This window comes from Polypterus senegalus, chromosome 4, assembly GCF_016835505.1.
Source record: "Polypterus senegalus isolate Bchr_013 chromosome 4, ASM1683550v1, whole genome shotgun sequence".
In the NCBI taxonomy this organism is placed as follows: domain Eukaryota; kingdom Metazoa; phylum Chordata; class Cladistia; order Polypteriformes; family Polypteridae; genus Polypterus; species Polypterus senegalus.
The window spans coordinates 245,053,279-245,113,853 of record NC_053157.1 but is presented as its reverse complement, the minus strand read 5'-3'; the positions used below and the strand labels follow the sequence as shown (position 1 = coordinate 245,113,853).

Genomic DNA, 60,575 nt, shown 5'->3' with positions numbered 1-60,575 from the left:
TCAGATCCTCAAATGAGTGTCTCCTTAGAATTCCAAGAACAAAACTTAAAAGAAGTGGTGAGGGGGCCTTCTGCTGTTATGCACCTAAAATCTGGAATAGCCTGCCAATAGGAATTCGCCAGGCTGATACAGTAGAGCACTTTAAAACACTGCTGAAAACACATTACTTTAACATGGCCTTTTTATAACTTCATTTTAATCTTAATTTAACTTAATCCTGATACTCTGTATGTTCAATTCATCATAATTACTATTCATGGTGGCTCTAAAATCGTACTGACCCCTACTCTCTTTTCTGTTTCTTTTTCCGGTTTCTTTGTGGTGGTGGCCTGCGCCACCTCCACCTACTCAAAGCTTCATGATGCTCCAACAATGATGGATGGATTAAAAGGCAGAAGTCTACGTGACCATCATCATCATCAAGCCCTTCCGTGAGAATCCTAAATCCAAAGAGGACTGTTTCATTTATGTTAGGTAGAATGCCCAGAGGGGACTGGGCGGTATCATGGTCTGGAATCCCTACAGATTTTATTTTTCTCCAGCCGCCTGGAGTTTTTTGTTTTCTGTCCCCTGGCCATTGAACCTTACTCTTATTCGATGTTAATGTTGATTTATTTTGTTTTATAATTGTGTCTTTCATTTTTCTATTCTTTAATATGTAAAGCACTTTGAGCTACTGTTTGTATGAAAATGTGCTATATAAATAAATGTTGTTGTTGTTGCTTCTTATGCTTAAGCTGAACATGCCAGAGATACATTTCCTGAGGAAGCTGTTAACACCGTACTTAATAACGTCTATGTAGATGACTGCTTAAAGTCAGTGGATACAGAAGAACAAGCAATACAGCTGGCAAAGTACCTCCAAGTGCTATGCCATAGAGTTGGATTTCATTTGACCAAGTAGATGAGTAACAACAGAGCAGTTTTATTGTCTACTAGCAAAATACCCGCGCTTCGCAGCGGAGAAGTAGTGTGTTAAAGAAGTTATGAAAAAGAAAAGGAAACATTTTGAAAATAACGTAACATGATTGTCAATGTAATTGTTTTGTCACTGTTGTGAGTGATGAGTGTTGTTGTCATATATATATATATATATATATATATATATATATATATATACATACATATATATCTACATATATACACATACATATACACACACACATAATATACATACATACATACATATATACACACAAATACATATATACATATACATACATACACACACATATATACACACACAGCTATTTCGTATCAGTGCAATACGCTGCATTTGTTAAAACGGATGACTCCGCTCTTACGTGCAAGTCTGCGTGGATATTATGAACTATCGTATTTGTTCAAGTTCTATTTAAATTTTAAATAGAAGGAATTTTTATTTAGTCGACAGAAATATCTTTGGTAGGAATGGTAAAAACAGACAGGAATATTATTCCTGAATAAATCAACTCAAACCTTAAACAACTTATAATATTTTGCTCTCCATAAAAATATATCCTGTCTAAATTATACAAGTTAGAAATAAAGTAAACGTTAAAAGAACAAACATTCAAATTTCTTTACTCTTATGTAATTTTATATAAAAATAAACTTAGATTTTAAATATCCCAAAAGATTTTGCTCTCCATAAAAATATATCCTGTCAAAATTATACAAATTCAAATATGAACATGCTGCATAACAAAACCTGGAAATATAAATAAAATGTGTTCCTTTCAGCAATAACAAATCAAATCATTCAGTTGTCTTTGCTCATATGTCATTTTAGAGCTGGACGCCTGGCATCTTTTTTTGGCCACAAGTTCGTTTCTGTTTGGTGTGAGGTTCTGTGTTGTGGAGATTCTCAGGATGGATTGCAGGTGCTCATCAGTGAGGCGACTCCTGTGTGCTGTTTTGTTAGTCTTTATCACTGAGAAGAGCTTCTCACACAGATATGTGCTACCAAACATGCACAAGGTTCGAGCCGCATGTAGACGGACTTTTTTTGTTCTTCAAAGTCACCAAAGCGCCGTGCAAACTCAGTGCGCAGTGCGCTCAGTTTATCAGCAAAGTGCGTATTTGGGAACACCGTAGTGACGACTTGGTTTAACATTACTTGGCAACAGGGAAAGTGGGGCAAGGTGCACTGGTGCATTTGTGTCTCCCATAAAAGCAGCTTCACTTGAAATCACTTTGTGATTGTGCACGGGTTAAAACGTCCGCTGAAGTGTCAGATTCTTATTTAATTATGCTGCTTTCTGTATCTTCTGCATTGCATTCAGGTTACCCTGATGTTTTGTCTCATAGTGCCGTCTTAGATTAAATTCTGTAATTACAGCCACATTAGCTCCACAAATGAGACACACGGGTTCAGTAAACATATACTCAGCCTCCCATCGGTTTTTAAAGGCTCTATTTTCAGAATCAACTTTTCTCTTCAGCATCTTGTGAGCTAGCTTCGCAATAACTTGTTCGGCAAGGCGGCTGAAGCGCTGCATTATGGGATCTGTAGTTTATTGTGTTACCAGCGCTTCATATACCCGGGCTTTAATAACAATAATACAGTATATAAAATGATCTCGGGCGGATATAATTACACGCCGGGCGGATGTGGCCCATGCCCTTGAGTTTGACACATATGGACTAAATAGAACTTGAAAAGATATATTTTTCAAATGTGATCGCAATTCAAATAGAGTTGACGCCACTACAGCCTGCATCCTCCCTCGCTGTTACTTTTTACCGTTCATCTAATGAATACACTGAGTATGGCTTTACCAAAACAATCATTGATGGTGAATAAAGTATCCATTATTCGAGTATGTAGATCGGCATATATATATATATATATATATATATATATATATATATATATATATATATATATATATATATATATATATATATATATATATATATATATATATATATATATATATATATATATATATAATATACCCGCATATCAGCGGAGAAGTAGTGTGTTAAAAAGCTAGAAAAGAAAAGGGAACATTTTAAAAATAACGTAACATGACTGTCAATATACAGTATTTGTTTTGTGAGTGTTACTGAGTGTTGCTGTCATCAAGGATTTGATTATCATTATTTCTTTCAATCAGGTTCGTATTTGTAGGATGTGTTGTGTTCAAGTTACATTCCGTGTTTGTCAATCGTTGTAAAGATGACAGGTTTCATTCATCGATTCGTTTCTTACTGCATCAATAAACAGCTCGTCTTCTTCTTTATCTGAGACCTGACACACTGCATGCACAGGTTTTTTTTTTTTTTTACACTGTCTTCCTTTAGCGGGACATTGACTTTTTCCACCGTGTGCTTTGTTTCCGCAGTAGCTGGATTTATGAATATGCTTATCAGACGCTTCATATTTTTTGCTGCCTTTTCAATTGTGTAATTCGGTTTTTGTTCAGCGCTCTTTGGAACTGTTGCTTTTTATCTGTGCACTGCGTCAGTTCACGTGAGCCACTCGGTGTACATGCATCGAAGGTTCCCAGCTGTGCTGGTGCCATCTCGTGCTATGTCCATGGCTGTATTTAATGTTACCTTAGTCCTGGCACTTAAAACTTTCTCTCGCAGTTTCGCTGAGTTTGTGTCAAACACCACCCTGACCATCTCATCTTCCTCTCCATAAACACAGTCCTTCACCCGTGAATATTTAGTGGGAGTTTGCTATTGGATTGCCGCTGACGGACGGCCTTATATGGGCAGGCACTAAATTACAAACGCCAGCGGCAGCCTGTCTATGAACTTAATTTAAAGTGTAGGTTTACATCGTGCTTTGTTTCCGAAGTAGCAGAACTCATGAATATGGTAGTATATGTCACTCGCTCGCTTCTTATTGTTTCGCTGCCTTCTCAATTATATAATGCATGTTTTCTTCAGCGCTTTTTCGAGGTCTTCCTGGTTTTCTATGTACTGCGTGATTACGTGGGATGCGTGATGATGTCACACGAAACTCCGCCCCCACGGCGTTCAAGCTCATCTCCATTACAGTAAATGGAGAAAAACAGCTTCCAGTTATGACCATTACGCGTAGAATTTCGATATAAAACCTGCCCAACTTTTGTAAGGAAGCTGTAAGGAATGAACCTGCCAAATTTCAGCCTTCCACCCACACTGGAAGTTGGAGAATTAGTGATGAGTCAGTGAGTGAGTGAGTGAGTGAGGGCTTTGCCTTTTATTAGTATAGATTCCTGAAGAAGACAGAGCTCTTGAACAAAAGGACTTAGACTTGAGCCACAGTCTGCTTCTCTGGGCGTCCAGAAATGGACAGTTTCAAATTTGAGATTAAGTTACAAAACGAGCCCTCTACAAGGTGTGGTATTCTGTCTGTTGTTAGCTCAGTTTATGAGCCCCTTGGCTTTCTAGCACCCACCATACTGCTAGCAAAGCTTATTCTAAGACACTTGAGCAAAGACAAATTTGAGTGAGATGAAGAAGTAGAATTCAAACATTCAGAAATGAAAAAAATGGATGGATGACTTACAGTTACTAGCTGACTACAATGTGAACGGATGTGTCAAACCTGCACGGTTTGGAACCATAAAGTCAGCACAAATACACCATTTTGCAGATGCCAGTGAAGATAGATATGGCACTGTCACTTACCTTGTCTTAACCAACAAAGAAGGCAAAAAGCATTGTTCATTCCTGATGGGCAAGTCAAGAGTTGCACCATTGAAACAAGTCAAGATTCCAAGGTTGGAGTTGACAGCAGCCATTGTGATCGTCAAAATGGACAAAATGCTAAAAGGTGAGCTTCAAACGCCCTTACAAGAATCTACATTTTGGACTGACAGCAGTACAGTGCTAAAATACATTTGACATGAAAGTACTCGATTCAAGACCTTTGTTGCCAACAGAATCTCTGTGATTAGAGATCATTCACATCCTCCACAGTGGAGGTACGTCACATCTGCCCTTAATCCAGATGATCAAGAATCGAGAGGGCTAAGCATAGAAAGCTTTCTCAAAAGCACCACATGGTCACATGGTCCATGTTTTTTAATGACACTCGAACGTGAGTGGCCAAACAGACCAGATCAACTAAACAATTCACTCTTTGAAGATGATCGAGAAGTTAAAACTTATGCAGTCAACATGTCAAGAGTAGAGGACGCGACCGAGCCCATCAACAAACTAATCATCTATTTTTCAGACTGGCTACGCTTGAAGAAAGCAGTGGCTTGGCTCCTCAAGTTTAAAGACACACTGCTGCACTTAAAAAATGAAAAAAATATTTCAAATATAAGTCAGTCAATCTAAAAATAATAATCCAGAAGAACAACAAACACTCATCATGGAGGACATGAAAAGGAATAAATGGACTTTAAAACCAAGCCTGATTTCTACAGAAGACTTGTCTAAAGCTGAAACAGAACTTATTCACCTCAGTCAAATGCAAGAATTTCCAGAAGAATTAAAGGCTTTAAAGAAAAAGGTTTGTGTAAAAACGAACAGTCAGATCTTCAAACCTGACCCGATCATACAATATGGAGTACTGAGAGTTGGAGGAAGACTAAACAAAGCTGCAGTGCCCAAAGAAGCTGAACATCCTGCAATTCTTCACTATCATTCACATATCACTTCTCTCATATCGCAGCACATACACAAAGAAATCAGACATTGTGGGCACAACTATACACTCTCACAGTTACGCCAGAAATACTGGATACCTCAAGCAAACTCAGCTATCAGAAAAATCATTTCAAAATGCAAAACATGCAGAAGATATAATGAGAAAGTAGGTGAGCAAAAAATTGCAGATTTGCCAGAAGACCGTCCAGTACCCGACGAACCACCATTCACCAATGTCGGAGTTGATTATTTTGGTCCTTTTCATGTCAACAGAGGATGAAGTCTGGCCAAGAGGTTCGGAATAATCTTCACTTGTCTAACAGTGCCCCTGAGCCCTTAAGCTCAGTGTTCTGTGAAAAGAAAATGGCAAAACCACAAGGAAAAATAGAACAATTTCAGCGAATACCAAGTGGAGGCAAGGAAAAATGTACTATTTGTTGATTTAAACAGTGATATAAACAACAAAAGTAAGTTGATCGACTGGCATACTGTGTCGGAATTACTCGAAAGCTCAAGTTCACAAAGTCGCATAGTGCCCAAAATGAAATAATATATTGCAGCAGTATTGTCTTTTTCAAACGTACTAACTCCCAATTCCTGTCCTTCCTTTTCTTTCTCCAAGTAAACGATCACCACACAATCACCTCTGTAATGGGCGTTAAGCCACCTGTAAGCTTATAACACCGTTTCCTCAAAACTTTTAAGGAACACTGAAATAACTTTGTAGTACATGTCTAATTATTCTATCCTTCATGCCAGTCCCAGTAAAGGATATAATGCGAGGCAGGAACAATCTGTGAATGGAGCACCAGATCCTTGTTAGCGTAGCGACACAATGTCCTTTAATTATTAACAATATAGATTATTTATATGAAGTTAAAGTTTTATCTGTATAATATAATAAACATAGTTTGCTGCATTTCGTCTTAAAAATGATATTGTCATCATGTGTAAATACACGCTTTATGAGGTGGCCCAGATTGTGCAATATTATAACTATACTGCAAGTTTACAGTGAGGTGATTGTACTTACAAGTACAAACAGTTCTACAGGAGCAGTTGATGGACTGATTGAGTGTGTTTAGAGTTCTTGTGATGAAACTCTTTCTGAATCGCGAGGTCCATACATGAAAGATTTTGAAGCATTTGCCATGTGAGAAGCAGTTGAAATAGGAAGCATGGCTGAGGCAGCATGTGCTTGATGCTGTATACCGATAATTCTCTTTCCGATCAGCTGCTCCGAGTGGTGCAGTGAGAGTAATATGGAAAAAGATGACCTGCTGTGGCAACTCCTAACGGGAGCAGCCAGAGGAAGAAGAAGAAGGTACAGTGAGAGTAACAACACTAAAGTAGCTATGGTATTTAGAATAGTTTGACCATTCTGTGGACCGTTATATTGTTACAGGTTAATTACAATCAGATGCATTAAACTAATAAACAATATGCGGTTAATTTCAGTGTATTTATAAAGCCACATCAGGGAAAAAGAAAGGATAACCACACAGGAGCAGTAGCACTGCTTTGATGCTGGGTGCCGCCAGTCTGCAAAACCAAGTGGAGAACTTGTGTACGACAGGGCATGAGGTACAGTGGAAATGTGCGTGGCTTGTCACCAAGTGTAGGTTTTATACATCACGATTTGAACATGGAAACATTTGTACGCAACATTTCTGTGCGTACGCACCGTTTATACATGAGGCCCCAGGACTTTCTGGCAGATGATATCTTTATGGAGAGCTGTAACTTTTCCACCTTTTCTCAGACAGCAGCACTTCAGTTCATTAACACCAACCAGCTGAATCTTCCTGACATTTGAGCAGAGCTGACAGACAATGCACCATATTGTCTGACAGCAGACCAGGACGTTTTCAAAGGGGATATGTCTAACAGTGCGTCATGGCATCAGTTTGGTGAGAGAGACTTGGCAGCACTAGAAATACTGTAGTGAGGGTGCATCGCTAGTGATGTGGTAAAGTCTACCTTCTTCTAGAAGCCTGCCAGGGACCCCCGAGGCAGAAAACACCAGGAGGAATAGCTGCTTTGAATCAGTAGGGTACCTTGCTGAACATATTCACCTCTACAAAGAGTTCTTTCTGGTTGAGAACACATCAGCTCAGGCTGTAAGAAACATCTCAGACTGTAAAAGTGAAGTGAGCCTTCATCTCAGAAGGATGTGTCACACTAAACAGCTCTTACAGTTCTGGAGGGCACTCGCTGTCCTACTGCAGTCTCAGCACACATCATCATGGAGGCTCTGGGCTCCTACCTGATGAATGGAACTGCAAAATAAGGTTCAGCTGTGCTAGTGTGCGGTGTCATTAAATGGAATTCAAAGTGCCATCTCATTATTATTTATTTTGTTGTAGCTGTTGCTGCTTACTGTATTTAAAAAAAACACAAAAACCTAAAAATCCAAATCAAGGAAAAATAAAACAGCAAAAAACAAAAATCAAAAAAGATAATACAGAATTTGTGAAAAAATAAATCTGACTCCATAGGGCCCTAAGTTTGTGTGCACACCAAAACCAGCACACTGAAGCGACCTGTGAATAAACTGAGCCTGCTTCAAGAAACAGTCAAGGTTTGAAATGAGAAATGTTTAAATGTTTGTTTGCAGTGTTACTGCTAGTGATTGAAAATCATAGTTAATGTAAAAGTAAAATTAGACGTCTCATATTGAGGTATAGTACAGTAATAGTCTGTGCTCCTGCATAGCCAACGAGGGGCTGGAAATGTAAGAGCCAATCTTAGAAAGTAATGCTTTAAGTTAAATTCATATCAGTGTCTCCTTAGCCATAGCCATAGACAATGCGATTGTCTTTACTGCCTGTAAGTTAATAACAGATTGAACTTTCTTGCTATAACTGAGATTCAGTGTGATAATTGAGTCAGTTGATGTTTAAACAGCCCCAAGTGCACAGGGACTTAAAAGACAACATAGAAAAGGGACACGCAGGCAGTTTTCTGACCGTTTTTAAATGGTTCAGCAATGTTTAGAAAAGATTTTGTAAAGATTAGAAATGAAACAAGATTTATGAGCTTTGAAAACAACTTTTCTTAATATGAACTTTTCTTTTTGTTTTGCTATATCAATTTTCACTTTTATGTGTCAACTGTTTTACTTAGAAGTTTTACTGAAGCTTTATTAATGAAGATATTTTGTCAGTGGAATCATTTAGACAAGTCAGGCTTTTGCAGAATCCCATTTTGTATGTTAGAGCTGCTGGACTTTGGTAATTTTAGGAAAAACACAGCTACAGGTTACATTTCTCTTGTTCTTCCAACTGAAGCACAGGCAGGTCAATTAACTTGCTCGTGGTCACATTGTGTCAATAGCTGAATTTGAACCTGCAACTTCAGGGTTTGATGTCCAAATTCTTAAGCACTACCCCCTTTTAAACAAATGAAACAGTACAAGTAAAGTGGTGGCACACTGGCTGGAGTTTCTTCCACACACTGAGGTGCCATTTATGGTCTGGCCACTCCATGTTGGTCTTTACATGTTCTGCTGCTGTCTGTTCAATTTCTCCACCATAATCTCATATGTGAAAGACAGGCCTGATCTGATCAATCGATCACAAATCAAAATCAGCCAATTTTCATTCCAAATGAATTGACTAATGATCAGCAAGTTAGCTGATCTTAACATCTGATCTTGAATGATAAAAAGCATAAAAGACAAAAGTTCCAACATTACCAAAATACAGAAACACATCCTTGCCAGTCTAACAGTTTTATTGCCTTCCAACAAAAGATAAATTTGCGGTTTGTAATATTTGTGTAAAAAGAAGTCAGTCATGGAGGATTCTCGGCTAACACTTTCAACAATACAAACCTTATTCAGCATTTGAGAAGTCAACACAAAGGGATTGGTGTGAAGAACGAGCTGTTCAAAGGCTGAGGAGACCAGCAAGCTTAGTCAAGCTCCGTCGCCTACTTTCACTCGGTCTCCAATGATGGCAGCACTTAGAAAACTCAGCCTTATAATACTGACAGCAAGAACACCAAAGACTTACTGTGACAGCGAAAACAGTGAGATTCGTAAGGCTGGACAACCAGTCACTTTCAGTTCTGGAAGATGTCACCTTCTAGATCATCTAGATCCACGATTCCATCTGCCAGTGAGTGTTTGATGACTGATTTATTTGTTATTTATTTCATTTACCAGGCATTAGATGTTTTGAAAAAAAATCCCTATTATTAGCCTTTCAGTGAATGTGTAGGTAGATGGGAGGAAAGGGATACAGAGTTTTACTGAGCTGGTACATAAATATAAATCATTATCAAGTGAACGTTGATAGTTATAAATTACAATCAGCTCTCTGATTGGCTTGTTGTGTTGAATGGTACGAGCCTAGTTTTTAGACATAAACAAAATAATACTAATTACTTTTCTAGTTATTCTGGTTCTTCCCCTCATCCCCAAAAACATGCAGGTGAAGTGGAGTGGAGACTCCAAATTAACCCGATGTGACTGTGGGAGAGAGAAGGGCCCAAGACCATCTCCAAGTGAAGACTTCACACCACTGCCAACTTGTCCAGGCCATGCTGACCCAGCAAGTTCAGGCTGAGAGCAGAACACAAGATGCTGAAAGAAAACCCTCAGACCCCCTGAATATGTCAAAGTGCATGAGATTACCATTAGAAAGATAAAGCACATATTAGGTGTGCACTGGCTTGAGCAAATTCACTCTTAATTAGTGCACAGGGGTGAGGATTTGATTCTTACTTATTTATTTCTTTTTATGGACATTTTTCTGCCTTAACTGCCATACAATTTAAGAAATATACATGTCTTTAACAAAATATGACTTTTGATATTTTCATTGTACGTAATGTGCTGTTGGCCCAACATACGTCACATCTTCAGTCAAACCTTCATGATGTTCAAGTAATGCAATCAAAACTTTAGATTTTTCCTTATTCACCCAAATTTTCTAATTTATCATTTATTAGGTAACCTATTGTTTGTTATCATGGGCCTGAGCAGGTGGTTTTTATCCAAGTACAATTAGCCTTGGTCTCATCAACAACAACAACATTTATTTAACATATATCAACATTAATTAACATAGAATAAGAGTAAGGTCCGATGGCCAGGCTGGACAGAAAAAAACTCCAGACGGCTGGAGAAAAAAGTAAAATCTGTCGACCATTAGACTGCCCAGTCCCCTCTAGGCTCTCCACTCTCATTTCAATCTTTTAAAAGCATCAAAGCACCCACCATTAGAATCTATAAACACTCTCTGTCTTTTATATTTAATCACATTACTCACTTATTCCAACACTCCCAGGTGACTCTTCTCCTTCTCTCCTATTTCCTTCATTGATTTTCTCTTCAGACTCTGATAACTCTGATTTCACCTCTACAGAATTCTCCTGCGTAGCCAGTCGTCCTGTATTAGTGGACCAGGGCTGTACACTGGAAGGAGATTCTTCACAGGCCTCTTGCTTGAAAATATCCTCAGTTTCATGCTTTTGAACTTCAAGACCAATGGAGAAATCATTCAGATCCTCAACTTTAATGGCAGCAGTCACCCCCTTGCACTCGTCCTCCTCTTTAAAAACTGAAATTCTTTCTTCGTGATCCTCCAGCTTCACACGCACATCCTCTGGTGTGAGCCACTCACAGTCCTCTTCTTTAATGTCCACCGTTCTTTCATCCACACCATCTTCTTTGGCAAAGGCCATGCTCTGTGGGAAACTCTTCTCTCTCTTTAAGTGTCTGCCCATCTCTTCTCAGATTCTCTTCTCACATGGACAGCCCTAAACTGGAGGCCATTAGACACCTCAGTGTATGGTCAAGTGAAATAGGAAAGCCCTGTGAAAATAAAAGTGATAGAATTAACTTCATAAAGTCAGTAACAATAATGAGCACACTTCAGGGTCACAGTGCCCTTCATGAGGTTTGGTTCAAAGACACATATTTCTTGATTTCTTCCTCTGCCTCACAGTTTAAAATTACAGATTAAACAATTCAGATCTGATCAAAGTGCACTGCAGACCTTCATTAAAGGGGATTTGCATACATTTCAGTGCCACCATGTAGATATGACAACACTTTATCTACACGGCACCATCATGTGTGGACACAGCAATGGCAGGTCTATTAAAGCCGTCATATTTAGGGCTTTGTTGGATATCCTCACTGGACTTGAACTGCGCACCGGGAGCTTCATTCTGTTAAGTTGTTATATTCTATATCTTATATATGTGCTGCTATTTGTGAGATTTCGGGACTGCATCCTGACTGGGAGTAGGACATTTGGGGTTTGAGGAGAGTGGGTTTGTAGGAGGTTACTCATGACTGTGTGTTTTATGAGAGAAGAATTTAAATATTATAATCACTTTCATTTTGGGGATAGCATAGTATTTTCACAAACTACAGAGCTGGAAAAGAGCTTTAAAATGACATGAGAACAATTTCTGTTCACTTACTGTATATTTAGACAGAAATAGCCAGTCAAAGTCCTAATCCAGCACAATGTTCAAACTTTGTGATTTTAAATCTCCTTATTATTGTTCATCCAAGACATGTGCAATTTCAGTTTCATGGGTCACTCAGATGACCAGATCAGCAGGCCAAGTCTCGTTAAAATCTGTGACGATGAGGTCCCTAAGTATGATGATGAGACATGGAGTGACCTGCATGTGCAGATATAACTTGGCTGTCCCTGATGCTGTGTAAGCTTTTAAGCTGCTGGACAGTATGTGTTTAGATACAAACCAAAGGCAGCTGGCATTAACAGCAAGGATGGCACTTACTTTTACTTCAATGGAATTGGCACAATGAGAAATTTAGTAGTAAAGTCAAGTCTGGTAACAATGGGGATTACTGTCATTCATGAAACTGCGTATTTCACCAGTCAGAAACAACACAACAGGTGAGATTCACAATGCAGCCAGAAGAAGTCACCTTTGACAGGCAATAATTTGTTAGACAAATATGGTAGGAGATCAAAGTGCATTATCGTCAGAGCACTGGGCTAAAGACTGAAACAAAAATAAATGAACAGGTGATAATAACAGAGGAGACTGGAAAATAGAGAAGACTGTGAAGAATGAAACATGATGTCATTTACAAAGGAGTTAAACTCAGACACATTTAGTGTTTTGGTTGAATCTTCAGGATTAGTGGTAATTGATTCTACTTGCACACTCACAGTCTATGGAGAGAAACGTTAAGACAACGACATCAGTCAGCCTGACCAGAATGAAGTCAAAAAGCTGAGGAACTCAAACGTTTCAAGCAGCAGAGCTTTCATATTTGGAGGTGGCAAAGTTGTGCATTCCACCAAACGAGTGAAAATTCCTGTAAAGATTGGAGAGACACGACGTGGAACTGAAATAAAAGTTGTGCCAGCTGAAATGCCAATGTTATTAAGTAAAGAGAGCAGATGTTGGGAGCAGGTGCTGATTACAGTGAGCTGTCACACCCAACACACAGCGAGCCCCCCAGATTGAGACCCGAGTGCAGCCGTACAGCAGGTGACACCTCAGCAGCACACTGAACAATCAGATTTTTTTTTCAGTGGCTGGAGTGCCAGTCCTGCCACCAGAGTTGGGTAGTAACGAGTTACATTTACTTGAGTCACTTTTTAAAAAAATTGTACTTCTAAGACAGCACTTCCCGATTGGGGAAGAGGTGCGAGCAACTGTTGCTAGGGGTGCCAGAATCCATCGAGGAAGAAAAATGAAAAACATTATTTGTACAAAATTTTAATTCCTAAATAATTAAATGGGTAGGCTATTTCGTATCAGTGCAATACGCTGCTTGTTAAAACAGATGACTTCAGCTCTTACGTGCACGTAGTGCTACGTGGGTATTATGAACTATCGTATCTCTTCAAGTTCTATTTAAATTTTAAATATAAGTAATTTTTATTTAGTCGACAGAAATATGTTTGGTAGGAATGTAAGTTAAATTTAGTCATCATTGCATACATTTTTCTTCCCCATAGAAATTGCATACATTTTTCTTCCCCATAGAAATGTAAAGACTAAATTCAACTTACATTCCTACCAAAGATATTTCTGTCGACAAAATAGAACCTACTTATATCCAAATTGAACTTGAAAAGATATATTTTTTCGCGCATTTTAGATCGACTTGACAGCGCACTACATGCTATTATTCCTTAATAAATCACCGTCGCTTCGGTCTCACTTTTTTACTGTTCATTTAATCATAGATAGTAGCAAAAAAATTAGAAAATGGAAGGAGGATTACACTGAGTATGGCTTTACCAAAACAATTATTGATGGAGAATCAAGTATCCATTATTCATAAAGCTTTAATTGGTGGTCTGTTTCTCTGTGTTGACCTCATATTTTTTCATACTTCTCAAACCAAGTGGGTGCGAAATCGGCCTCGTCCGTCACAGGGGGTGTGAGGGTAAAATGAATCGGGAAGCGCTGTTCTAAGAGTAGCTTTTATTGTACCATACTTTTTACTTTTACTGGGCAACACTCGAATCGTTACTTTTTTCCATTATACAGTATAGGCTATATTTCAAACATGCAAGGCGGCCGCCACATATTCTTTAGCTAAAACTCCTTAAACTACAGTGACCAGACGTCCCGGTTTACCCGGGACAGTCCCTATTTTTGGATCACCCATCCCGGCGTCCCCGAAAGACCAGGAAAAGTTCCCGGCCTGTGGCGTTTTCCGACAAAATGCGTACTTTTCCCTAGAGGCCTAGACCCCATTCAGTCTTTCTGATTCCAAATCATACTTTCTACCCATCATGACATCAGACGGTTAGTCGACCTTCTTCTGAGTCTGATGCCTGCTGGTGGCCATTGTTTGCAGTATGGAAACGCACGGAAGGCGAGAAGGCGGAAGCGGACGCATCGTTGGATGGTATCGGCCATGCCTTGTGATACGACACGTTTTGGCTCTGCTACGCTCTGAGCCAGGAATTATCTTTTTATTCCTGCTCTGAGCCTGATATAAGAGCTGATGCCTGATTCAGCCATTAACTCGTCAATACGGCGTTCGAGGTGAGCCGTTTTCACTGAAGTTAAAGCTTAAACTTAAAAGAGTTAAACTTGCCAATTTATTTTGTTGGACAAAATTGAAAGTGCTGACAAAGTTTATTTTTTTAAACTTTAATTTTAGCTCTTTATTCTTTAAGTAAGTACTGCTGGGCACACTTTACTGTATAGTCTCAAGTCTGCAGACTGTACTCTCTGTAAATTTCGTCTTAGTTGTGAATCTGATCATATTAATTTATATATTGATAGTAAATGAATATTTGACACAAGTCACAACAACATTTGCGGAATCTTGCCTGTCTTTACACTTACAGCTGTATCTTACTTTATTTCCCTTTAGTTTAGAGTGCAGAGTGACATTGCTTCTTCCATTGCCTCTTTGGAATTTGGTTTGCTGTTTCTTCTTTTGAAGTCAGGACATGCACTAGCAGTAGCACATGTACGTGGGATGCAATATTGTGAATGAAGCACGTTTATCCTGCAAGTGTAACTGACCTAATAATGTACACTAATCAGTTTATTTGCTCTTCAGGAAAGCGTGTCTTTCAGTCAATTTTCACGAACTGTTTTTGGCAAGATCTAGCCTGTAATTTCACGAAAAATAGCATACAATGGTATAGAACCCGACTTTGAAAATGGGTATATGTTTGTGGTTTAATAATATGATTGTTTCAAATGGAAGAAACTTGTACAGAATAAGATGCAGGAAATACGAAAATAGGCATTTCCATTATTAAAGTCTATCTGGCTTCTGGGGGGCTCCGCAGTTAAAACTGTCGATCGCACGGTTATTTCTGTTGATTAATTCATGCTTTCATTGATTATAGCTAATACTGTTAACAAGTGGTCAATATTTTTGCCTGTTGTATACAATCAATCTAGCGTCTTTCATATCTATCTCCACTCTCACTGCCCGCTTTCCTGCGTGCAGCGTGTGTGGATTGATATATGATTTAATGTATTTCTTTTTGACATATTTATCCGTGTTGCAATATATATATATATATATATATATATATATATATATATATATATATACACATTATATATAAAACTAAACTACTATATAGCTAATACTATTATGTATCTGTCTAGTGCCTTCTCTGTCTGCCTATTATATAAGTGCCTTCCCTATGTGTCCATTTATCTAGCGCCTTTCACATGTGATTGTACTCTCACTGCCTGCTTGCCTTTCTGCAGCACCTGTCATATAGTGCCTTTCACATCAATCTATAGGAAAGTCACTGTATAATAGATGTGGGGTGCTCTTTTTAAAAAAAAATTAAAAATTGAGACTAATATTAACATGAACAAGTGTCCTTATAACTGTTCTTATGTTTAAGTTTTGTAAGACATACACTGTCAAGACAGATCACTGAATAATGTACAGACAGAGAAGTTACTAGATAGATAAATATCTATCTATTACACATTGCCTTCCCAGTTTATCTGTCTGTCTAGTGCCTTTCATATCTATTTGTACTCTAACGGCCTTCTTGTTTTCCTGCAGCGTATGTTGAATAATAAACAGACTGAATCATTTTTCATTTATTTTATTGACATAAATCTCAGACATATATTTATATATAAATATATGTATAATAAAACTAATATATTGCTAATGCTGAGACCTATCTGTTTAGTGTGTTCTCTGTCTGTTTTCTTATATAGTGCCTTCAGTGTCTGCCTATTATGCAGTGAATTCCCTGTCTATGTAGTAATAATAGCATTATTACTTTTTGGTTTCCCTTTCTGCCTAGTATATAGTGCCTTTCCTATCTATCTGTTTTATGTAATGCCTTTCATGTGTGTCTATCTATCTGCCTATCTATGACAGTTTTGTATCTGTTATATGGTGCCTTCCATATCTGTCTGTCTGTCTAGTGCTTTTCACATCTACTTGTACTCTCACAATCTGCTTGCCTTCCTAAAGTATCCCTGTCTATCTATATAGTAATAACAGTAATTTTATTATTATATATACGCTTCCCTGTCTGCCTATCATATAGTGCCTTCCCTTCCTATCTATCTATATATCTATCCCCTTAGCTGTTTTTATTTATCTATTATACAGTGCCTTCCCCGATTATTTATATATATAGTGACTTCTCTATCTTTCTGTCTATTATGCAGTGCTCTGTCTGCCTGTGTCATATGAATCTTAAAAATAACAGTTATAAGGACAATTGTTCATGTTAATTGCAGTCTGAATTGTTAAAAAATATTTGAAAAGGAGCATCCCACATGAAAATATAACGATCTCATTAACTAACAGTGCATACCAATTAATACATTTTATGCCTGTTTGAGGTTATAAAGATGTTATTTATTTTTACTTATTTTTTATTTTATTATTTGGAAATAGAAGAATTTGCACATTATTTTATATTTTTGCCTGTCTTATTACAACATAGATAGATAGATAGATAGATAGATACTTTATTAATCCCAAGGGGAAATTCACATAATCTAGCAGCAGTATACTGATACAAAAAAACAATATTAAATTAAATAGTAATAAAAATGAAACATTTCTTATAAAAAATCATTTATTATGATCAAACAGTTACTCAGTGCTTGAGTAGTCTTTTCACCAAATACTTTTTTACTCTTACTTGAGTAATTTTTTGGATGGCTACTTTTTACTTCTACTTGAGTAACATTATTTTGATGTAATGCTACTCTTACTTGAGTAAATTTTTCAGCTACTCTATCCACCTCTGCCTGCCACCAACACCCAAGTTTTCACTGCAAGTTGGAGACCCCTGCTTGCTGTTTAACATCATACCCATGATGGATGTTCAGTAAAACATCCCTAAAAAGAGCAGGAACACTTTTAGGTTTGTCATGAAGGTCGTGATCACCTCAACTGTGTGACTGGAGTTTGGAAGTCTCAATGGAGCAATGTGTACACAGCAAGAAATCTTCAGACCACTGCCAGAGAACCTTCTAGAGTCACGAAAAGAGAAGATCCCCTCAGTGCACCTGAACTGGGACAACTCAAGTCAAAAACAAGGCTGACTCTCTGGGTGGGCAGCCAAAGCAGACCTGATGTAACGTTTGATGTTTTCATCTCAGCATCCAGCACAAAACCTGCTGAGGTGACAAAAACCCATGAAGCCAAGCAGGTCCCTCACAAAATGAATTCTGGGAAAGTGGCCTTGAAGTTTCAACATCTAGGAAGAGAGTAGTCATTGAGAGTCATAGTTTAAGCTGGTAGTTTGTCTTTCCTGTGGGGCTGCCAGTTTTTTTCTTTGTGTTTTTCAGCTCTCAGTCCAAACTCAGTCACTCCTGCCAAAGCTGCTCTGATGCTCCATCACACACACTGCCCTTCACACCCCCAACCCAAGGCCATCTGATAAGCTGCAGCTCTCCCACTGGGTGATCTTCCTGTCCCGCCGAGAGTCACTTGCCAAACCGGTTTGAAGAGCTTCCACCAACTCGGCCATCAAATTCCTCAGTCAGTCCTAAAGACTGTTGGGGGGTGAGGGGGTCTTTAAACATGAAAGCTTCTCACCAGTGAAACACTAATATCACATTGCTGTGTCTAACTTACAAATAAAGACATACAAAATATTTATCAACTTACATATAAAAGTTCACAGCACAACAACATTCAAGTCGAGTCGAGAAGACGAGAATAAAAAATAAATAAAGTAAAAAGGAGCTTCCACAGTCAGCGTATTCTGTAATTAACCTAATTATGATAATGTCTGGTGTATTTTAACACACATTTGTATAAAACAGACTTTCTCCGAGAACACAGTTCTTAATAGGAAGTGACGTCATTGGGATGTAAAGAATTGGTTGACTTTAAAGTACCTGCCATTTGGATTAACGCTTCTTCACATATTCCTCATAACTGCGTTGCTTCTCAAACACGCTCTACTTAAATGAAATAAATTTCAAAAGGCTCTTCTACTTCAAAGTCACGTGGCTACGTAATCTGCTCTCATTTTAAAATAACTTCTTCAGGTAAATTTTCGTATTTTAAACTAACACAATATTTTCCCAATCGCCCCTAATTTCCTAAGCCGTCTGTCGGTTTGCCCCCCGTATTTGTGAACATTGTGGCCCATTCTCGGCCCCCCATGACTGACCCCCTGCTCACCACTTTAAACAATGAGGACAGACAGTTGAGCTCCAGCCCATAATAGTCGAGTCGCGGCTCTGCAGCTTTCACATTTTGTATTTTGATGGCTTCATATGGTGCGACTCCTAATGCCATGCCAGCTGTAGATTTTACTGTATCCCTCCAACAGCACTATGTGATGTTTGCAGTTTTTATTTCCCATTAAACAAATCAAAGTCTCCCTTGTTACAGTGAAACCGCACGAACATCTTTCCTGATAAGAAAATACAAAAAAATGAATATTTAAATTATTTCTAATAGGTCTCAGTATGAGAAAAACTGCTGGAAATTAAACCTGAACGTGCTCTGTAAAGTTACATCTTTCGACGCCACATTAACAAATTTTCTCGATAACGGCTTTAGAGGAAAAAGGAAAAAATGTAAAAAAAAAAAACACGCAGAGCTCGAAAAAAATCAGAAATGAACGACGGGGCAGTGCGGGAACGAGCGGCTGAAGAAGCGCGTGCCCGACGGACAGCACATTTCAGAGCATGCGCGAAATCAAAAGGAGAAACGGCGCGGAAAAGTGCACGAGCGTGAAGAGAGCAGAAGCAATCCCGAGTTAACTCGCCTCCGCCAAGTCAGATGTAGCATTAGATTTCACGGGACACCGACCGGAAAATAAATTAACGGAGCACCAGCTAAAATTGAGCGACCCGCGCCATCCAGAATAACCTCGTGAAGGTGCGATTTGTTGTTCCGCCTCCTCCACGTAGCGCTCAATCCCCAACACAATCAATCCCCAAGCGAACCACGCGGCGCCAGGCACCTCCTCAAATGTAAAGTCGTTCAGCATGTTACGATCTTCTTCACTGCTGGCATTCCCACCGGTACGCGATCCCCACGTTCGACTTTGTCTCACCTTTGGCACCTTTGCTTGATCTTGTGGTCGCGAAGAAGTCTGAGCATGAGGGTCTCATAAGAGCAAACAGAGAGTAACTGCAGCACGCGATAGATACAGTAGCTACTACGTCATTCACGAAACGCCCACAACGTCTTTCACTGGACGCCCAATGCAAGGATGAACTGCCCGTTTACTGTAAGGCAGCATCACTGAAGCGACGGCCGCTATAAGAATGACAGAAATTGATGGTACTTGGGACAAACAGAAATGTCTTTTAGTCTCAGACTTATGATATCTAAGCATTTTAAATTAACGCAACTAATTGCTAAGCATTTGGCCGAAAAACGTTACTGTTTCTATGGGAAGCAATAACATTTAGAGATATCTTAAAATATATTTTATAAAATTATAGTAATCTAAAAATACATCTATTTTAAGATATCTGAAAATAATTGTATGCTATCTCAAACAATCCAGCGTCTCTTACCGACGTTGTCTTTACGACAGCATATGCGCACGACACTCCTCATTAAACGTTTTTACTATTCAGTGATTCCCAGATCTGTAGCTGATTTGTATTATTGATTTCCAAAAAGCAATGTGAGTAAAAGTGTGTTCTGCATAACTAATCACAACTGTCTTTAAAACAGAATCAGTGCAATAGACAGCGTCTTCTGTAATTTCGGGAAAGTCTCGGGATTAATGTGTTAATGAGACACAAATGTTGAAAAGAAACTTTGCAAATTCATCCAGAGGTGGACATAAAGATCACTGAAGTACTGGCAAGAAGGAGCAGCTGGATAAGCACATCTGGAACCAAACTTTCAAAAAACATCCGTTGTCAGCAACATCCTTTCCTTGTGAATTCATCTTATCAAAGGGGGGTAAATAAGTACTGTCGTCTTTTGAAGTGCAAATCATTGATGGAAATAGAATTATTGAAAGACTAAGCTTTTGTCGTTTCTGTATTCTAAAACAACACTGAAAAAGTATAACATTGACGTTGTTCATTCAACGTAAATTTTCTCATTCAAGGCTTTACCGTCCGTCCTGTCATACACATAAAATAAGACACGCATTTCCTCTACATATGTGTTCAATAATAATAATAGTAATATGGCAATAATGAGATAAAGCTCAAGATGGTAATATTTACGAGAAGAGCCCTCATGGCATCAGGGTGAGGAGGTGCCTTGTCTCCTGTTACGTGAGCTCGTCTGCCGCCCTTCACTTACACTGGCACGCGTTACACTGGGGGGCAAATACAATGGAGAATACCGGCAATGTACACCTTCAGAAGTGGAATAAATCGACTGTACGCTGAAGCATTCCATGGCTAAAAGAAAAATACAAAGGAGAACATTTCAGATAAACGATGAGTTTGGTTAATTATAAACAATGCAACATAACTATTATATGTGAGTAGTTATAGGCATGGACATTGTGTCAAAATGATTAATGACCTTTAAGCCCCGCCCCTATGACGTCATATCGGAAGCCCCGCCACGATGACGCAAGACCGGAAGTCCCGCCCCGTCGCCTCATGATGCCGTCATGCCGTAATTCCCCGACCTGGCCCCACCCTCTCGCGGCGGATTGGTCAAGGGCTCCCTGTCCCCGCCCAGACTCCTCCTTGAACCTGCCCCTTGCATCTGATTGGTTCTCCTTTCTGTCAAGGGCCGTTTGATGGATGTCTGCCCTCTGATTGAACTCACCACCGTCCCCCTTCTCCCCAGGACAAGTCCGGGCATATTACAGCCTTTACCTCAACAAGCCCAGACATGCCCGGGGTCTGCCTCGGCCCCCCTCTCCCTAGCACAAGCCCAGTCATGCCCGGGGCGTGTCCTGACAAGATCAGACATGCCCAAAGTCATCCTGCACCAGTCCGAGTACGTTCCTATCCGTATCCTGTCGACCTGAAGAGCCGGCCTCTGCCCCGGGGAGGCAGCACCTGACGGTCGGCCTCCCCACACTTCCCAGTCCCCCACACTTCCCAGACCTCTCTCCGGAGGACGTATGCTCCCTGCCAAAAACCTAAAAAGCGAAGCATTTTGTTCTATCTATGATTTTAATATGAACACAAACTTAAAATATCTCGTCTTTGCTTTATGACTTGCAGCCGGATGACAAACTGTTAGAGCTCAGACACGGTCTGAGTCAGTCGGTGCGATAGCACCCTGTTTCGGCCCCCCGAGGTGAGGCCGCACTTAAAGGCTTCCCCACACTTCCCAGCCACTTCTGAAAAGGTGGTATAAAACAGCAAAACATTTTGTAAAGACTCTGACCGGGAAAAAGGAATCTAGGACCGAGGTCCCAACGTTCCAGCCTGGGCGAGTTACTTTATAGCCTCTCCTGCTTTGGGTAAGAACCCCTGTATCTATTATTTAAAATATCTATCTGAACTTTACATCATCTAAAACCAAGCTGCCTGTCCCATACCCCTGAAAATCCTAGAGAGAAAGAGCAAATGGCATGGAGTTGAGACATGCTCTGAGCCCCCTGACAGGCCATGAGAGCATTACTCAGTCAGCTTTTAACAGACCCCATGCTCTCTACACACAGAAAAGGTCAAATCATCTTTTGCCTTCACAGCGCTGATACGTTTGGGTGGCCTCCCCTCCCCTTCCCGATAACCAGATACAGAGAGCTCCAATGCCTGTTTAATCTATCACCTCGGCAGACCGCCTGCAGCAGTGTATGTTCTCACTTAAGTTGTGCAACGGCCCAGGCAACTGAGGAATTCTTCTGAGGCCCTTTCCAAGCTGTCGGTGTCATTTTTCATGTCTTTTGATGTTCGTTCCTCCGGTCCTCACAAGTGGCGGTATGTTTGGGTGGCCTCCTGATAACCCAGGTAGAGAGCGCTCCAAATGCCTGTATAATCTTTCAACTCTGCTGACCGGGTGGAACTGTGTGTTGTAATCTCATACACAAAACGCACCCAGGCCACTCAGGAAATTGTTTCAGGCACTTTTGAAAAATGTGCTCATCCAACAAAAATTTAAGGAATTTAATCAACCGGTCATTCATGAAATGGCACGAGCCGATGCTCAGATCTAAACAGACCCCTAAGATCTGACACGAAATCTGAAATTTCTGTCTAAACAGAGAAAAGACAGCTGTTTTAAAATTACTGGAAATGCACAGAATACCTTTTGAGACCCCCTGTTGCATAAACTGCCCGCGTAAATGGACTGGCAGATGGGACAAATCTGTGATTATAAATGAACGTTCAAACTTGAAAAAATTCCTGTGCTGCCCTATATATAATAACAACGGACTAGATCACATTATCACACTTTTGGAAACTGCTAAGAAAAGACAAGATGGATATCTCTGACAACGGTTTGTCTGCATTTTAACGTTACTGTGTAATTTGTAATGGATAAAATCCAATATTAGCATTCTTCATACTGACTATCTTTGCAGAAGCTATCGTCCTGCAATATCACGGTAAACCTTATTTTTGATTATTATTAATCCCTATTCATAACTATTATACGCGCTAAATCAGCGTGTATTAAAAATTTTAGGTCTGATTCCTTATGTTTCTTCTTTTTAGATGTCTATAAAGAAACTGATTCAGGAAATAGTAAATAATTTTTACAAATATTTTGTTTAAAATGTGCATGGGTTGATTATCTGAGCATGCTTACGGGAGTATCATGGTTTGATTATTTGAGCTTGCGCGAATTTGACTGGGGTCGGACACGCCGAGTAAAATGTATTTATTTTAATACAAACTATTTGTTCAATCCATTATTTATCAGGCTTTAAATGTATAGGTCTTAATTAACCGTATAAGGTGTATGTGTCAGTGCATTTTCAGTATACTGTATGCCGGGTGTATATCAGCATATGTGCCAGTCTACATGAATCAAGTTTTATTTAAAAAAATAACTTACGGCTGAATCCTTTATTTATTTTTTCTAGAAATTTATATTCAAATAGATTCTTCGAGCCATTATGATGAAACAGGTAAGAATATTATTTAAATTGCTAAAGTGTTTACAAAGTTCCTACCGGTGGTTGTGTAAGCACTCGTGCGTGGTGTTTACAAAGTTCCTACGTGTGCGCGCTTGTTCACACGAGCGCACTTGCCTGTGATTACACACAATCTTGTAATATAGGCACTTTCATTGTAAATTAAAATGTAAAATGTAATTACACTGCTCACAAAAATTAAAGGAACACTTTAAAGAAACACATTAGATACATCAGATCTCAATATGAAGTTGGATATCTATACAAATAACGACAGGGCAATGTCTTAGGAACAAAAGGATGCCAAGTCTTTTAATGGAAATAAAACGTTTTCTGCCTACAGAGGGCTCAATTGTGTAGACACCCTAAAATCAGAGTGAAATGAAGATGTGGCAGGCTAGTCCATTTTTTCAAAAACTTAATTTCTGCTACTCAAAATGCTTTTCAGTATCTTGTGTGGCCCCCACAAGCTTGTATGCATGCTTGACAACGTCGGGCATGCTCCTAATGAGACGACGGATGGTGTCTTGTGGCATTTCCTCCCAGATCTGTATGAGGGCATCCCTGAGCTGTTGTGCAGTCTGAGGAGCAACCTGGCGGCGCCTAATGGACCGAAACATAATGTCTCACAGATGTTCTATTGGGTTTAAGTCAGGGGATCGTGAAGGCCATTCAATTGTTTCAATTCCTTCATCCTCCAGGTACTGCCTGCATACTCTTGCCACATGAGGCCGGGCATTGTCGTGCATTAGGAGGAAACCAGGACCTACTGCACAAGCGTAGGGTCTGACAATGGGTTCAAGGATTTCATCTCGATACCTTATGGCAGTCAGAGCACCATTTCCTATGCAGTAGATGTCTGTGCGTCCCTCCATGGATATGCCTCCCCAGACCATCACTGACCCACCACCAAACTGCTCATGCTGAATGATGTTACAGGCAGCATAATGTTCTCCATGGCTTCTCCAGACCCTTCCACTTCTGTCACATGCTCAGGGTGAACCTGCTCTCATCTGTAAAACCACAGGGCACCAGTGGTGAATCTGCCAATTCTGGTATTCTATGGTGAATGCCAATCTAGCTGCATGCTGCTGGGCAGTGAGCTCAGGGCCCATTAGAGGACATGGGGCCCTTGGGTCACCCTCATGAAGTCTTTCTGGTTGTTTGGTCAGAGACATTCACACCAGTGGCCTGCTGGAGGTCATTTTGTAGGGCTCTGGCAGTGCTCATCCTGTTCCTCCTTGCCCAAAGGAGCAGATACTGGTCCTGCTGATGGGTTATGGACCTTCTATGTCCCTCTCCAGCTCTCCTAGAGTAACTGCTTGTCTCCTAGAATCTCCTCCATGCCCTTGAGACTGTGCAGGAGACACAGCAAACCTTCTGGCAATGACACGTATTGATGTGCCATCCTGGAGAAGTTGGACTACCTGTGCAACCTCTGTAGGGTCCAGGTATCACCTCATGCTACCAGTAGTGACACTGACTGTAGCCAAATGCAAAACTAGTGAAGAAACAGTCAGAAAAGATGAGGAGGGAAAAATGTCAGTGGCCTCCACCTGTTAAACCATTCCTGTTTTGGGGTCATCTCATTGTTGCCCCTCTAGTGCATCTGTTGTTAATTTCATTAACACCACAGCAGCTGAAACTGATTAACACCCCCTCTGCTACTTAACTGACCAGATTAATATCCCATAAGTTTCATTGACTTTATGCTATACTCTGATTAAAAAGTGTTCCTTTAATTCTTTTGAGCAGTATATATATATATATATATATATATATATATATATATTTATATTCCCTGACCCCGAAGTGTTCCGATTCCTGGGTCAGCTAAAAAGTCCTTTTCTTCACTCCGACAGATAGGGATGCTATCACTGGTATCCCTTGAACCCCTGTCCAAGACTCCAGACACCAGATAAGAGTCCAAATAATTGACTTTTCCATTATTACACAGTGCATAAAGCACCTGTCTCCTCCACAATACTCATTAAACAAATCACAATACTCTACAATTACAATCCTCCACTCCCAGACATGTTGCAGTGCTTAACACCTCCTACCACCCAGATCAGCTTGCCGTCTAGAAATTTCCACAATCCTTTTATATTCCCTGACCCCGAAGTGTTCCAATTCCTGGGTCAGCTAAATGGATCCTTTCAGACACATATCTTCACTGTCGTCTGAAGCACATCATTCCTCACTTGGACAAAGCCAGCACCACAATCACGATCATGTTCTTGGGTATCTCCATGGCCTTTATCATCATTGAGCCTCATCAACTATTGAAAAGGCTCAAGGCTATGCATCATGATGCCCCCCTCAGTCTCCTGGACTACATGAACAACAGACAAGAGTTTGTGAGGTTCAAGGGCTGTGTATCAGAACTGGTGGTTGTGAAGATGCAAGTTCTACACCATGCTCCCACCTAGGCTTCTGGGGAGCTCTCGAACCCGACACCGTCGGTAATGTCACCAATGAGCTAGACAGTAAAGACATCAACAACAATGCAAGGGGATGGTGCAAAAAGTGCTTTTATTAAAAACAAAACCCCAAACAGTGTCCAAATAAAAAAGAGCAGTGTCTCAAATAGTTCTTAAATAAATAATCTGTTAAAACAGGCGAACTGTGGAGGTTAAAATCCAATAAAAACATCCTTTTAAAATGAGGTTAAAATGATAATTGCTGGAAGCAGTCTTGTCTTAAAACTCTGTTGCTTTCTTCTTTCTACTGGCGGCTTCTTCTCCCTTAACCTTTGTTCCTGTTCTTTCCTTTTTTCTGACCCCCCGATCCGCCTCGCGCTTTACTATATATTACAAGGACGTGGATCAGGTGTGGCGATTAGCAACTCCCGGTAACAATTACAGGTGTGCCCGGGAACCACTCCAGCCACACTACTACATCCCCTCTAAGCCACGAGTGCTGCGATTATCTATTTAGAAAACTGGCCTTTTTGATTTGAGCTGTGGACCCTCTAAACCACAGTGGTGTGTAATACTGGAGCACCTTTGGGAAATGTTCTTCCTCCTTCTTGTTCACCATCTACACAACAGACTTCCAGTAAAATCCCAGCACTTGCCACCTGCACAAATTCTCAAAAGACTCCTCCATCATTGGCTGCATTAATAATGGAGACGAGTCAAAGCACAGGAGGCACGTGAAGAACTTTGGCTTGTGGTGCTGGGAGAACCACCTGCTGATCGAATATCAGCAGGACAAAAGAGTTGGTGGTGGACTTCTGGAAGGCCAAAGAGCACTCGCTGTTCAGAGGGAGGACGTGCACGTGGTGCAGAGCACAAGTACCTAGAGGTCCATATGAGCAGCAAACTGGACTGGTCTGACCACACAGTGGTGCTTCACAAGAAGGGCCGGAGCAGACTGGACTTCCTGAGAGGACTCAGGTATTCTGATGTGTGCAGCAAGCTGCTGGAAATCTACTAAAAGTCTAAAAGTCAGGAGTAGCCAGTGTGTTGTTCTACGGTGTGGTCTCCTGGGGCATTTAAATGAAGCACAAGGCCTTAAGAAACCAATCAGAAAAGCTGCTCCATCACAGGGCAAACCCTGGGCACTGTTGTGGAAAGAGGATGGGGGCAAAACTGGAGGACATCAGGAAAAAGCCCTCCAGATTGAGCTCTCTGGGGGGCACTTTAACCCACAGGTTTGTTCCACCAGTGTGCCAAGAAGTGCCTTGGGGGTCTTTGCTGCCCTCTCCAAAGCTTCATCCTGACATCCTCAACTAAATTCTGATATTCTAAATTCATTTTGCATTTTCTGCACAATTTACATTGATTGATTGATTGATTGTGTCATTTGTCTTGTGAGTCCACATCCTTAATTTTTATATTTCTGCTGCTAAATGTGTCCAAAGTTCCCCTTGGAACTTGTGGAATTCGTAAGCCTGGACAACCAGCCACTTTCAGTTCTGGAAGATGTCACCTTCTAGATAATTTAGATCCTCAATTCCATCTGCCAGTGAGTGTTTGTTGACTGATTTATATGTATAATTAATTTACCAGGCATTAGCTATTTTGACGAAAATCCCTTTTTTTTTTAGCTGTAAGAGCTATTTTCCTAGTTATACAAGATTCCTAAATATTTTACTAGATGACAATGAATAATCCATGGAAAGTTCCTATAACCTCCATAAGTAGTATTGTATTGGTATATTCTTGCCAATTCTAACATCTTTGAATAAACATTATTCTTCAGTTAGTGACAGCCTTGCCATGTGTAAAGCATAGAGGGCATAGAGAGACAGGTTAATTCTGAAAATGATAAATCTGAGACAAAGTGGACGACAAGAGTGGACTGTGCAGAATGGAAGGGACCTGCAGATGTCACTGGACAGGATGGAGTTGTGAAATGTGTCAGACTTGGAGGTGCTCTTGGAAGGGCCCACCATTCTAGACTACGTAAAGTCAACGGTAAAGGTGACAATCGACATACCACCAGCAGTGAGAGAGATGAAGAGAGAGATTTATCTAACACTACATCAGATAATGAAGACACTGGAGATGAGAAGGAGACTCTAAACTCTTCAGTCCCAGTAGAAGATGTTGAAGTTGAGCAAACTCATCAATCAATCAATCAATCAACATTTATTTATATAGCACATATTCATACAAAAAAAATGTAGCTCAAAGTGCTTTACAAAATGAATAGAGAAATAGAAGACACAATAAAAGATAAACATAAGTCAACATTAATTAACATAGAATAAGAATAAGGTCCGATGGCCAGCGTGGACAGAAAAAACAAAAAAAAAAAAAACTCCAAAGGCTGGAGAAAAAATTAAAATCTGTAGGGGTTCCAGGCCAAGAGACCGCCCAGTCCCCCCTGGGCAATCTATACCTAACATAAGTCAAACAGTCCTCTTTGTATTTAGGGTTTTCATGGAAGGACCTGATGATGATGGTCACGTAGACTTCTGGCTTTCAGTCCATCAATGTTGGTGCATCATGATGCTTTGAGTAGGTGGAGGTGGCACAGGCCGCCACCACAAAGAAACCGGAAAAAGAAACAGAAGAGAGAGTTGGGGTCAGTACGGATTATAGAGTCACTATGAATAGTTATTATGAAGAATTGAACATACAGAGTATCAGGATTAAGTTAAAGTGAAGTTATGAGAAGGCCATGTTAAAGTAATGTGTTTTCAGCAGTGTTTTAAACTGCTCTACTGTATCAGCCTGGTGAATTCCTATTGGCAGGCTATTCCAGATTTTGGGTGCATAACAGCAGAAGGCCGCCTCACCACTTCTTTTAAGTTTAGCTTTTGGAATTCTAAGGAGACACTCATTTGAAGATCTAAGGTTACGATTTGGAATATAAGGTGTCAGACATTCTGATATATAAGATGAAGCAGATTATTTAAGGCTTTATAAACCATAAGCAGTATTTTAAAGTCAATCCTGAAAGACACAGGCAACCAGTGTAGTGACATCAAAACTGGAGAAATGTGTTCGGATTTTCTTTTCCCAGTTAGGATTCTAGCAGCTACATTCTGCACTCGTTGCAAATGATTTATGTCTTTTTTGGGTAGTCCTGAGAGGAGTGCGTTACAGTAATCTAGTCTACATGGGTAACTCATGGGTTAAGACGGAATAATTGTGTTTGTCTAAAAAATGGGGCAAACTGTGAGATATGTAGACAGAGATGGTGGCATACAGATAAAGTATTAGATTGGGCTGGCAAAGCAGAAATTGGTATAATTTAGAGTTTACTGATCCTGACAGCACAGATGACACAGAAGGGTCTGTTGACACATCAAGTGTGGATAATCTGCAAGATGAACCAGAAACTAATGAACTACAACTTTGGAACTTGTGTGTGAAAATCACGGAGATATCAGCTGAGTCAGCAAAGCAGGAAGAGATAAGCAGGTGGGAAAGAAAGGAGGTGGAAAACCACAAGATGGATATGCCCTTTAAAAAGAGACTTCAGCAGGAATCGTACCTAAAGACCACCTAGTGGCATGAGGGTCTGAAGGGCAAGATAGGAGTGGGCTCAACAGGGATTCACCAACATGGGCATCAGAATCTGCTCACCAAGGTCTCTGAGGCGGCACTGCCACTTTAAACAATGAGGACAGACAGTTGAGCTCCAGCCCATAATAGTCGAGTCGCGGCTCTGCTGAGCTCTGCAGCTTTCACATTTTGTATTTTGATGGCTTCAAGTGGGTCCGACACAAACAGCCCGAGTGGCTCGAGTCCTGTTCTTCATTTAACACGGCCATCTCTAGTAAGCTAAAGTATCAAAGTGTACAGAAATACTAAAAGTAGCTGTAAAGGATAAAAGACATTAAACAATACCGTTTCAAATATCACAAAAAATGTACTCGTAATGCCAGGCCAGCTGTAGATTTTACTGTATCCCTCCAGCAGCACTAGCTTGTTTAATGTTTGTATTTTTTAATTCCCATTAAACAAATCAAAGTCTCCCTGTTACAGTGAAACCGCACGAGCATCTTTCCTGATAAGAAAATAACAAAAAAATATAATTTAAATTATTTCTAACATGTCTCAGTATGAGGCACACAGTTGGAAATGAAACCTGAACGCGCCCTGTAAAGTTACATCGTGCGACGCTACTTTAATAAAATTTGACAATGACAGCTTTAGAGGAAAAAACACAAAGAACACGCAGAGCTCGAGAAAAATCAGGAATAAACGACGGGGCCGTGCGGGAGCGAGCGGCTGAACAAGCGCGTGCCCGATGGACTGCACAGTTCGGAGCATGCGCGAAATCAAAAGGAGAAGCGGCGCGGAAAAGTGCACGAGAGCGAAGAGAGCAGAAGCAATCCCGATTTAACGAGCCTCCGACAAGTCGGATGTAGCATTACATTTCACGGGACACCGACCGGAAAATAAATTAACGAAGCACTAGCAAAAAAGTGCGCGACCCCCGCCATCCACAATAACCTCGTGAAGGTGCGATTTGCTGTGCCGCCGCCGCCGCCGCCCCCTCCTCCTCCTCCTCCTCCGCCTCCGCCTCCTCCACTGAGCGCTCAATCCCCAACACTTAAAAGGAACCACTCATCATGTCGCGGTCTTCCTTACTGCTGGCATTCCCACCCGTACGCGATCGCCGCGTTCGACTTTGTCTCACCTTCCGCACCTTTGCTTGATCTTATAGTCGTGAAGAAGTCTGAGCACGAGGGTCTTATAAGAGAAAACTAGCGATGTGCTGCTGGATACTAACGTATCGAGCTTTCGAAGCGCCGCTGTTGTTTCAAATGCGCCCGACACGTGATTTTGAAGCACGCAAGCGTCATGACTTCATTGATATCTGCGCAGTCAGCTGCCGATTTGCTCAGCCCCATCATCTGCTGAACTGCTCCAAGTAGATATTGCTGCACGCCGGAGTAAGATGGGCGTGACAAATCATGTAGACTTCAGCCAATCATATATTAAATTTATGTACGTCAAACCGTAAAAGCAGTTGGCCCTGCTGCATCTGCAAGGTTAGCTGACGTATTCATATGCTGGATAAAATCAAATGAGCCCAATAGTGGAGCTCGCGTAAGGTCCCTGCCCAAAGTAAGGTCCCTGCCCAAAGTTTTTAAAAACAGTTATGTAGTATTTGTTTGCAAGTTAACAGATACGTTTAGCAGACAATATGAATGATTCACATGGGACACTTCATTCCTTGATGTGCAATCGTGTCCACCTAGAATCTGTAACAAATTAATATGAATTTATTTGGGTAAGGCAGCACGTTTTATAACAATCCAGCGTCTATTCTACCTCCATGTCGATCATATCAGAGGGGCTAAGAAACGCTTCATCAAGCCGACTTGTATATTCGCACGACACTCCTCATTAAACGATTTTACTGCTCAGTGATTCCCAGATCTGTAGCTGATTTGTGTTATTGATTTCCAAAAAGAAATGTGAGTGAAAGCGAGATCTGCATAACTAATCACAACTGTCTTTAAAACAGAATCAGCGCCATCAACAGTGTCTTCTGCAGTTTAGGGAAAGCCTCGGGATTTCTGTGTTAATGAGACAAAAATGTTGTAAAGAAACTTTGCGAATTCATCCAGAGGAGAACATAAAGATCACTCAAGTACTGAGAAGAAGGAGCAGCTGGATAAGCACATCTGGAGCCAAACTTTCAAAAAAATCTGACTTTGTCAGCAACATCCTTTCCTTGTGAATTCATCTTATCAAAGGGGGGTAAATAAGTGATCTTCTGAAGTGCAGCACAACAGAGTAAATCATTGATGGAAATAGAATTCTTGAAAGACTAAGCTTTTGTCGTTTCTGTTTTCTTAAACCATCTTCAGTCCCACAATCCCCCGCAGACACTGACACATTCAATGTTCTCTGCTCCTTAACCTGTCTTGTTACCCAAAGCATCAGCACTCAGTTTCATTCAAGGCTTTACCGTCCGTCCTGTCACACACATAAAATAAGACACATATTTCCTCTACATATGTGTTCAATAATAATAATAATAATAATAATAATAATAATAATAATAATATTAAACTAGCAGGAAGGAGAAAAAAAGCTCAAGATGGTAATATTTATGAGAAGAGCCTTCATGGCATCAGGGTGAGGAGGTGCCTTGTCTCCCGTTACGTGACCTCGTCTGCCGCCCCTCACTTACACTGTTACACGTTACACTGGGGGGCAAATAAAATGGAGAATACCGACAATGTACACCTTCAGAAGTGGAATAAATCGACTGTACACTAAAGTATTGCATTGTCAAACGTCAAAATTCAAAGGTGAACATTTCAGATAAACGATGAGTTTTCTTATTTATAAACAACGCAACATAACTATTATTTGTGCTGTTACTCTTTTATTTATTCTCACCAAGCGTTACATACCTACGTGGGAAATGAAAATGGTTAATTTGTTTATAATAATTCTAATTAAAATAAACTTTCAAAATATATTAATGAACAAACTGAGACACATTGGCCTTTTATCACAAAGCGTGTGCTGTCATTTAGGACACAATGCATTGTTAACGTCACGCACTCTCTACTGACGCGATGTCACGAAGACAAAGAAATAGCGCAGTCCATGAAACTCACAGCCTCCTTGATTTCCGACCTTATGATTAGTTGTCATATCATATAAATAAAGTCATTTTAAGAAGATGACAAGTCTGCTATAGTGAGTTCAATAAACGCTCCGTTTAAAATGTTTGCGTATACAGAATATAAAACAGAATCTCAATGAAGCGGGACTCGTTAGTAGTAACGAATAATATGTGACACTGAGAAATTATAATTTATAATAACGGGAACAAGAAAAAACTACGATTTCCTAAAACGGACACTGTAAACGTAGCCATTTCAATAACTCATTTAGGAGGCTTGTGTGTTCATTTCAATATCGATTTAAGAGCTCAGTAAGCCACCTGTTGTACTAAACGGCAGCTCAAACAGCACTCAACAGTAAATAGTCTGACAACTCAATTTAAGACAATGAAACGAAGAGGCCGCGCCGCCGACAATGAAGGCTCACGCTGTCCGCTGTGTGTTTGGAAGGCGCTGATTGGCTGTAAAAAATAAATCTTGCATGTGTGAAAAATAATAACAAAAAATAGCTAACTATACGCAAAATAATCATTACTTTAATAAATATGGTTTTACTCTTTTTTTATTATTTAATTCTAATTCAATAAAAAAATAAGAATAATGTTAACTTATTATTTTTCTTAAAATGTAAACTTTTTTTATAACTTATCCTAAGTAAAAAAAAAACTATACTGTGAAGTGAACACATTTAAGTTAAGTTAAATTTAATGACACTGCACTTGGTCTCACATCGATTTCTTGGTCTTTACAACAACGCATTCAGCTGTAACTTTTATCCATAATAGGAGTTATTTTACTACGAATGTGTAAGTATTAAGCACATTAATTCCGTAATGAATAACTAATATTTAATTTCGTTAGTTACAGACGTAAGCCGTTTTTGTGTTCATGATACCTTCCCCTTCATGTGGGTAGTTAGGAATGTTCATATATATTTTTTTATCTTTTAAAACTACTATTTTACACAGAAAAAGAAAATGACACTTTGAGATAAGTTTGAGGACGATATGGCGTTTGTCCTAAACTACGACCTGTAAACAACATAAAAGACGTTTGCCTAACCGTCACGGTATTATTTGATGATCTCTTATTTAATTCATGTTCTGCACACGTCATGTATTTTCTGGTTAATTTTTAACACTGAGATTTGTTTAGCGATGAAAAAAAAAAAAAAACAGCTGTGATTTCCTACGTCCTATTTTATTTCAGGATTATCGCTATTACATACCGAAAAGTAGTGGAAAAGGCGGCCAGTCATTTAATGGGATATGCTGGCGTAAATGCAGGACGTGTTTACCTCTCATTCCTGGGACATTATTTGATTGAGAGAGTGTGAGTTTAAAAAAGAAAGAAAATTTGCATTGACATTTGAATGTCAGTTATTCAGTAAAAATTATCCTCAGACATTTGATTTAATTTTGAAATGTTTACTTTTGAAAATATAACTCAGTTGTTGTGACTATCTGGGTATGTTCAAATAATATGGAATTTTAGCCTTTATTTGTTATACAGTCATTATTGTCCAGCGTTGCATTATCACTCTTTTTTTTTGAGTATTTCAAATGAAAATCGGATTAAAATAAATATATTTTTGACACTATTTATATTTAATCAAACTCATTTATTTTAGGTAAATCTGAGTAATTTAATAAATTAAGTTTATTCATTAGTGCGGTATATTAAATCTACACAAAAATATTGGCTGAAACTGTTTATAGCGAATTGTCCCAAGATGGAAGTGCCGTATAGCGATCAGAAACGAAAAGACACATTTAACATTCAACCTACCGACAGATTTTACATACAAGAACAGCCGACTGCATGGGGTCCCTGGGGAATCCAAGGATAATTTGATATAGCAAAATAATAATAAGAGCAAAACCTATTTCTTATCGGAGCATTATTAGTTATGTAAATAATTTCATCTAAAGAAAAAATTTGATTATTATTATTATTATTATTATTATTATTATTATTATTATTATTATTATTGTTGTTATTGTTATTATTATTAAACATTTAGTGTGCAGCTCCCCTTCTTTGTTGTTTGCTGTCGTTTATAGACCTCCTGTATTTAATGATATCTTCATTTCTGAATTCTCTGATCTCCTGGATGATATCACCCTCTCCCATGACAAAGAATTTATTGTTGGTGATTTTAACATTCACGTTTGTTGTCAATCGAAACCTTTGGTTATTGTCTTTTATCACCACGAATGGTCTAATTTATTTTACTCATATAAATGTGTCTATTTTACATAGAAATTGTAAAATTTTGAATGTACTTATATTTAATAGTTTACCCAACACAACACACGGACTTTCATCTTTACATTAATTATTACATTTCCTTTACTAAGATTTTTGTTTAAATCCAATTATACATGGTTGGGCGGGATTTTACTTTTGCGCATGCACACTGAGCAGTTTCTCATTCGTTCACAGTGACCGTCATACGTGTACGCTCACTGAAGAGCTTCTGATTTGTGCACATTAATCACCTGATTAATATTCATAGAATTGGCGGGTCTTTAGTAACAGAAAGCATTTTTCATTGCAAGCATTCCTTGAAATTGGTAAGATATTAATTATTGATATTTCATATCATTTTTTTTTTTTTTTAATGTGCGCAGTTTGGTTAAGATGTTAATAACTTACTTTCCATATAAGCTACGATAATGTGAACAGCTTATTAAGATGTTTGTGTACTGCAGCTTAAATCGCAGGCATTTAGTAGGTAAGTACAGTATTTTTGTCATTAATGTGTCCACAAAACGCCATTTTTCGAGCACTTGTTTTGCGGTAATCAAAGTTTGCAAAATTTGCAACTGAATTTATAAATTACATAGAGTGATTAATTATCTGAAGACACGGAGACGTGCAGTTGCTCATATAAGTTTAAAAAATCTTTAACGAAGGTCTTACATTCGGCGTACTTTTTAAAATACCGGAGTGTGTGTAGAGTATCATCAGTTTCAATATAAAGGTACTTCCTGGGTAAAAAAAAAAAAGTTTCAGAATAAGTAACTTATGATGCTACAAAAATGTAATTGCAAGGTAGAAGACGGGGAAACTTAAAGAAGACTACAAGCCATATCGTTTCTGCGTGAAGTTGTTGAACTGATATTTTATGTAATATATTTTTCCGATCCATGGCACATATAAATATGGTTATTTCTAAGAGGTATACATTATTTTCTATCAGAATTTTTAATATATTCTCTTAGTATACTATTTTGTATGGATTGCAGGTGGCAGTCTGTATTAACAGATAATTGGTATACTAGCTTATAAAGCAGATATATCTCTGAATTATGTAATTATGTCATTATGGTAAAGAAATTACATTGCATAATACAGTAAAAATGGTGTGTGTGTGTTTAAATTTATGACAGGTAATCACCAGTAAATATATATATATATATATATATATATATATATATATATATATATATATATATATATATATATATATATATATATATATATATATATATATTTAGCTGCACTTGATACTACTCCATGTCTAAAATTACGTATTTACTTTTAATCATTAATGCTGCTCTATTTGCAATTCTTGTAGGTGTGAAATGAGGTGGTATTGTAAATGCTCCAGTTACTCAAAGGCAGATCTGCTTAAGCACTGCTGACTTCTTCATAGTAATGTTGTACATGGTCAGATAAGCACCCATGTTTAAAGGAGCCAGGCTCTTAGTCTGGTTATTATGGTTGGCAGACCAGCTTAAAATATAAAATGGCCAATTACAGGACAACATGAAGGTCCCTTGGATGCCCTGAGCTGAATTCATTAAAGAAGAAGCAGTTGCAGGAATGAAATATTAAAAAACCCAAGAAGGCTGAAGTGAATTGTCTTCCATCTTATCCAGCTGGGGAAACAAAACAAAGTCTTGAAAAAGAAAAAGAGGGGCTTTTACATGAGGTGAGGAAGAAAGAGCATCGCAGTGTTAACAGCCAAAAAATGGCCAAAACATTTTCTCTCCAAAGGACTGAAGATTTCAAAGCAAGATGGCCAGCACTCTTCAATGAATCTAAGGTACCCTAAAGAGCTCAGATATTTGGTACTTTTGAAGTATTCCTAAAATTGTTTTTGGAATTGGATGGTCTGAAACATAACTCAAAGGTTCTTTCTTTAAAATAAATAAATAAATAAAAGTTTAATGTGCTAATATTAATGATTTATTTTTGCACCCACTTTAATTTCCTGTAATATTAGAAGATCATATTGTTTTATATGTATGTATATATGACCATATATCAGACAAAAAAGTATTGTTTGCTGGAGTTTTTTCCATTTAGCTATCAATATGGAGGTTTTGTTAAGGTTATTAAGTTTACAGATTCACAGTTAAGCTTCCTTTGTAAAAGTTACATACTGTGACCAGCAAACATTTAGAAGAAAATGAACAATTTGGATTGTAAAGTAAATGTCAGTGTTAATGAGCCCAAGATGGCTGTAGGCTTTTGTGAAGAGAAAATAAAGGTAAAATAAAATCTACATTGTAATTACTGTTGTTTGTAAAGAAAAATATTGTAATAATGTTTTATACATTAAAATACAAAAAACATACTCTTGTGCTTTTTGTGCTTTTTTCCATTTTTATGACTTCTGTTTGAAAAGGTAAGGATATTGAGTTATGCTTACTAAAATAAATTATGGCAATCGATTGCATAAACCTTTTTAAGTTTATTCCAATTAAAATCTTGAGTTATTACTACATAAACCATTTGAGTAGGGTTAAATTATGAACATTAGTTGCTTCAACTTAAAAGAGTAAATATTTTGAGAAGCATCCACTTGCAGAGCCACAGCACCATACGTCACCGCAGTTTCAGACCCGCAGTTGTAGACCCGCAGTTTTAGACCCGGAAGTGACGTTACCATTTCTAGGCAAGGCGAAAACAACGCCTCCATTTATCGAACACAAGTCTTAGTTTTTAGCACGAGCGCAGCATTTTTGAGCACGAACAAAATATGACAGAAAACAGCACGGTATTATTGTTGTTGTTGTTATTATTTTTATTATTATTACTACTGTTATTCTTAATATAATTATAAACCTGTACATTTTGCAAAACGTTTTTCAGAACAGTTTGAAAAGTTAACTTTACGTTTACATGTATGTAATCTTTGGCTGGCGAGCTAATTGTTCATAACTGCAACACTGGTTACGGTGGTTTGCCTCGTAAAAACTGGAGAAATCGACACTTAATGTTGCATTGTCAGCAAAATACGATAAAAATGCATTTTGCTCAAAGTTCAGTCTATGTTCTTGATGAACGGAAAATTCCCAATACTTTAAGACGATATTTAACCTAAATTAAGATCTTTTAAGTTTCGTTTTGTTGTTTGTAATATATTTTATAAATTGTATTCATCCATCCATTCATTTCCTAACGAATGTTAACGTAGTGTTTATTTAACTTTTAATTATTTTCTTTTTTGGGGGGTGGGCGCGACTTTTTAATGAAAATGAAACAAACATATTCCTATTCGGTTAAGAAGTGAACATTAAGTCTTCAAATGAGAAAGTAATCTAGGTATAAGCTTCAAAATTCTACACCACTTTATAATAAATTATGTTTTCTTATTTAGCCAGTGAAGTAGTGTCAAATGATGTTGCTTTTAAGAAAGCTGAGAAATTAAAATCCTTTGCCCAAATTGAATGTTCAGAATTTGGTGCATTAGTTAACAAGTCTAAATCTTCCTTCATTTTCTTACTACATTTGTGAAAGATCTTTTCTTTCTCTTTGGTAAGCCACATTTAAGTATTATAAATTAGTTTTTAAATCTTGGATGTGTACCTACATTATTTATATTGGCTAATAACCTCTTCTTAATGTAAAAAAAGAAATCTTTTTAACTGTGATCTATCAAATTATAGACCAATTTTCTAATCTTTCTTGTATTTCTGAAATTTAGAGAAAGGTGTAGGTAAGTGGTTCTCTATATTTTTGCAAATAAAAGTAATCTCTTGTAACATTTTCACCCAGGTACTGCTTTAGTCAAAGTATTCAATGATTTGCACTCCACTGACGAAGGTTGCATTTTAGGCCCATAGTATTACATCTACAGTAAGTGCCACATTTGATACTATAGACCATGATATTCATCTGATCAACTACATGAACCATCTCAGTGTTCTAAAATAGAGGTTTACCTGTTAGAAAGTAGATTCCTTGAAATTTTCATTTGTTGAATTCTAAAAAAACAGAAGTGCTAGTCATTGGTTCAAAGCTGCTAAAATGTCAGTCTGAATGTAACATGTCTGTTGATGGCACCCCTATCACTCACAATGCACTAATTCTAAACTTGGATATATCTACAATGAAAATGATGATCTTTCATTTGATACACATACTAAACATGTATCTAGAGTAGTCTTCATTTTACTTAAGAAATATTGCAAAACTTAGATTATGTTAGCATTCCATGATGCTGAATAACTTATCCATGCTTTTATTACTTCTACATGGATCACTATAAGGCTTTGTGGCTGATAACAGACTTAATTTAGTTCAAAATACAGCGGCTGAAGAGCTTACAAGAGCCAGGAAATATGAACAGTATATATCACCCTGTTTTGCTTTCTTTACATTTTCTTTCTGCAAATTTTGTATTTTGTATTGAATTATTAGGTACTGGTGATCACATGTATCACTTTGCATAGTTAAGGATCTCAATATTTGAGTTACCTTTTAATTCCTTACAATCACTCTTACAGGAAGTGGAATATCTTGTTGTCTCTAGAATAAAAAAAAAAGCTGTAGCTGGAAATAAAACAGTAGTTTGTAAAGCACACTGTTTTAGGAACAACCCTGCCAAAGTGGTTTGAGATTCTGACAGTCTGTCAGCCTTCAAATCTAGGATAAAAATATATTTGCTTAGTCAGTCCAATAAGTAAAATTTACAATGAATCTGCATTCCTATTTGTCCTTTGTCTTTTCTTTTTAAACTTGCTATGTTATTTTTAATTTGTGTAAAACAAAACAGACCATTTTTTATTTTGTTCAATTATAATCTGGTACTGACACCAAGATTTTTGTCTCCAGGTTTATGGCCTGGAAATAGTTAAAGCTGCTTTGTGACAATACTAATTGTAAAATGCACAAAATAATTCAAATTTGATTGCTTGATTAAAACAGTTATTTAGTATTGTGAGTGATTACTGTAGATACAGAATTTAAACTTGCTAAAGCTATCCTGCTTTTTTGTCATTTTTATAGAAACACATAACTATTCAATTGGGAGAGTCAGTACCACTGCTGACTCAATGCAACAGATGTTGCACCTTGTTCCATTGTCCTTTTGTAGTGGTAATGTTTTTAAGCCCTCCAAACTGGAAAAATTAAAAAAGCATTTGAAGAGTCATTTCAAGAAGGCAGTTCTCCATGAAGGTAAATTCATTTGAGAGTTTATTTTTAATGTATGTCCAGTACTGGTACATACTGTATACTTTTAACTCGGTATTCTACATTATAACAATTTATACTGTTACACATTTTAGGTTTTGCCATCCACAGATGTGGTTTAGACTGCAGACCATCACAGCATTATCACTGCCCCTACTGCCAGACTACAATATTTTATTTAATTCAAGTGTATATTATAAATATTTAAGTTATCCATCCATCCATCCATTTTCCAACCCGTATATGCAAAATGCCGTCACACTAATATTGATAACACATGCCTACTTTAAGAAGTTGTGCTTATATTCTGCTTACATCAAGATTTTCTTACTCTACCTAAATATCAGCACATATTGGATATTTACATTTGTATGTGTAAGACTTGTTTGTTTGTTTTTGTTACAGTAACATGACAAAACGAATATCTTCAGGCACATGGATACTAATTAAAAACAAGGTTAGTTTATAGGAATGTCATTGAGAGGACTACAAGTAATGGACATTCTTTTGTAACTTGCAGTAGGTGATATGAATCCATTTCAATTTCAGAATCTTCCACAGCAGTTGGTTGGGTCAGTGGATTGTGGAGTATTCATGTTGATGGTGAGAAAATCAAAGAAACTTATTTTTTAGGTTGGGAATTCTTTAGAATCACTATAAATAAATTGCAATAAGTAGAGTGTGCACTGTACTGTATGCAAATAGATTAAATATTAATTTAAGATAATTCTTTTGTGTGCTCCACAGTATGCTCTGCACCTTGTCTTGGATGCGCCATTTGACTTCACAGCTGTAAGCTTTCACTTATGTCTCTGATTATTTGTTAATATCTGTTACTGGTTTTAATGTACTTTGTTTTTTCCATCTGCATGGCAGTGTGATTTACCCTTGATCAGGAGGTGGTGGTGCTTCATTCTGTTGGAGAATTTTGCTGTTGAAAGGTATCTCCTCTCTCTCTCTCTCTCTCTCTCTCTGGCTAACGTGTGAATATTTCTTACAGGACAAAGGCGTTCACTAAAGGGGCACTGGAGAGTGTGAATGAGACCCAGAGCAGTGAGGAGGTATATACTGTATGTAATATCTAATATTATTTAAATAGGCATGTAGAAATACATGTTTTGTTTAATTCTCTTTGTGGTCTTTATCTAAAGGAACCACTAATAAAAAGGGACCTCCACACTGCAGTAAAATGGTTGCACCAACATAGACAGTTGTTCAGAGGTGCCGTGTCTGAGCCCCATTTTCTGGAGATGGAGGAGGAGGACCAAAGCCGAGCTCTCCAGGACATCATCGATGCAGTTGAAACTGAAGATTTAATTTTGGCAAAAGAACCCTTTATATTTATTTTTCAGTTTAGGGATGATATGGAACTTTTCACTCAAAAATGTCGGGATAAAATGAAACTTAAAGTAAACTGCATATTTAATGAATCAGTATAATTATTGTCTGTTGCTACATTGATTGTTACTTGTATTTTATTGTGCATTAATACTCTGTTGATTTCAGTTTATAATACTTTGATTTTTCTGTTTTCCTTTGAGGTGGGTAGTTTTTGAAAATAAACAATTTAACTGCAAGTCTTTTTTTGGGTCTATTGCTCATTTAAAGCCCACTTAGTGCTATCTAAAGGCTCCTTTAAAATATTTTTAAAAATAGTTCATCACAGAACAAACACGAAAATTAGTAAAAATGTCTCCTTTGGAGATAATGTAGTGTTTTTGAGGGTTTCCTTGGAGGACAGAACATTATTTTGGTACAGCAGTGAAAGATTTGAGGTCTTGGACATTATGAAGATGCTGATGTGCAATAATGTAATATTGTGGTTTTCTAAGTCACTAACACATTACTGAAGTACACTCAATGGTAGTTTTAGATAGCCTCACACTTCAGTCCTTCACAAATACAGTAGTTTACAAACCTCATATTTTAATTTCTCTTTGAGAAGCATGAAAGAATTGTGTTGAATCTCAATTTATGATTACATTTTTTCTACGTATGTACTATTGGGACTTTTTTTTTTTTTAAATCAGAAGGTCACTTTAGTTTAACAAGCAATGTAAATAACCTGTTTACTCTCAGATCACATTCTATGTGTTTATCAAGCAGAATTTAATATTTTCATTTTCTACACAATACTGTAATAACTGTACAGTTCACACAGTGAGAAACACAAACACACTCACTATGCATACACACTACAGGTACCATCATTGGTTCCTCTGTGGATTGGACTGTTGAATCGACACAATGGCTGTACATGCTGGGGTCTTTGGCACATGTCATCCCAGTAGCATGTGAGGTGTCACCAATGGTTTACTCTGCTCCTCAAGATGGCTCTGTCTTCTCCCTGTTCCAGCCTCGGTTCAAGGTTGCCCAGATGACAAAAGTATTTTTATGAGATGTTCAATACGTTGAAAAATTGTCTGTGGCCAGCATCCAGCGTAATGTTTTGTCTAAATTCTCCACTCCTCTTTTGTAGAATTAGCGTCCATTATCATTTCTGGCCATGGAATCTCCTCTCTCTGTGCAGGTCACATTGTGCACCAAGGATGTGTCATTTGTTTATACAAACGTGAAGGTCTTCACTGGCCTATTCTGTGTGGCCAGCAGTTGAGATGGGAGCTCTGGCTTATTTTTCCTTATTGAGCTAAGCATTGTTACCTTCATCTTGAGGAGCTCCTGTCCCAGTTTGTGTAAAAGTAAAAGTTATTGCATATGGCGTTGTGGCCATGCAGCTTATGTCATGTCCAGGGTAAGCCTCATGCCTTAATTTCTCACAGGAGTTCCTCCATCTGACTTCCCTTGTTAATGAAATGACATCCTCTGTGCTTCCCTTGAGCAAGTTATTTGTAGCTTTGGACTGGCTTATCATTTTATGCAGATGATGTTTAGATCTGTTTCAATGTTAAAAGTGACACTTCATCACAGCCTTCTCAGCTCACAATTTGCTTCAGTGAAATTAAATTAAAATTAAAACCTGAACAGAGCAAAACTCTTTAAAATTAAATTGCAACATAACTTATCTCCTGCAAAGCGGCCTAAAGTGCAACTTAAGAAAACAAGCTCCTCTTCAGCCATTCTGGGTGATGGTCTCATCAGACCTTCTTTTACTGCAAAGAATCTCGGTGTCACTTTGATTCCTCCTTTTCTTATTTCAGCCATGTAAGCCACATTAAGAAACTACCACCTGTGTCACATTTCTTATGTTTGCTCATTCCCGTCCTTTTCTAATGGTGAAAATCTTGTCCCTGCTGTTATCACATCCAGCATTGATTATTGTAAGTCACTACTGGCAGGTGCCACTTCTAATCTTACTGTATATCACAGCTCCAGCTGATTCAAAACTCAACTGCAAGAGTCCTGACAGGGACTGGCAACGGCGAGCACATCACAGCCATCCTGCAGCTTCACTGCTCCCTGTGTCTTACAGGATTGAATATCAAATTCTGTTCTTGACCTGCCCACTGAGGTCCTCTCATTCTGTGCCCCCACTAACCTGCACTCTGTGGTGACAGCAGGGCCTTCAGCTGTATATAGCGCCCTGACTGTAGAATGACCTCCCAAAATTAATGACATCAGCTGACTCCATTCATTTGTTTTTAACTCATTCGTTTAGGAAGACATTAAACAGACCTGACATTCTGCCCTTTCAGTTTACCCCCTCTATCTGTCCAAGTACTGGGGTTGCCTTATCACAAATTATGTTATTTGTTCAAAAATTTGTTGTAGTATTATATGTTGTATATTAGTCTGGATTATTGTTTTTTATTCTATTTGAATGTTTTGTATATCCTGTATTTATCTTTATTTAGTGGAGATATTTGTAGCCAATGTTATATAGGTCTTGTTGTTCTTTCTGAATTTTGGGCATAGGAAGGGTGCTATATAAATACATTAGGGTTATTAATAATATTTTTTTGGTGGCTTATAATAATAAGTGATAAAAACTAGAGAAGTTCAATGTAAGGCAATTAATATATAGCATAATTCAGTGTATAACGTATTGCCGTTTTTCTTCACATACATGTTTAAAAATATTAGATTGGCTAAAATGTTTATTCTTTAAAAAATGTAATCACTTTTATTATTAACGTTTTACTAAAATCTAACGTGGTGCAAACATTGTAATTATACTGTATATTTCGTTTCATGAATGTAAACGAAAACTATTTTCAAATAACACAGATCTTAACGATTTTAATTTTGTCGACATGTTAAAGAGACCTGCCGAAACCTTCCAAAAGTTATCTTCCGATTCTCCGTTCTCAAACTGCGGTGACGTCAGTTCTGACTTGGAGAAGACTTACTTGCCGAGACCTGCCGAAACCTTCCGAAAGTAATGTTACGAAGTCAGTCCTGAAACGTCACTTCCGGGTCTACAACTGCGGGTCTACAACTGCGGGTCTGAAACTGCGGTGACGTATGGTGCTGTGGCTCTGCAAGTGGATGATATTGAATATTTTGTAAAAGAAAATGTTAGTTAATCCAATAAGTTCGTATCACATTTTTATTTTCACTCAACTCAAAAAGCAATGCTAAGTTTACATTAAATACCATTGTAGGATTTACTGAAAAGTTGTGTTAATTGAAAGAACTTTAAAAGGTGAATGTAATTGATTGCCATATTTTTTTTATGTTTATCCAACATGTTATTTTTTTCAATACTATTATTCATTATGGACTTAATATGCTTTATACTTACACATTCGTAGTAAAACAGCTCTTATTATGGATAAGCGTTACAGCTGAATGCGTTGTTGTAAAGACCAAGACGTCGGTGTGAGAGGAAGTGCCGTGTCATTAAATTTAACTTAACTTAAATGTGTTCACATCACAGTGTAGTTTTTTTACTTAAAATCAGATATAAAAAATGTTAACATTTTAAGAAAAATAATAAATTAACATCATTCTTAATTTTTTTGAATTAGAATTAAATAATCAATAAAAAGGGTAAAACCCATTTTTATTAATAAAAGTCATGATTATATTGCGTAAAGTTAGCTATTTTGTATTTTTCACACATGCAATATATATATATATATATATATATATATATATATATATATATATATATATATATATATATATATATATATATATACAGTGTATTGATCATCCACAAACATTCATTTCTCTGTCAATTCCGTTAAGTTCTTAAACTCTGCTAATGTCTTATGTACTTCAAACGGAGCTCAATGAATAAAGAGTCGAAACACCGAGCAGACATGCGCACTGGGATTGTATCATGACACGTGGTTCTAGCTAATGAACCGTCAAGGCGGTCGAAGTGCTGAGCAGACCTGAGCAGGTAAAGGAGGATTTGTGAAGCCTCAACACACTAGAAGGCATTGACCTCGATATTTGTGAGGGTCTCTCTGAAACTTAACTCTCTAGTTATATTTTGTCATTTGTATTGACATTACACACTTCAGTTGATATAGTTAAGTGACGGCCAGAAACGACAATTCAGATAGTTGCTGACAATTCATTATTTTTATTGTGCACTGCCTTTCTCTGATACATTGTGTCAAAGATATATTGTCAAATATCAACTTTATAGAAAAAAATTAGGTAAAACGCGCAACATTTTTATGCAACGCTTAATTTTCTTCAAAACGTACGTCATACGGTATCCATCCATTATCCAACCCGCTTTATCCTAATTACAGAGTCACCGGGGATCTGCTGGAGCCAATCCCAGTCAACACAGGGCGCAAGGCAAGAAACAAACCCTGGGCACCAAGAACTGGGACAGGGACTAGGGACAATTTAGGATCGCCAATGCACCTAACCTGCATGTCGTTGGACTGTGGGAGGAAACCCACGCAGACACGCGGAGAACATGCAAACTCCACGGGGAGGACCCGGAAAGCAAACCCTGGTGTCCAAACTGCGAGGCAGCAGCGCTACACACTGCGCCGCCGTAATTTCTCATTGTCAATATTATTCGTTACTACTCGCGAGTCCCACTTCATTGAGATTCTGTTTTATATTCTGTATATGCAAACATTTTAAACGGAGCGTTTATTGAACTGACTATAGCAGTCTTGTCATCTTCTTAAAATTACTTTTTTTATATGATATTGACAACTAATCATAAGGTCAGAAATCAAGGAGGCTGTGAGTTTGCATGGACTGCGCTGTTTCTTTGTTTTCGTGACATCACGTCAGTAGAGAGTGCGTGACGTTAACAATGCATTGTGTCCTAAATGACAGCGCACACGCTTTTTGATTAAAGGCCAATGTGTCTCAGTTTTCTCATTAATATATTTTGACAGTGTATTTTAATAAGAATTATTATAAACATATTCATTTCCCGTTTAGATATTTAACGCTTGGTGAGAATAAATAAAAGTAACAGCACATATAACAGTTTTGTTGCAGTGTTTATAATTAACAAAACTCATCGTTTATCTGAAATGTTCTAATTTGTATTTTTGCATTTGACAGTGCAATGCTTCAGTGTACAGTCGGTTTATTCCACTTCTGAAGGTCTACATTGTCGGTATTCTCCATTGCATTTGCCCCCCGCAGTGTAACGCGTTCCAGTGTAAGTGAGGGGCGGCAGACAAGCTCACGTAACAGGAGACAAGGCACCTCCTCACCCTGATGTCAGGGCTCATCGAATAAATATTACCATCTTGAGCTTTTTCTCATTCCTGCAATATTATTATTATTATTATTATTATTATTATTATTATTATTATTATTATTATTATTATTATTATAATTGGACGACACGTATGTAGAAGAAATGTGTGTCTTATTTTATGTGTGTGACAGGACGGACGGTAAAGCCTTGAATGAAACTCCGTGCTGATTCTTTGGGTAACACGACAGGTGAGGAGCAGGGAACGCTAAACGTGTCAGTGACTGCGGGGGATTGTGGGACTGAAGATGGTTTAAGAAAACAGAAACGACTAAAGCTTAGTCTTTCAAGAATTCTATTTACGTCAATGATTTACTCTGTTGTGCTGCACTTCGGAAGACTACTTATTTACCCCCATTTGATAAGATGAATTCATAAGGGTCGGGTGTTGCTGAGAAAGTCAGATGTTTTTTGAAAGTTTAGCTCCAGATGTGCTTATCCAGCAGCTCCTTCTTGTCAGTACTTGAGTGATCTTTATGTCCACTTCTGGATGAATTCGCAAAGTTTCCTTTCAACATTTTTGTCTCGCAGAAATCCCGAGGCTTTCCCTGAATCGCAGAAGACACTGTTGATGGCGCTGATTCTGTTTTAAAGACAGTTATGATTAGTTATGCAGAGCTCGCTTTTACTCACATTGCTTTTTGGAAATCAATAATACAAATCAGCTACAGATCTGGGAATCACTGAGTAGTAAAACGTTTAATGTGGAGTGTCGTGCGCAGAAGCAAATCGGCTTTGGTGAAGCGTTTCTTAGCCTCTCTGATATGATCGACATGGAGGTAGAAGAGACGCTGGATTGTTATAATACGTGCTGCCTTACGCAAAATATGCTCATCAATTTGTTACAGATTCTAGGTGGACACGATTCCACACAAAGGAAAGAGGTTCCCCATGTAAATCATTCATAAAGTCTCCAAAATAAATTTGCTAGCTTACAAACAAGTAGTACACAAGTGCTTTTATTTATTTATTGTTTTTTTGCAAAATCCTTATTTTAACTTTGGACAATGACCATACGCGAACCCCAATTACGATTTGAACTCGCGTCAGCGCACATTAACGCTGCAGCAGGAACAACTGCTGTTACACTTTAAGCCAAAGAAGCTCAGCAGACGAGCGAGGGACCAAATCGGCTGCTGACTGTGCAGAAAAAAATGACGTCATCGCGCTAGCGTACCTCAAAATCACGTGACGGGCGCATTTGGCGCATGCTTCGAAAGCTCGACGGAGTGTGGAAACCTCAGTATCGAGCAGCCCATCACTATTTGAAACAAGCCTCGAAGTGACCAGCAACGGTGTCGACAGCCCATCACTAATCCCCATGTAACGCGACTCCGCCAAGTCAGATGTAGCATTACATTTCACGGGACACAGAACGAAAAATAAAGTAACGTAGCACCAGCTTAAAAGTGCGCGACCCCCGTCATTCACAATAAACTCGCGAAGGTGCGATTTGCTGAAAGGCAAACCAACCGGCCTCAGGCACATCCTCAAATTTAAAAGCGCTCAGCATCTCGCGGTCTTCCTTACTGCTGGCATTCCCACCCGTGCGCGATCCCCACGATCGACTTTGTCTCAACTTCCGCACCTTTGCTTGATCTTATGGCCGTTAAAAAGTCTGAGCACGAGGGTCTTATGCGAACAAATTGAGAGCAACAGCAGCACGCGGTGGATACAGTAGCTACCACGTCAGTGACGGAATGCCCTCAACACCATGCCCACGGTGTCTTTCACGACACGCCCACTGCAAGGATGAACTGCCCCGCTTATTGTAAGGCTGCAACGATGAAGCGACGGCCGCTGTAAGCAGAAATATATTTTAGTCTCAGACTTATGCTATCTAAGCAATTTAAATTAACGTAAATCATTTCTAAGCATCTTGTCAAAAACGCTAATGTTTCAAAAGGCTTAAATGTTTTGTTTTCCTTAAGTGTCACATTTTACTGAAAGTGAAAAAGCATATTAGCATCGTTCTGCTTTAGACATACATCATGAGAACAGTAATGTTAAGAGACACCGTTACCTTCATACTATACACTCAAATACGTGGACGTTATAGCTGGAAATTTCCAGTTATTAAACTAATCATGTGTGGCTTATTATTAATACAGAATTAACAGGCGTCATGGTAGAGCACAATCCTAACAAGAGTCAGGAGCGAGGCAGGATCAATCCCTGGATAGGACGCCAGCCCATCGCAGGGTGAGCCCACTCACAACAGCCAATGGAGTGTGACAGGAAGACGGAGCACCGGGAGGAAACCCACATGGACATGGAGGGAACATGCAGGCTCTGGGCAGGGAGGACTTGAGATCTGAACTCTGGTCACCTTGGTGAGACCACCGCCATTATTGGTCCTTTCTTTGAAACTTTTTTTTTTTTTTTAGTCATGTTTTAATCAATCAAACTTTAATCGTTAACTTTTATTGTTTATCACTCACATTGCTTTGTGTTCTTTTTCTAGTTTTTATTACAAAAAGAGGCAAATATTTATCCATTACATGAATGGAAGAATACGTGCTCAATTTGTGTTGTATTTATGTGGCTATACAGCAGGTCTCCATTTCAATTGTGTATTCTGCTCTGTTAACATTTAGTTCTGTCACTTGCAAAATATACTTTGTTCTTTAATAATAAGTAAAAAACTGCTTTCAATATACGTTAAACAGTTTCAAACTAGTGCAGTTTATTTAATTTTTAACCAAATCTATCTATCTATCTATCTATCTATCTATCTATCTATCTATCTATCTATCTATCTATCTATCTATCTATCTATCTATCTATCAAGTAGTATTAAACAGCTTCAATAATGATCAGTAATTTGACCGGTGTAAGTCCCGCTCCACCATAAATTTCCTGTAACCCGTCATGATGTCACCTATTTAGCTGAAGTCCAACTCTCTAGTCTGTACCTGCTGTGTGTGGTTTGATACGCAGAGGGCACTTTGGCTGTCATCTGAATGGAAGTGGGCAGACATCTTGGCTGTAGTCTGAGGGAAGCGGCCATCTTAGTCGTAGTCTCAAAAGGGCCGTGCAGCTTTGGAAGCCAAGCACAACTTTGAGCCTGTGAGGATAAAAGGTAAGCCATCTATGGAGCAGAGCAGGCATAGTTCACAGTATGGAGGTTGTGTAGAAAATGTCAAGTGAAAAGATGTGTGGGAATGGATGAGTGGACGACACACCTGTACAGTGGGCACAAACCAGCAGGGTGGAGGTTCAAGAGAAACAGAACAATTTTTTCAACGGTTGTTGAACAGTGGCCAGCAGATTTGGTAGAGATGTCTTATTACTCAAAATTCAATGCTGGATATCAATTTATCCTCATGTGTATCGATGTGCTCTCAAAATATGCTTGGGCTGTGTAAGTAAAAGGCCAAGACAGGGAAAGAAGTTTCTTGGGGTGTTAGTTTGATTTTTAGACAGGGTGGAGTTCCTAAGAAACTAAAGACAGACCAAGGCAGAGAATTTCATAACACATTGGTACAAAAACTACTAAAACAGAACAATATTTAACTTTTTGCCCGAATGGTGATGTAAGAGTATGTATAATAGAATGATTCAATAGGACCTTAAAGTCCAAAAAGTGGAAATATTTTACATATGCAAATCCTTTTAGGTATATAGACGCCCTGTCAGACTTTCTGCAGAGTTACACTCACAGTTTTTATAGCACACTTAAAACAAAATCTGCAGATGTTACTCCAGAAAATGCTCTGAGCGTCTATGGTGCGTCTGACCAAAGAAAACCCACTCTGTGCACTTTGAAAGTCGGTGATCATGTCAGAGTATCAAAATTAAAAGGTGTATTCGAAAAAGGCTATGAGCAGACATTAACAGAGTAAATATTTATGATTGTGGGCTCCTTAAAATGACCACAGCCTGTATATAAACTAAAAGATTATACAGGTGATGAAATCCATGGGACATTTTATTAGGAAGAGTTGCAATAAATAAACCCCGATGCTAAGAAAGTGTAGTGCAGTAAGTATAAGTGTACTCTGTCACAAATCTGTCTTATAAATCTGCTTCTTTCTGTTCACATGCACAGCTGACACAGAGCCAGATTAAGCACAGGGGTTCAGCACATAGAACTGCTAGACAAGCCGAGTGACATAAGACAGACTGGCACAACTAGACAGCGTGCAGATGCTGTGTACAATTTCTATCTGTTTAAGCCAGCATGGAACCGTATCCCTGTGTGAGCTCCATTGACGTGTTTGGAAGTACATGTTCACCTAAGGGAGGCCCTGCATGTGAAGAAAGAGTATAAAGCCTTGGAACATTGCCTGGCACACCTGTGGAGCCGACGGACAGATAGGAGATATCGCCATCTGATCCTGAAAATGCTTCAACTGCACCAACAATGTTGACGGACTCTACATCTCAGGCCCCCACTCCTGGACTGGGTTCTGTCATTTGATTCCCTCGTCTGTTATGCAGCGTAAGCCGACATTAAACAAAGGGAAGTTATTTCTCCTATGTGATTTCTTACCGCCGTATCACTAAGGGAGGTGTAACACCTTTTTATATTATATCTACATATACTGCTCAAAAAATTAAAGGAACACTTTGAAAACACATCAGATCCCAATGGGAAAAAGATCCTACTGGCTATCTGTACTGCTATGGACTGACATGGTGATGAGTGAGGAATGAAAGGAAAAAATGATACGGTGGCAGGCAGGTGAGTCCTTTTGGCCGAAATTTCATTGCAGCAACTCCAAATCATACTTAGTAGTTTGTATGGCCCCCATGTGCTTGTATGCATGCCTGACAATGTCGTGTGTGTGTGTGGATGCATACTCCTAATGAGACGATAGATGGTGTCCTGGGGGATCTCCTCCCAGATTTGGACCAGGGCATCACTGAGCTTCTGGACAGGCTGAGGCTTCGGACGGACCCAAACAAAGTGTCCCACCTGGAGGTGCTCTATTGGATTGAGGTCAGGTAAGTGAGCAGGGGTGGGGGGCCAGTCAATGGGATCAATTCCTTCATCATCTCGCCACATGAGGCCAGGCATTTCGTGCACCAGGAGGAACCCAGGAGCCACTGCACCAGCATAGGGTCTGACAATGGGTCCAAGGATTATATCCCGATACCTAATGCTGTTGTCTAGCCTGTAGAGGTCTGTGCGTCCCTCCATGGATATGCTTCTTTAGACCATCACTGACCCCCGACCAAACCGGTCATGCTGAACCATGTCACAGGAAGCATAATATTCTCCATGGCTTCACCAGACCCTTTCACGTCTGTCACATGTGCTCAGGGTGAACCTGCTCTCATCTGTGAAAAGCACAGGGTGCCTGCCAGTGGTGCACCTGTCAGTTCTGGTATTCTATGGCAAATGCCAATCGAGCTCCACGGTGCCCACTAGAGGATGTCGTGCCTTCAGGCCACCCTCATGAAGTCTGTTTCTGATTGTTGGCTTAGAGATATTCACACCACACCACAGTGGCCTGCCTGTTGGAGGTCATTTTGTAGGATCTGGAAGTGCCCATTCTGTTCCTACTTACCCAAAGGAGCAGATACCGGTGGGTCCTGTTGATGGGTTAAGGACCTTCTATGAGGGGTCCTGTCCAGCTCTCCTAGAGGAACTGCCTGTCTGTCTCCTGGAATCTCCTCCATGCCCTTGAGACTGTGCTGAGGAGACACAGCAAACCTTCTGGCAATGCCACGTATTGATGTGCCTGCCATCCTGGAGAAGCTTTACTACCTGTGCCAGCTCTGTATGGTCCAGGTATCGCCTCATGCTACCAGTAGTGACACTGACTGTAGACAAATGTAAAATGAGTGACAAAACAGATGAAGATTGAAAAATGTCAGTGGCCTCCATCTATTAAACCATTCATTCCTATTTTGGGGATTGTCTCATTGTTGCCCCTCTAGTGCACCAAAGTAGCTGAAACTGATGAACAAGCTCCTCTGCTACTTAACTGAGCAGATCAATAGCCCAGATGTTTCATTCACTTGATGCAATACTCGGATTATAAAGTGTAACTCATTTTTTTGAGCAGTATAGTTTCAGTTTAAGTACCATTATGAAAGAACTCATTGCCAGGGAGCTAGCGCCCAATGCTACACACAACTGGCATACTTGGCAGGATTGGGGCTAAATTACTGACTTACTAACCACATAATATTTATAATGTATTGCATATTTAAAAAATGCACTTCTGATATTGTCAGCACGGAGGGTCTCGTCAGGTACTGAGGATACCATGATGGTCACGTGCACACTCATGGACTTCTATGGCCGAGTTATTTAATACATATACTGCTCTGATAGCTAGGCCCGAACTGGAAAGGGACATTAATCCCGTGAAAGTGTAATAGGCGGTCTTGAAATTTGGGTTAGAGCGCAAGGACAAGAAGGAACAGATACCTGCCGGTGAATTGGGGTGGCTTCTGTTAACTGCATTACGCGAGCTGGACTTAAAAGTCCAAAGTATGGTTACAGAATGTGGGGAACTTAAACAGGAAATAGAAAACTTACAAGTTAAACAAATTATCGCTCGAGAGTGCATGGAAAATGTCACGTTCTGTGTGGACGAGTGGGAGAATAAATGCATTGCTTTAGCGGTACGCTTAGTGCAGGCTAAAAGATGAAGACAAGAGTTGAAACACTTTTCTTCATCTATAAAAGTATGAGCCATAATGCAAGATGATTGGAATCCAGAAACATGGGATGGAGCTGTATATACTGTAACTGTGATAGTGAAGATGATGTCTGAAAGAAAAAGATGAAACTGAGCCAGACACGATAAATTGTATGCAGAGGATGGGCTGTAAATAAGGACAAAGACCAAGGACCTGCATGAGAAGTCCATTTTTTGGACATGATGTGGACTGGACCAGAGTAACGAGTGCCCCAAAAAGTCATTGACTATTTGTATAAGTTGCGGGCATCAACTAATAAAAATGAAACTCAATCGTTTGTGGGACTAATGGGTTTCTGGAGAGTTTTTGTGCTACATTTGAGGACTGATTTTAAGACCAATGCATGATGTTGTAATGAAAATGGCACCGTTTGAATGGACAGAAACACAACAAGCTGCTGTTAAGGCAGCTAAAGAAGCCTCAGTCCAACACCAAGGGCTGGGACCTTTAAAACTTAATTTGCCTTTTAAACTTGAGGCCACAGAGCAGAACAATATTGCTATGTGGAGTTTGTGGCAAAAGCCTGGCAGTAAAAGAGGTCCCATAGGCCTTTGGAGCCGACAGTCCCCTTGAAAAGCAGCTCCTTACCGCACACTGGGCCCTTTTGACACACAGAGAGACAGACAGGTCCTGCTCCGCTAAAGTTACACACTAACTTGTCTATTACTGGGTGGGTTAGAGACAATGGCCTGGGAGCAAGAGCAGACGTTGCCTAAAATCAGTCTCTAGTCAGAGGGCACTTTGAAGAGAAAGACAGAAGTGACTTACAAGGGGCCATGGTGGGAGCTCTGATATTTGAGGGTCCAGATGACACACCACTGGTTCTGCCTATGGAGGTGTCGCTATTTAAAGAAGCACCAGCATGTGATCAATTGACACAGGGCAGCAGGAGAACAGCTGGTTTACAGATGGGCCAGTGACTGTGGAAGGGGGACAAAGACTTTGGAGAGCAGTAGCTAATCAGCCCCACGCTGAGACCTTCCTTCAGGGAAATCAAGCCAATGGGCTGAACGTATTGCTGTAGCAATGGCCTTGACAGAACATCAACGCTTCCCCATTGTTGGCAGTTTTTCAAGGACTAACATTTTGGATAACAATGTGCAGGAGGGCTGCTTGGACTATTCATGGGAGAGAATTATGGGGTGGCAAAGAACAGTTGGAGCAGCTTCGGACGGTGTGCACATGAGGGGAGACCCTTATTGGACATGTAGATGTGCATGCCCCAGTAGTATCCATCTAGAGGATTTATAACCAACAAGCTGATATAATAGCTGCTGTTCTCAAAATCAAACTGGAAGAGACCTATGCAGAGGATGATGAACTGTGCCACCATGCTGAGGTAAATGTAATCAAACTTTAAATAATATCACTAGCAAGGTGGGCTCATGAATCATCAGGACATGTGGGAGCAGAAAAGACATATCAATGGTGTCTTCAGTGATGTACACCAGTCACTAAAGACATTGTCACGCAAATAGTGACCAATTGTACCACATGTACAGATGTGAAACAATGGCACCTGCAGAAGAAGGCAACTGGCACACTTAGGAGAGGAAGTGGACCAGGGCAGATCTGGCAGGTGGATTACATTGGGCCACCACCATGAGGAAACAAACAACAGTGTGCCTTACTGCAGTGGATACTTACTCTGGACTCTTACAAGTTTATCCATCAATGAAAGCTGACCAAAGAGTCACATTGAATGGACTAAGTCATTTGATCCAAGCATATGGAGTGCCAGAAGAAATTCAAAACGATCAAGGAAGCCACTTTGCTGGGAGAGACGTACAAGAGTGGGCTCAAGGAGCTGGAATTTAGTGTTTTTTGCATATTCTTTATCGCCCACAAGCAGCAGGACTTATTGAGAGAATGAATGGCCATTTCAAAGAATAAATTAAAACACTAACTGGGCACAATCATCTTAAAGGCTGGACTAAAGTGTTTAAACAAGCCTTATTTAACCTCGATAATCGTCCATCGACTGGGTCCACACCATTTTTAAGACATCAAACAGGAGGAGAGTCACCTGTGTGTGCCCCCCAGCATGGCAAACAATGAGTTTAATGGTTAGGGCACCTAATTCACTTTAGATTAAGGCAAACTCATTGGAAAAGCTAAGCATGGGGATGACAGGTCAGAGGCCCAAGGAATGGGAGGTCAGAATAAATACTGAAATGCTTGTCACAGATGTGTGTCCAACAGGGACTTTAGATATCAACTTAAATGAATGGCATTTACCAAAGCAGTCAAGACATACACATAGCTGAAGGACAGGCCATATGTGAATTCCTCACAGTAAAAGTCACAGCTCTTCTAGTCAGTTTGAAGGAGAAGTAGGAGGGAAGGTATGGGTGTTAACTCCAGTGTAAAAGCCCAGGGCAGCGACAGGAGATGCTAGAATGGTCTTTTAAAGGGCTCTCAGCTGCCCCTCTGCTTTACAGATTATACTCCTATGTGGAGCGACCAGGATAGACGGTTTATGGACTGGATGGAGCTGACGCACCCCCTACACTAAAGTCTTTTGGGCTGCTGATTAGCCAGGAGCAGAACAATATGTGACACTGAACTTCACCCTTACCAAGAACTGTACCTGGTAACTACAAGACAAGACCCCTACGGCTCTGCTTTCCATGAAATTGGAATATCCTGAACTGTTACCTTCGCCTGTTATGAGGACACTGAAATGACTGTGACTGTACATAATAATGTATCTGTCTGGCTGGCTATGATGAATTGTACACCTGATGATAATGGAATATTGAGGGGGGACAATAGCTGACTGCAGTATCGACACCTGAAAATGATTTGATACAAGATCAACCAATTGGACAAGAACAGAGAAGCAATGTTGGTGAAAATTAATTGTGTCAATAATACCAACACAACATCGCCTAAGTCAACACTTAGATACAATCCTATCAGTCCAACTGTTCACCTCCTTAGTGATCGGCCAGTAAGCTTAACAGGCATGACAGGAAAATTAATAGAAGGAACTATTAAAGATAAGATTGAGCAACACATGGCAAGGACAGGAGTTATTAGAAACAGTCAGCATGGGGTCAGAAGAGGAGGTCGTGTTTGACTAACAGGCTGGAATTCTATGAGGAGGCAACAAAAGGATACAATCAGAATGGAGCAGATGATATTATTTATCTGAACTTTCAGAAAGCATTTGATGTCACATGAGAAGGTGAGCATCAAACTAAAAGAAGTGGCAGTTCAGGGTGATGTTTTTGGGTGGGTGGAGAATTGGCACAGACAGAGGAAGCAGAGGGTGATGGTGCAAGGAACCTCATCAGAATTGGCCGATGTTAAGAGTAGTGACCAGCAGGGGGCAGTGCTGGGGCTGTGGCTATTTTTAATATATACAGTATTTGGGCTCATCATCATCATCATCATCACTACAGGGAGCCAACAGTGCCAAAGGAAAAGACAAACTCACCTGACAGCCATCGTGGCCTACTGCTTCATGTCCAGTGCAGAATTGCGTCTTCTCATCAAGCTTTCCAGGCAGCCAGCCTCTTGCATTGCATTGCTTTAATGGGAATACTGGTGCTTACAGCTGCTTCATATATTTATGAACCTCTTTTCCTTCAAATGAAAATTAGCAAGTATGTCAGCCAACACTCATCAATTCACCAGTGCGTCTTGTTGCAAAGCACTTTTCAGAGAAAGAAACACACACAAGAAAACATTACTGGGGGTAAATATATATATATATATATTTTATTATGCGCACCAGTCCTGCTCACCAAAGATTCACCCAAATAGCTCTGAAGACCCCACTGTCCTGCACCACAATACTTGGGTCATTTATTCCATGTGTTTGGCATTCACATTCTGAAGAACAAATTTTAAACATTTGTGTGATTTTTACTCTACACAAGTTTCCAACGGTGCCCCCGTGTTCTTGAAGAATTCATGTTAAAGTCAGATTCTCGATCCACTGGACTAATTCCCTTCATGACTGTAAACACTTCCATTGTGTCCCTTCTTAATTCCCATTGGCTTAAACTGTGAAGGTTGAAGTCCCTCAGTCTCTCCTCCTCAGTTTCTCTCCTTTGTGATGAATTAACCTACTTGCTCTTCCCTGGACTCTCTCTAGTGCTGCTGTGCCTTTTTTGTAATATGGAGACCAACACAGAACTCCAGTGCTTTTTAAAACCTCAGCATTGACTCCTTTGACTCCATGCATCAAGGCGACATTCTGTTTGCCTTTTTAATGGCCTCTGAACCCTGACTAGTGGTTGATATTGTCAAGTCCACTACAACTCCTTAATCCTTCTCATAAGGCGTACTTTCAATTTTCAGACCTCCATTTGTCTCTTCAAACCTCACATTTTTACTTTGTACGTGTTATACTTTACATTTACTGACATTAACTATCACTGTCCACAAATCTGCCTAAGTCGGTCTGCTGCCCAAGGCTAAGTTTGGCTGATTCTCCATTATCTGCCCTTCCATCTAATTTGGTATCATCATCAAACTTAACCAGCTTGATCTTTACATTTGTTTCAGATTACAAATGTATTAACCCAAAATGCAATGCGCAACATGCCTTGTCATAACTTCACATGGACAGTTGCTCAGGTATGCTCGTGTTAGAACATCAGAACACTCTAGACGAGAACAGGCCATTCAACCCAACAAAGCTCGCCAGTCCTGTCCACTGTTTTCTTCCAAAATAACATCAAGTTGAGTTTTGAAAGTCCCTAAAGTCTTACTGTCTACCACTCTACTTGGTCTCTTATTCCATGTGTCTGTGGTTCTTTGTGTAAAGAAAAACTTCCTAATGTTTGTGCGAAATTTACTCTTAATACATTTCCAGCCGTGTCCCCGTGTTCTTGATGAACTCATTTTAAAATAACAGTCTCGATCCACCGGACTAAATAATTTTAAACATTTCAATCACGTCACCTCTTAATCTTTTCCTTAAACTGTAAAGGCTCAGCTCTTTTAATCTTTCCTCATAACTCATCCCCTGTAGCCCTGAATCAGCCTTGTCGCTCTTCTCTGGACCTTTTCTTGTGCTGCTATGTCCTTTTTGTAGGCTGGAGACCAAAACTGCAGCTAGGACTCCAGATGAGGCCTCATCAGTGTGTTATAAAGCTTGAGCAGAACCTCCTGTGACTTGTAGTCCACACATCAAGGCGCTATATAACCTGACATTCTGTTAGCCTTCCTAATGGCTTCTGAAGACTGTCAGGAAGTCTCCTAAATCCTTCTCTTAAGGTGTACTCTTGATCATCAGACCTCCCTTTGTGTAATTCTTTACATTTACTGTCATTAACTATCACTGTCCACAGATCTACCCAAGCCTGTCTGCTGTCCAAGTCCTTCTTTGATGGATTCCAAATTATCTGCTAATTCACCTCTCTTGATATCATCTGCAAACTTAACCAGCTTGTTCCTTATATTCTTATCTAAATCATTTATTATATATTAAAAATAGCAGTGGCCCTAGCACTGACTCCTGCTGGTCACCACTCTTAACATCGGCCAACTCTGATGAGGTTTTTTGCACCATCACCCTCTGCTTCCTGTGTCTGAGCCAATTCTTCACCCACCTACAAACATCAGCCTGAACTCCCACTTCTTTTAATGTGATTCCCAACCTCTCATGTGGCTCCTTTGTTGCTTTCTGAAAGTCAAGATAAATAACATCATGAGCTCCACTTTGATCGTAGCCTTTTGTTGCTTCCTTATTGAATTCCAGCATGTTAATAAAACACGACCTCCCTCTTCTGACCCCATGCTGACTGTTCAGTAAAACTCCTGTCCTTGCCAGGTGTTGCTCAATCCTGTTCTTAATAAATCCTTCCATTAATTTTCCTATGATGCACATTAGCTTACTGGCCTATAGTTGCTCTGATCTGCAAATGTCATCATTTTTATATAATGGGATGATATATAATCGATGGAGTCACCCGACCATGGGGTACACATGACTGAGCCCCGCCCGCCAACTCTAACCCTCCTCCCGCGCCCACCCTCGCTCTCGAGGCATGCACACTGCCTGCTCATGTGCCCGCCCACTACACCTCACCAAACACATCCTCAGTTGCTTTGGTCTCTGCTACAGTCCACATGCACCTCTGAGCCACGTTGACTTTTCAGTGTTCTTTTCTGTTCCGGCTGCTTTGCTTTGCTAACAGGTCTCTCTCATTGCTGCCATCTTTGTTTGTCCCTGCAAGATTCTGTTCTCCCTGTTGTTTCTGTGCCCCTTCTTTTTTGTTAGACCGCCACCGAACCCGGAGTGATGGCCGCCACCCTATCGCGATGCTGAAGATGAGATTGCTGAACTGTGTCTTTCAGGAAGTGTTCACCCATCAATGAATATTTATGTGGTGTATGCTACACCAAGGGTTGGCTAGTGGGATGATATTTGCCATTTTCCAGTCCTTCGGAATCTCTCCAGTGCACAGTGACTTCCTAAAATTATTTTGATTTAAGGGAATGTTTTATTATTCTACTGTGCTGTGACTAAGCCAGCTTTGTGCTGATCGCCTCTCTGAACTATTAAGATATGTTCACGAGGAGGGATGTTGCTCAGAAAGTCCGAGGCTTTTTGTGACAGCAGGTCCACATGTGTTTATCCCACTGCTCTTTGCTGATTTGACTCGATTTCTGACACAGCTCCTTCAAATGTTTCAATGCTTCGTGAGGCTTCACTCTGTTCATCACTAACTTCCTGGACCTGCGCAGATCCCGACAGAAGCCCCTCTGGGTCAGATGGAAGTCTCCTGAAACAGCAAGTCCCTCATCCTGCAGCAACCTTAGGTGGCACCCATGGACCCTGATAGGATTGTGCCTCAGGACTACGACTCCCATATATTCCTGAGGGTGTCCTTACTGGGTTCACACCAGCAGAGCACTGCCATCTATTATACTGGAGGAGGAACTGCTCTTGATACTCCACCTCCTCCATTCCATCCATTAAGCAGGATATTTTGAGCAGGATATCGATTCATCCCCCTCCTGGCCAGGCTATTCCTCCTAAACGGCACTCAAATCCTTTACATGAAAGACCACCCAAACTGTGACCCCCGGCTGATTCAGCTGTTCTTCCATCATTACATGAGGATTTTCTGCTCACTAGTAGACACTGTTGAGATGATTTACAGCACCTGAAACTTTAAATTGAGCTTCGTCAGTGCTCGTAATTTTATCAGTGATACCATTGCCTTGTCATTCTTCATTTATAAGCATTTTGCAGAATTGTAAATGACGATCATGATCATCCTCTAAT

The 60,575-nt window shown here is 39.4% G+C and overlaps 1 protein-coding gene across 12 annotated transcripts; it reads left to right on the top strand.

The window, feature by feature from the left end:
* Positions 1–37,431: 37,431 nt before the first annotated feature.
* Positions 37,432–41,483, top strand: LOC120528408 (structural maintenance of chromosomes protein 5-like). 12 transcript variants are annotated; one of them, XM_039752568.1, is made up of 8 exons: positions 37,437–37,597; positions 39,832–40,002; positions 40,423–40,474; positions 40,567–40,620; positions 40,765–40,809; positions 40,894–40,958; positions 41,018–41,078; positions 41,169–41,483. In XM_039752568.1, the coding sequence occupies exons 3-8, from the start codon at positions 40,427–40,429 to the stop codon at positions 41,454–41,456; spliced, it is 561 nt and encodes a 186-aa protein (XP_039608502.1). In that variant the 5' UTR covers positions 37,437–37,597; positions 39,832–40,002; positions 40,423–40,426; the 3' UTR covers positions 41,457–41,483. The 12 variants fall into 12 exon arrangements, 7 of the variants coding, with proteins under 7 accessions (XP_039608503.1, XP_039608502.1, XP_039608505.1 ...); XM_039752571.1 differs by lacking the exon at positions 40,567–40,620; XM_039752567.1 differs by lacking the exon at positions 39,832–40,002 and having other exon boundaries at positions 37,438–37,597.
* Positions 41,484–60,575: the final 19,092 nt, after the last annotated feature.

Excerpts from the sequence above, each read along its gene's own strand:
- LOC120528408 (XM_039752568.1), top strand. The coding sequence starts at position 40,427 with ATGACAAAACGAATATCTTCAGGCACATGGATACTAATTAAAAACAAG. Across the intron at positions 40,475-40,566 it reads GGATACTAATTAAAAACAAG|AATCTTCCACAGCAGTTGGT; the intron begins GTTAGTTTATAG and ends TTTCAATTTCAG. Across the intron at positions 41,079-41,168 it reads AGACCCAGAGCAGTGAGGAG|GAACCACTAATAAAAAGGGA; the intron begins GTATATACTGTA and ends CTTTATCTAAAG.